Source organism: Dermacentor silvarum, chromosome 5 (genome assembly GCF_013339745.2).
Source record: "Dermacentor silvarum isolate Dsil-2018 chromosome 5, BIME_Dsil_1.4, whole genome shotgun sequence".
Lineage (NCBI taxonomy): Eukaryota > Metazoa > Arthropoda > Arachnida > Ixodida > Ixodidae > Dermacentor > Dermacentor silvarum.
In genome coordinates, this window is record NC_051158.1 from 95,312,015 (window position 1) to 95,384,103 (window position 72,089).

General features: G+C 47.0%; 2 protein-coding genes, 1 long non-coding RNA gene and 1 pseudogene across 4 annotated transcripts; 1 reads left to right on the plus strand and 3 right to left on the minus strand.

Annotated features, from left to right (window-relative positions):
* Positions 1-12,833: 12,833 nt before the first annotated feature.
* On the minus strand, positions 12,834-23,670 carry LOC125945906 (uncharacterized). 2 transcript variants are annotated; one of them, XR_007467199.1, is made up of 3 exons: positions 23,225-23,670; positions 13,104-13,192; positions 12,834-13,042 (listed from the first exon to the last, which is right to left on the minus strand). It is a non-coding gene; the product is annotated as an uncharacterized LOC125945906 (long non-coding RNA). The 2 variants fall into 2 exon arrangements; XR_007467200.1 differs by lacking the exons at positions 12,834-13,042; positions 23,225-23,670 and adding an exon at positions 14,075-14,184 and having other exon boundaries at positions 13,056-13,192.
* A 13,229-nt stretch (positions 23,671-36,899) lies between these two features.
* Positions 36,900-39,758, plus strand: LOC125945904 (putative nuclease HARBI1; annotated as a pseudogene).
* A 22-nt stretch (positions 39,759-39,780) lies between these two features.
* LOC119454245 (uncharacterized) lies at positions 39,781-52,323 on the minus strand. Its single transcript, XM_049668003.1, has 3 exons — positions 52,108-52,323; positions 40,853-41,103; positions 39,781-40,232 (listed from the first exon to the last, which is right to left on the minus strand). The coding sequence occupies exons 1-3, from the start codon at positions 52,321-52,323 to the stop codon at positions 39,797-39,799; spliced, it is 903 nt and encodes a 300-aa protein (XP_049523960.1). The 3' UTR covers positions 39,781-39,796.
* A 3,606-nt stretch (positions 52,324-55,929) lies between these two features.
* Positions 55,930-62,654, minus strand: LOC125945905 (uncharacterized). The gene is made up of 2 exons (XM_049668297.1): positions 62,432-62,654; positions 55,930-56,336 (listed from the first exon to the last, which is right to left on the minus strand). The coding sequence occupies exon 2, from the start codon at positions 56,334-56,336 to the stop codon at positions 55,956-55,958; it is 381 nt and encodes a 126-aa protein (XP_049524254.1). The 5' UTR covers positions 62,432-62,654; the 3' UTR covers positions 55,930-55,955.
* Positions 62,655-72,089: the final 9,435 nt, after the last annotated feature.

The following is a 72,089-nucleotide window of genomic DNA, read 5'->3' on the forward strand; positions in this document are numbered from 1 at the left end:
ATTACCAATCCTTGTTCGAATTTTTAAAAGATGTACACGGGTTTCATGTTATAGCCCCAGGAAATCCGTAGCACGGCCTCCTAACAGAGGTTTCTGCTGCGGTAGCTGCATTAAAGAAAGCACCTGCCTCCCAGCCTTTGGGCTCAAAGGCCTTAAGGAGGCATAAGTGCTATTTATATATTCTTGCATTTTAGCCTCATGATCACTTGTCATTCGTACTGTACCCATAGACCACTCCACATATCACTTTCATAATTTTATACCATATATATATTTCACGCTTCGACGATAGCGATTGATTTTAGGCCGCTTTACAGCCATGTTACATCCTATCATCGCAACTAATCAATCACCGCTTAACACAGCATTATCAGTCATGGCGCTCTTTGGCCATACCTGGCCCTTGCGCCACAAAAAAACACATATCATCATCATCAATCATTTTTCTAAGCGTTCACTCGTCGTAAGAGGTGTCGATGTGCCTTATTACGATTTTGCAGGTACCCTGGCGAGCGACGACGTACGCCGAAACATCGTAGGCGCCGTGCTTGATATGGATATTAGTTAGTCTCACATAGGCCTTCGCATTAAAGGCGTGCGTAGTGAAATGGTTAAAATATTATGTACCAAATTTGGGCACACGGTGTCTTCCTTCGCTTGCTGCTCAGGTAGGGCCGTCTGAGCCTTCACAGAAACTGAGATATATTCAAGAGCAACAACCAGCCAACCCGTGAAATGGCAGGAGCCTACCACGCAAAAAAGAGGTGATGACTGCGTTAGCCACCCTTACATCTCGCTGCCTGATAGGGAATTTGATTTTCCTGATAGTTAGACCGTCTTTAGACCGTCTAACACCGTATGCAGTTCCTGGCAGAGTATAGAAGCCGCGCACCCTCGCTCCCACGCTGCCCTCCCACCTTCCTCCTTTCGCTTGGGAGATTGAGTCGCCAGTTCCTCTTGCAGCCGGTAGCAAGATACGCATTTAGTGTCGCACCTAAACGTCCCTCGCGCGATTTCACTCGCACATACACCATACGGCGCACGGCGACGAGTTTATTGCCGTTTGACTTCATACGGAACCTCACGGCGACGAGAGACGACAACGGCAGGAATGCACTTGGAATGGCCATATAATTGCTATCGCAAATATAAAATGTTATTTCTTTCGCAGTTTCGCAGGAAGAGGCGACACACGGGAAAACGCTGCTTTATAATGCTTGAAGACCACCGAGAAGAAAGGGAACCGAGGGGCCCGATTTTTATTAATCAAATCATAAGAAGCCAACAAACAATGACACCAAAGACAACACAGGGGAAATTACTTGTACTTACTAATTGAATTAAAGAAACGATAAATTTCGCGCCACGACTCACAAACCATAGGGCGTATGTGGGACATCCTTCCTGCCGCAGGTGATTGGTGTCATTGTTTGTTGGCTTCGTATGATATGATTAATAAAAATCGGGCCCCTCGGTTCCCTTTGTTCTGGTTCATTACTTAACGAGGCGTTTGTAAAACAAAGGAGTCTTCGCAGTTGAAGGGCGGGAAGGGAAGTTTATTTCCCGAAGGACCGTAATAACGCGTCCATCCTGGCCGTTCGAATCAGTCCAGCCAAGCTTGGTGTTGATCGCAGCAAGTCCTGTCACTTCGTCGTGAGACCAAACATCGTTTAGCATGAGCTTCCACATTTGGTCGGCTCCTATGAGCAAGCTTATGCCGACTTCCGTTTTTAGGCCAGGAAGCGATACAAAGTCAGCAATAAACTTCTTTTCATTAGCCAGCTTCTGCACAAATGACTGTGACTGTGGAGGTTCAAGCAAGTGATCACAGATAACTGGAACCTGCAAAGCCTCGATTTCGTGCTTCGAGCTGTCAAATTGGCTCATCAAAGTCACCTTAACCAAGTTGAGCTGTTCTTTTGGCGCACCGCTCGAACCACCGAACGCTTTAACTTCAACATCTACCTTCTTCAGTGTTGGCAGGCTTAGTTTTCTGGATATATTTTCTCTGATAAACGCTCTCTAGCTCCCGTTGTCTAGAACCTCTCTTATGTAGCAAGAATTGCAGTCACTTAGAGCCCATACTAGGAACGTCTGCAGTAATACGTCATTTTCAAATAAATTGCTTGTAGGTGCCTGTGCGGCAGCATGCACGCTCGGGGTTTGTCGTTCACTCGGTTTCTTCTTGCTAGCGTAGTTGCGGTCACAAATAGCTGTTGCGTGCTTGCCTTTACAGGTAGCGCAACGGATGTTGCGTCGGCAATCTTTCGAGTGGTGGCCTGATATCGTGCACTTGAAACATCTGCCCGACTTGGCTAAAAGGCTTTTCTTCTCCTGCAGGCTTATTGTAGAAGTGCACGTTTCCGTAACGTGGGTGGGTGAAAGGCAGAGAAAACAAGTACCTTTCGTGTTGCTGGATTCGCTGTGTAACACGGCCGGAGGCGGTAGGCGTGGCACAGGTCTTCCTGTCACGCCTTCCATCGTGCGTGTCGTGAACGCAGGAATCCTGGTGACCACTTTTTTCACGGGCTTCGACCTCCAGTCGGAGATAATCCAATGGCTGGCGCAGCTCCGTCTCTGACGACTTGATCTCGTCGGGCTTTTGTAGTAAGCTCTGTCGCTTGTAGTGTTCCACCTTGATGTCATTGGGGATCGCTTTCGTTAGAATCTCGACGAGCATCGCAGGGTATGAAAGCTCCGATCGTCCAAGAGCCTTGAGACCTTTCACGTTAATATGTACGGTATCCAGGAGATTCCTCATAGCAGTCACGTCAGTAGAAAACCTCACTGGTCTCAGCATTCGAAGATTCTCCAAGTACTTCTGCTCGATGATCCTCACGTTGCCGAAGCGGTTGGTTAGAATTTCGATGGCATCTGCATATGATGCGTCCGTCACTTGAATTCCCTCGATCGCTTTGGCCGCTGGTCCAGCCGAAAGGGTTTTCAAGTAGTGAAAGCGGTCGATGTTCGTTACTGGCATTTTCGTGGCATGCTTGAACATGTCCTAGAAGGGCTGCCACTGTTTCACTGTTCCATTGAAGTGAACCAAGTCGAGCTTCGGAAGTCGAGAAGCACCGAAAACTGGTGTTGAGGTATCACCGAGGGCACGTGATGGTGTTGAGGTATACCTGAAGCTGAGGCGTCGTTAGATGTCGGTAGGCCTCGATCCGCGGTCATTTGAGACTGAAGCTGTTCGATGTGGTGACAGAGAAGGGACAAGGTTGCTGCCGCGTTGACTTCATAATCCGCGGCCGAAATGTAGTCTTCGGATGCTTGCTCGTCTGTGAGGTAACCCTCCAACTGTTTGTTGAGCACCCGTAGTCCGTCGTTGCAGTTCTTCAGTATGTCATGCAGCACTCGAAGCGCCGGAGCGCTAAACTGACTCGATTCCATGAGTTGGCTTGCCTCGTTTCGGAGACGCGTGTGCAAAGCTCGTTGGGTCGCTCGCTTGCCCTTGATCCGCTCCATCTTCATTGCCGACGAAGTACTTTCGTTGTCGGGTCGCTTGGATCACAGAGTCCCGGGTTTCTCGGCACCAGAAAATGTAAAACAAAGGAGTCTTCGCAGTAGAAGGGCGGGAAGGGGAAGTTTATTTCCCGAAGGACCGTTGTGATGATGTGGATAGTGGCGTGCGGTGGCGAGAAGACCTGCTTCGAATGATAATTGAGTTGTGGCTACAAGAAGAGGATTGGTGATGATGGTAATGGAAGATGACGACACGTGCCACGAACGAAGAAGCGACGAGAGCACGCAGAGCGTGAGAGCGAGCGGCAGCCTCGAACGCAAGCTCGCAAAACGGCGGCTCCAGGCTCGGGTACCGGCGACCGGGCGTCCAGCTACCGTGCGGACCCGGGCGGAGATCCAGCTCATGGCTGTGCTTTCCTGCGCACCAGCGGCCTGCTGTGATAGCGGCCTGGTGCAGTGCTTCCTGCTTGGACCGGGACGCCTGAGCTACCAGCCTGCTGAGCGAGCCCGAGGACTGGCGACCGGGCGTCCTGCTACCGTGCGGACCTGGTCGTGGATCCCGCTCGTGGCTCTGCTCTCCTGTGTACCAGCGGCCTGGTGCAGTGCTTCCTGCTGGCCACCGGGGCGCCTGAGCTACCTGTCCGCCGACCGAGCGTGCCGTTTTAGCAGCCGAGGCGTTGCAGGTCAGGCATTACTGGCCAGTACAGCAGTGGCCTGGTGCTCTACCGGCCTGCTGTTTCTCCTGCTTCCACGTCGCGACAAGGAGCGGCGTGGTGCGAGAAGGTGCGGCGCGACAGCAGCGACGTAGCCACAACAGCGCTCTACCGTCACAACCATCGTCACGGGCACCGCAACGACGATGTATACGGGCGAGTGCTAGGCACGTGTTTTATATGGGAGAACAACTTCGGAACTATAGCCACGTACATGTGCATTAAATCATCTGTATCGTATTAGCGCGTCAGTTCAAAGTCTGTGTTTCGTGTACCAAGCTCCCGTCTGCCGTGTCATTATTAAAGGATCCTGGGCCCAACTGGAAACCGGCGAGTTTGTCGTTGTTTTCCTCATCACAATCTGGCGAGCCTGCTAGGATCCGCCAGTAACATCCCAAACGCGGAGACCGGCATTCGGGTTTAAACACGCAGCACTAGACCGGTATGGATTTAGACAAGTTAGCCGCCAGTGCAGCACAGTTAGGCTTGTCTTGCGCTGAACTTCGCGAGTGGATTGAAAAAGAACAGGCTAGGCAAAGGGACGAACGAGCAGCTGAGCTAGAGGCAGCCAAAGCAGCAGCAGAAAGTCAGCGGCTAGCCGACGAAAGGCAGCGACAAATCTTGCAGCTGAAGCTTAAAGAAGGAGCGCAGAGCGAGATATCTGCCCCAGCAGCGCTCGTATCGTCAGCAAAGCTATCCTACTTCAATCCCCACAAGTTACTGCCACTGTTTGATGAACGACGCGACGACCTCCACGCGTATCTGCAGAGGTTTGAACGCGTAGCCACTGGACAGGACGAGGCAGGTTGTAAACTTGCATCCAAGGGCAGAAAGGCAATGGATATTAAAGAACTAATCGAGCTAGGCGAGAGCATGGGTCTAGAGAAAGCGGAGTTAAGCGACTGGGTGGAATATCAGCGGTCATTGGAGTGCGAGAGGCGTGCTGCTGAAAGGGAAATGGAAAAAGCTCGCCATGCAGTGCAGCTTCAAGCTGAGCGAGTGCGTCATGAAGAAGAGCTATGCGTTCTCAAATTGCAGATCGCAGCTCGTGAAGCGCTCACTAGCGCTATGACTTTCGGCAGCATGACTCCATCCGATGGTGAAGCGGTTAATGGGGTTATTTCCTTGTCTTCCCCGCATCCCGCAACCAAGTCTTTAGGTTCGAAAACGCGCGATGAGGCGGCGCAAGGTTGCTTGACGCGTGAGCAAGCATTATATGTTTTCCATTATCACGAAGCTCGCAATGTTCAAAAAGCTAATGTAAGAACTGCCCTAAGCCACAAAGATAAACCACAAGAGTTGAACTTGGACTCACTATCAAAGCAGTCTTTAGGTTTTGATTGCTTGTTGGATTCATGCACTTCAACCGAAGAGGCTGCTGGGCAAACGAAAGTGCATGCGAACCCCGTCCTCCATGACACTAAACAAGACGCAGCCTTGTACTCTGGTATAACCAGCGATAGAGATTGCGAGCAATCTCACCCAGCCTATCTTTCTCAATCTATGAGAGTGGACTCACCTATGATGTCAAAGAAAATGCCTAGTATCCAGGCAATGACTCCAACGGTAGATGACGTAAGCGTGAGCACTTCAACATGTCAGGTAAGCCCAAGGCATAACAATAAATCGCCTGTAAGACATAATGAAGCGCTTATTTACTCACCATCAAATGTGAACGGAGGCGAGCAGACAAATGTCCTGAACATTCCACTGAATCATGAGAAAGTTAACTCAGGGAATTCAACAGCTCATTTGCATTCTAAGATCCCAACAAGATTAGGGATACCAGACAATCGTTTTGTGCAAGGTTATACCATGCACATAGGAGCGGCTGACCTCACACGACGCAGCACATCTGGCGTTGCTTGGCGTGCACGGTTAACGCATGAAAGACCGATAAGTAGGATTGAGACATCCGCGGTTCGGTTGATCTGGGAGCGGGTAACATAATTCAGTGTACCTGCACCGGCTTGCTCTACTCCGGCACTCTGACAAAGATGTGAACGGTTTTTCATGTTTCGTGGACACTATTATTTTGTGCCATCGTGATTGCCGCGTACCGTGCTGCAGTTTTTTTTATTAGAACTTTGAATTTTGTTAGAACTTTCGATTTTCTTGTGAGAACTTTGGCTTGTGTTCCGAAGTCTCCATGTGTTTTGTCATCAGTGTGTATACATGAATTGGTTCTGTGGACCACGAACTTTTTTTAAACTGTTCGCACGTGCCTGCACTCATGCACCCCTCCTCCTGTGTTGTTTAGAATAGTTGCGGGCAACTATCTTAAGTGGGGGGCCCTTGTGATGATGTGGATAGTGGCGTGCGGTGGCGAGAAGACCTGCTTCGAATGATGATTGAGTTGTGGCTACAAGAAGAGGATTGGTGATGGTGATAATGGAAGATGACGACACGTGCCACGAACGAAGAAGCGACGAGAGCACGCAGAGCGTGAGAGCGAGCGGCAGCCTCGAACGCAAGCTCGAAAAACGGCGGCTCCAGGCTCGGGTACCGGCGACCGGGTGTCCAGCTACCGTGCGGACCCGGGCGGAGATCCAGCTCGTGGCTGGGCTTTCCTGCGCACCAGCGGCCTGCTGTAATAGCGACCTGGTGCAGTGCTGCCTGCTTGGACCGGGACGCCTGAACTACCAGCCTGCTGAGCGAGCCCGAGGACTGGCGACCGGGCGTCCTGCTACCGTGCGGTCCTGGTCGTGGATCCCGCTCGTGGCTCTGCTCTCCTGTGACCAGCGGCCTGCTGTGATAGCGGCCTGGTGCAGTGCTTCCTGCTGGCCACCGGGGCGCCTGAGCTACCTGTCCGCCGACCGAGCGTGCCGTTTTAGCAGCCGAGGCGTTGCAGGTCAGGCATTACTGGCCAGTACAGCAGTGGCCTGGTGCTCTACCGGCCTGCTGTTTCTCCTGCTTCCACGTCGCGACAAGGAGCGGCGTGGTGCGAGAAGGTGCGGCGCGACAGCAGCGACGTAGCCACAACAGCGCTCTACCGTCACAACCATCGTCACGGGCACCGCAACGACGATGACAGTATCTTCACAACAAGCAAGAACTTTACCTAGCTTCGGTCGAACGCAACTAGGCCGGGCCTGACGTTTTCGGGCCCGGGCATGGTAGTGGCCAAGCTTGAAATGAATGGTCCGTGCACGGGTGGACCAACGCATAGAAATTTAGGGGTCGGTCAGAGCCCGGGCATGAAATAACGTCCCGTGCAGCGCTCTAAGGTGGAGTGGTAGAATACGACAGGTTAGGACGCTAAGTAGCTTATAAAGGTTAGGTTACTATTTATGGCCAGCTTAATTCAAAGGAAATGTCATCTGAAATCTTCACTGAACATAATAGTGATGCAATGCCCACGGTGAACGCTCTAATATTGATACGGAACAGCCGCCACAGTGTGGCTGCACTGAAGAGGAGGAAGACGACGTGTTCCCGATTGGGATAGGGTTGTCATCTTGGCCACCGTTAGCCTACCTGGTAATATATTGTTATTAGGCTTGTACATATGTTACACGTGACATTATTTTGTGGATATGGACGTTCCCCGTACCCGCTATGGAGCGTCGCAGCGTTCGAAACACCGACAATCCAACCTCGGCTCCTGCTGGCAAAACTTCGTCTCCGCCAGCCTCGACGCCTGCAGCCCCGAACTACGTCACCCCCCCCCCCCCCTCGGTATCCTGGCGTTTTAACTGGAGTCGGCAGTCCTGATGTTGACGACTGGCTCCGCTTGCACGAACGTGTCAGCACCAGTCACAGGTGGGATCCGACTATTATGCTTGCCAACGTCCTTTTCTACCTCGACGGCACTCCACAAGCATGGTTCCAGACCCACGAAGATGAGATCACGAGCTTGGATCTCTCCAAAGAGAAGCTCCGCGACCTTTTCGGCAATCCGTTCAGTCGAGCCCTTCACAGTCGAAGATTGTTGCAGCTCTGCCCATACCACGACGTCATCCCACGGCATTTTGCGTCAACAATGAAACGATGGTTTCCCCTGAACTTACACGTGATCAAGCTGAATCAATATGCCGCTTTCCTGAAGGCTGTCGCAAAAAGTTTTACTTTGACAGTCGACGCTTAGGTCAAACGTCCGTCGTGACCCATCGCATAAATATTGGACGATGTGAACCCTATTCACCGACGTCCACATCGTCTTTCTGCGTCGGAAAGAGCAGTTATCCAACAGGAAGTATAAAAGATGATTGACAAGGACATTATCAAGCCTAACTGGAGTCCCTGAGGTTCTCCCGCCGTCCTTCTAAAAAAAGAATGGAACGTCGCGCTTTTGCGTCGATTATCGCCACCTGAACAACATCACAAAAAAGGACGTTTACCCTTTGCCACGTATTGGTGACGCTCTAGACTTCCTTTATGGTGCCACCTATTTTTCTTCTATCGACTTCCGGTCCGGCTACTGGCAGATATCCATCGACGACATGGACCGGGACTGCATTTGTTACCCCTGACGGTCTTTATCAGTTCAAGGTGATGCATTTCGGTCTCTGTAACGCGCCGGCCGCCTTCGACCAAATGATGGACTCTTTGCTCCGGGGTTCAAGTGGTCCACCTGTTTATGCTATCTGGATGACGTCATCGTTTTCTCGCCCGCATTCGACACGCATCTAGACCGTCTTTCAGTGATTCTTGACGTGTGCCACGGGGCCGGTCTCCAGTTGAACTCATAAAAATATCCGTCCTTGGACACCTCGTGGATGCCAGAGGCGTGCGACCTGCTCCGGATAAAATTTGCGCCGTTACGAACTTTCCTGTCCCGAAGTCTACCAAGGACGTTCGTAGTTTCCTAGGGCTGTGCTCTCATTTCCGACGCTTTGGAAAGGATTTTGCGACCATTTCACGTCCCCTTACCGACCTCTTCAAGAAAGACGTCCCGTTTTCTTGGGGTCCTGGCCATGCCGCACCTTTTTCGCAACTCACTACTCACCTTACCACACCTCCAGTGCTGGCCCACTTTGACCCGTTTGCCTCAACGGCAGTTCGAAGTGATTCTAGTGGTCACCGCACAGGAGCAGTGTTAGTACAACGCCAGCGTGGACATGATCGCGTTATAGCCTATGCCAGCCGACTTCTATCACCCGTCGAGCGCAAATATTCAATCGCAGAGCGCGAGTGCCTCGCTCTTGTGCTGGTGGTTGCGAAGTTTCGTCCGTACTTTTATTTTGTGTCATCACTGATCACCACGCTCTCTGCTAGCTATCCTCGCTCAAGGACCCCACGGGACGACTCGCTCTCTGGGTTTTACGTCTGCAAGAATATACCTTCTCTGGTATATAAGACGCGACGCTTGCACCAGGATGCAGATTGTTTGTCCCACTACCCAGTTGAAGAACCGGCACATGCGGACGCCATCGTTTCCTTTTGTACCGAAGCTACACTGGCCGCATTCTCGCCGTTTTGCTGTGGCCGGTGGCAGCACCGTGAGCTGAGCCCTTGCCTAGCAACCGCCGCAGCTGGCGTCGCTGCTGGCGCTGCAGCCGGCTCGTAGTGTTTCTTTCTGTATGGTCTGACCACCCCGCGGCGTCTTACCGGCATCGGTGTCTGACACGCGTCTTTCGCCCGGCGAACTAGAGAGGGTCCGGAATGCCAAGCGCGCATTCTGAGCAAGAGCTAGCCGTTCAGCTCGCAAAACGCTTGAACTTGTGGGCTTATAACTTATACCTGGCTTATATCGATGAGTGTATACCTAAGTATAATAATTACAGCTAAATCAAAGGCTAACCAAGTGAAACCAAGACTTCACCAGGCTACACCAAGCTTTCGCTTTGCATATCCAGGGTTAGCTGAGCTAAGCCGCAGCAGTTTTCTGTGTCCCAGTTGCCTCAAATCGGCAACGAGCAACGCCACGATCCTTCGTTACGAACCTCCATAGATCGGCTGGAGTCAACGCCTGGTGACGCCTCTCTCCGGGTCCTTCGCCTCAAGGAGGGGACATAATACCGCCGTAACTTTGATCGCCACGGCCCTGACCTTCTGCTCATTATCCCATCACACCTGCGTTCGACTGTCCTCCGCCTACTTTACGACGCTCCCTTGGCGGGGCACTTGGGCGTCTCGTGCACATAGAACCGTGCGCGCCGTCGCTTCTTTTGGCCGGGTCTCACCCGCTTCGTGAGGCGTTACGTTGCCGCTTGTGAGCCCTCTCCGTGCCGGAAGAACCCCTCTGCGCTTCCAGCTGGATGTCTCGAAGCAATCGACGTCCCGCCCGAACCCTTTTTCCGCGTTGGTTTAGTCCTCCTTGGACCGTTTCCTCTCTCGGGCTCCTGAAATGAATGGGTAGCCGTAGCCACCATTAACGCGACGCGGTACGCAATCACAAGAGCCCTCCAGACAAGTGCCGCTACTGACGTCGCTGACTTCCTACTCTACAACATCATTTTAGTGCACGGTGCTCCGTGCCACTTACTAACTGACGTTCGCCGTAGCTTTCTCTCGGCAGTCATCGAAATCGTCCTCCGCTCCTGGTCGACAAAATACAAATTGAGCACGTCTTACCCTCCACAGACCAACGGCCTTACGGAGCGCCTCATAGACATGCTTTCGAAGTACGTTGCAGCCAACCACCACGGCTGGGATCTTCATTTACCGTATGGGACGGTCGCGTATAATTCGTCGCGTCACGGCACCGCCGGCTATTCACCATTCTGTGTCCTATATGGCCGAGAAACCGCGCTGCCCTTGGACACATTGCTGCCCTCGCCCGCACGTTGTTCCACTGAATACGCGCACGACGCGATCAGCGACCACGCGCGGCAGCTCGCTCGCACCCATCTGGATGCCTCACAGGAGCATCAGCGAAGCCTCTACGAATGCCACCATCGCGACGTGAACTTTTCTCAGGGCTCTCTGGTGCTTCTCTGGTCGCCCATCCGCCGTGTGGGCCTATCCGAAAAGCTGCTGTCGCTTTACACCGGTCCATACCGTGTGGTCCGACAAGTGACCGATGTCACATATGAAATCATCCCCGCGGACCCCTCAGTGGCGTCGTCGGCTGCAAGTTACATCGTTCACGTAGACTCACACCCTATTGCAAACCTTTCACCGCGGATGTGTAGCTTCAACGGGGCGGTGCTTCTACCGCCGGGGTGATGATACGAAACAGCTGCCACAGTGTGGCTGCACTAAAGAGGAGAAAGACGAAGGCCCGTATTCACAAACAGAACTTAAGTATACCCTTACGAAAATGTCAGATATGGACTGATATGAAAAAGGCCATATATGGGCATATTAAAAATTGGGCAGATATGGCCATATATGGCATATAAGGGCCATATATGGCCATATCTGCCCAATTTTGAATATCCCCATATATGGCCCCCTTATATGCTATATATAGCCATATCTGCCCAATTTTTAATATGTCCATATATGGGACCCTTATATGCTATATATGGCCATATCTGCCAAATCTTTAATATGCCCATATATGGGACATTTCTATATAAGGCCACTGCTAAAGTTTTAGTATGTCCATATATGGCGCTCTTATATACAGGGTGTTTCAGCGAACACTTTCAAAATTTATTTAAGGTGGCCTAGCTGTGGCAGATAACCCAATTCTAGTTAATGAGCTGGCCTACTCGAAGAGGCGGACATTACTTGCACAAAAAATTGAAATGCATAATCGACTATAATCAACAAAAATTCACTAATTCAGTTTTTAACTAATTACCTGATGGCCCATATTGCAATTTACAAATTGAAGCAGGGGAGTTCGCAAGGCGATCTACTTGGAACGAATTCTCGGGATGACACCATTTTCGGGATATTAATTCGCGAACTTTGCGGAGAAATGCGTTGGCGTTCCAGTTAATTTGGTGCTTCAATGCATAAAGCAACGATTTAAGAAACTAATTGGAACGCCAATGCGTTTCTCCGCAAAGTTCGGGAATTTATATCTCGAAACTGGTGTCATCCCAAGAATTTGTTCCAAGTGGATCTGCCTGGCGAACTCCAAGGCTACAATTTGTAAATTGCAATTTGAGCCATCAGGTAATTAGTTAAAAACTTAATTAGTAAATTTCTGTTAAATATTCGATTATGCATTTCAATTTCTTGTGGATGTAACGTCCGCCTCTTCGAGTAGACCAGCTCATGAACTAGAATTGTGCTACCTGCCACAAGCAACCTTTAAGAATTTTTGAAACAGTTCGCTGAAACATCCTGTATATGGTCATATTTGGAAATTCAATAAATTAAAATCTGGGTTTTTACATGCCAAAACCACAATTTTATGATGAGGCACACGCTGGTGATCGAGGCATTCCAAATTATTTTAACTCCCTGTGGTTTTTAATGTGCACCCAATGCATATGGCACACAGGCATCTAGTGCATTTCACTTCCATCGAAATGCCACCGCGCCCGGGATTCAATCCTGAGCTTTCAGTTCAGTAGAGCAACGTACGTACGCCTTAGCCACTACGGCGGGTCTGGAATTTTATATGAATATCTCCAGTAAAAAATTCCAACCAGCTATCAGCTTACATGTCTGTTGGCTAACCCTAATTTCAGACCTTGATGGTCTACTAGCCAATCGGCATACAAGTTTACAGGTCTACAAGCCTACAAGTCTACTACCTGTCTACTACCTATTCTACTGTTTGTCGGTATGCCATTCTACCGGAGACCACTGTTCAAATGTGTATTGTTTATTGAATTGATGAATTCTGACTGTGATTGCATTACAGTCTTGCAGTCTTAATTAGAATATATTCAGTGCCTTTGAACACTAGAGTATGCCAGTCGGCACTTAAGATGGCTCACTGCATAAATATGCTCACCATTCCATCCAAAACTTCAGGTCATGGTATGTGTGTGATGTGGAAATCACATTTATAACATCTGAAAGCAATACGAACAGAGATAAAACTTTATTGCAAAGTTCACTACTACAGCACATTACCCAATTGCTGCAAGGGGTACCAGTGCACTGCTTTCAGTCTCTTTTCCATAACTTCCTTTGACACGGTGTCGTCCGCGTTGTGAAAACAGCTGCACAAACAAATGAACCATTATTGCCATACGACAGAAGACTAAGTACAATACTTGTTGTGTTGATTAATACACTGAGAAATGAGGAATTGAGCATAAACATTAAAAGACTAAAAAGTGGTGAAAGCAGCACAAGTAATATTTATGACTGTTTTGAAGCCAGCTTTGTGGCTGGTGAAGGGCCAATTGGAAGCAAATGCATATTTTCAAGTAATTGTAGGCCAGGCACACCAAGCTGTTTTCATTACACAGATTCCTATTGAATAGCAGCAATAATCCCAACATAGGCCTTACTGCATACCTGCTTGGTTAATTAATAATAGTACACACCGTAAGTTTGCACATTATGAAAATTCACATATTTTTCCCCCTCCCACACAATGACCACACTTACAACTCAACACTGCAACCGGTGGCCTGGTTTTGACTTTGACTGATGATAATGGCCAGCTGCGGATGCCAGTGGCAGTACCAGCACTGGAGCTATCTAGTGCTATATGCACAAAGCTAGTATTTTTCCCTTTTTTTTGTCAGTCTAGACAGGTCATGCCGCGCATGCATGGAGTGATCAGACTGCTAGCGTGCCACATAAGGTCGCAAGCTAGCTACAGCACCTACTTCAAGCTCAAAGCATTTCAACATGCTTTGTAGAATGGCAGTCGTTAATTCAGAAGGTACTTCGGCGTCAGCAAAGTACACATCTGCCGTTAGAGATGGCCGCATGAAAAGCTGAATGCTACCAGCAAGGCAAGCAGGAATTTCCGCTGACCCAAGACTGATTTTTACTCGCAAGTTGAAGTAGCAGTGCTTTATAGCTCAGAAGCCTCTGGACAGCTGTTCTGTGTAAATTTAAATGATACAGAAGGACGCTCGCCGACTTACAAGGAAGCAGGGCATTCCAACTACAAACTTCAACGCAAGCAGCAACTGGATGATGTGCTTCATGTGGCGGCATGGGCTTCATGAGAACATGTCAGCAGCTGCCTTCTACACACAAAGAATCACAGACTTTCAATATTTGTGATCATTCCCTGGAACCGGGAGGCAAGTTTAGAAGGCTGCCAGTGGAACTGTTGTGTCCATTGGTCCTAGAGGCACAGAACATGATTTCTGATGACACTGTCATCAAAAGCTTCAAGAGAACTGGCATCTGAAGCTCAACTGACACCACTGAGGACCACCTACTATGGGACGACACTACTGAAGTTTAAGAAACTGGAGGGCCAGCCAGAAGTGCAGATTTCTTAAGCTTAAATTCTTATTTGAAATGTATGTTTTCAAGGTTCGAAAATAAGACTTGTCCATTCTTGTAAGTTACACCTTTGTTTGATTCTTTGGTAGCTGGCTTTTCGACACAATCTTAGTGTGCCGTAGATTAGGCTGAACTAGGTGGCTGTGGAAATTAACTTAAGATTTTACCCTACATATAACATAGCCTTCCACTTTGTGTCATTTTCTTAAGTGTTTAAAATAGGAATAAACAAATGCATAAAAAATACCTAGTGTGTATGCTCGTTCCACAAGAAGTATGCTGCAAAGTATCAGCAGGACTGGTATACTGTAGTGATTCCTTTCCTTTCATTTCTATATTCCATTCTTATCATCCACTGCACATAGCCAGCCAATCATGATCATGTAGGCAGAATGCTACCCTAACAACGCACAAGACAATTCCAATAGAATAATTACACTATCCCCAGCCCTAGATGCTTTCATAAAGTGTTTATGTAGCACATGGGCATCATACATGAGCTAAATATTCATGTACCTGTCCACAATATTTTATAAATGCTGTAACCACAAGGAAATTTTCACATATACTGAAAAGTTTTCACATATACTGAAAAGTTTTCACAGCTGAAGTCATGATAATGTTAAATTTGTTTAAATACATTGGTACCTCTGACCAAATATTAATGGCAAATCGACAATAGAATGGATTTCAATAATACTTTAGAGGGAATGTGGGTGGCCAGCTTCAAACTTGAGCGCCATGTGACATTAGCATAACTGCAGCATGAATGCATCCTGTGATGTATCCAAGTTTTTGTGATTGAGCCTACTTCAACAAGTTGTCTGGGGGGATGTATGAGCTGAAGCAAGAGGCCAGAACAGGGACTGCTTGCACGAAGCCATTTACTGATGGGCAAACTTATCAAGCAGTAGAAAGGTACTTCAGGCTTCTAATTTCGTTGCGCTGTGTCCGGCAGCGCCTGAGGCAAACATATAGCCGAGCTTTCAAGCGACCTTTTACTATTGGCCTACTCATTCACATAGGGTCACAACACAATTACCTGCCTGTCTCCAGTGGGTGAAACTTTCCCAAGAGAATTTTTTGCCCTGCTACTTTGGTGAGTGCATCAGCTCAGTTTGTCTTGTCAAAATGGCTCTCGCTACTTTACATGTAGAGTGCATTTGTTTGATTGCCCTTGTTGTAGATTGCCCTCCTCGGCCGCAGGAAGTCGTAGGTTCAATTTCTACCACCGCACGGCGCCCACTGATTCAAATGGACACAAGTGTACCCCAGCATGGCGTTTGGCTTTCTTCAGGGAGAGGAACCTGTGCTCTAAATACCAGTCAAAACCCTCATGAGCACAAAAAGAAGTAGGTCTGGGCCATTCCCAATAGTGGCAATTTCCCATGTGGTGCCCCAAATTTCCTTTCGAAGCGCTGAGGTCCCATAATGGCCAAGCACCAGGTGCAGTGCAAGGACCTTATGAGTGTTGTTTATGTCTGTGGACTGCTTGAAAACTCTTGAGGACTGTGAATGAAGGAAGAAGAAACAGAAGGCGAGCCAGGCGCAGATTGCGTGCTTGGCAGTGTTCAGAAAAGGAACAATAGAGAAGGAAGAAGAGAGGTGGGTGCCAAATGGGCAGAGGGGGCTAGCAGCTTAGAAGACGCAGGACCAGTGCGCTGTTTCGGGAGCTCCTGCCGTAGTACCTGAGGCAGCCCTGAGGACAACGCGCCTGCCTGTCGGTGCAGACGCAGAGTGGCGCCTGGCGTGACGCCGTTTGGAGCAGGCCTGGCTGTAGCCTGCTCGTAGCCGCCTGTTGGAGCATCTTTAGGCTGTGTCCGGGGTGAGGCCTAACCAAGGCCTTTGCTTTGAAGCCGCCTCTTGCTCGAGGTGGCATGTGAGGTTGTGGCGGTGGAAGCAACCCGCCCGACAGCCGTTCGAGTCCTCGGGCCACGGTAATGCAACCGTCGCCTACCTCATCTGATGACCATTGCCGTCACCCTGCCTTGGCTGGCCTTCCACGAGGGTCATCATGCCTTGGGTCGCCTCCAACGGAAATCGTCGCGACAGCTAGACGATCTACCACTGATCGACGACACCATCAGGAATGTAGCCATGTGACGTACTTGCTCTTTTATTGCGATAGCAATTATATGGACACTTCAACCGGATTTCTGCCGTCGGCGTCGCCGTAGGCGTCGCCGTGAGGTTCCGTATAGATAAAATCTACGCCGCGCGCCGCATGCCCCAGAGGCAGCGTGCCGGGACGCGCGCTATCACGGAGAGCGAACGCACTCAATCTCCCACGCGCAAGCAAGGAAGCGGAAAGCCAGCGCCGGAGGGAGCAGGGGGGGGGGGGGGGGGGCACTTCTCTGTCAACAACCGCGCTCGTCGGTCGTCCGCACAGTCTCTTATCTCTCCCACGCGCAAGCAAGGAAGCGGGAAGCCAGCGCCGGAAGGAGCGGGGGAGGGGGGGGGGCGCACTTCTACGCTGCCAACAACCGCGCTCGTCGTCGTTCGTTCGACCGCACCGTCTCTTATCTCCACACGGCTCTGACCTTTATGCGCATTCGCCCCTCAGTTTCCGTTGAAGCGATAGACCGCACGTACCTTCGCCCGCTGCCAGCGTTTTGACAGTCGTTGGCTGCAGTCATTCAGTGTGATCTATTCATGTTTGTTTGCGCGCGCTCACACCACGCTTGTTCATTCAGTTAGTAATAGTCGGGCCACATTTTCCAACGCACGCTACACATGCAATGCTGCCCAGATCGGCAGTGCAGCACTACAGGTGTGTCCCTTCGCACGCGCTGCCCACGGTAAGCGCTTCTCATCAACACCACCGTTTCACACGCGCCTTCTCGTGGTCATCGAGTCTCTCTTCATGTCGGTCTACTTACGCCGCAGCACACCTGCTTACTTAATCCAGCTCATGTTTACTACAATTCAAATTGCTACCAAAGCCGCTCACCTTACTTCGTATGACATTGCTGTGTTGCTATCGCATTCATCGCTTCGCCCTTAGGGCGAAACTGTGACATTTTTTTCTTGAACGCTGCGCGTAGGACTTAGTGTAGACGTGTTTGTTTTAGGGACCTTTGATATGTATTCTGTGTTTAGTGCTTGTCTTGTTACAGTCTTATCTTAAATTTTGGTTCACATCGGTTCGCGCATCTCTGACGTTCATTACTGCTTGACTTCACACAGACATACGTGCCCAAACAACTATCCATCACATCAGACCGGGAGCATGCTTGTACCTATTTCACCGGTAGGTACAGCGGTGAGCACTGTTAGGGTGAACACACGAGCGCGTGGCCGACGGCACTGTCAGCGCCCCGTTACGGTCATCACTGGAAACATTGCGCATGCGCATCACGCCTTCCGCGAAATAATTGTTCCACCGCGCGCATGACGTCATGAATGCACTTGTTCGTCGTCTGCTAGCCGCATTTTTGTTTTCTAAGCCCATGCATCCTGCATTTTAAGATTTCTTTAAACATCTGTGCTTGAACAGAACAAGACAAAAAAACTTGTATATCTATGGGGGCGTGTCTATTCGTTCCCTTCAAAGTTGTTGTGCATGCAACGCCGTATATAAAACAACCAAACATCTTTCGCAGCCGTTCATTCTGTCGCCAGATCGTATTATGGCTAGGGTTCCCGATGATGAACGGCGCTCAATTGTCGATCTTTCCCTGAAAGGTTATTCCGAGCGGTATATTGGCGCTTTAGTTAATAGGCCCCTGAAGACTGTGAACAGGATAATTCAAGCCTACAAGTATGAAGGTCGCATTCAGGATGCACCCCGCGCGCCCCGCCCTAAAGCTACCACAGACGATGAAGACGCCCTCATAGTTGCAGCTGCTGTTCGTAACCCTTTCTTGCCAGCCCCAGCAATACGCGAGGACTTGGATTTGGACGTTTCGGACACCACTGTTCGACGTCGCCTGCGTACTGCGGGCCTTCGCAGTCGCATCGCAGCGCAGAAGCCACTACTAACGGCGGCAAACAAGGACGCACGACGGCAGTTCGCTGAGCTGCACGAAGCATGGACATCAGAAGAGTGGGGTCGCGTCATCTTTTCGGATGAGTCGACGTTTTCGACGCGACAAGACCAAAGATTGCGTGTTTGGAGACTACCAGGCACACGGTGAGGCAAACTTCCTGCTTTGAAAAGCAATTGTTTTAGTTAACGTCACAATGCCACGCAGGAACGACCCGGACAACGTGCAAGGTGTTTCTGCCAGTGGGAGATCGAGTGTGAACGTGTGGGGTGCTGTTTCAAGATATGGTTTAGGGCCCCTGCAACGTATACGTGGACACTTATCGTCGGAACAATACTGCAACATTTTGAACAATGTGCTGTTGCCATATGCGAGCAGTTTATTCCCAGACGATGATTACCTGTTCCAACAGGACCGGTCACCGATACACACGGCGCGGGCTGTCAAGGAGTTCCAGGCGGAGCAGCACATGCAACTACTGGAATGGCCTCCGAAAGGAGCGGACCTGAATGTGATAGAAAACGTGTGGGGCCGTCTGAAAGCTTCTTTGGCAAGGAAGCCCCTTTATTCCGCGACTTCGGACCAGTTGTGGGCGCAAGTCAGCAACGAGTGGGAAAGGCTGAAAGCCGATCGGGAATATGTTCGATCACTTTACGACTCGTTACCGTCCAGAATAGCTGCAGTCGTTGCTGTAAGTGGTCACATGCTCGCTATTAGATTTGCTCATGTTTTTATATTTGTTCTCATGGTCTTGTTTAACTTGAATTGCAAAAGTGCAATTTTCTTGAATAAAAAGTTTAATAATTATCCCTCTTACACTCACTTTTTTCCTTCACGTGCCAATCTTCAATCCAGATGGACCTTGAAATGCAGAAGGTATCAGCTCAGCGAACAAAAAATGCGGCTAGCAGACGACGAACAAGCGTATCGATGACGTGATGCGCGCGGTGGAAAGAGTGTTTCGCAAAGCACATGCTGCGCATGTGCAATGTTTCCAACGATGGCTGTTACGCGGCGCTGATAGTGCCGTCGGCCACGCGCTCGCGTGTTCACCCTAACAGTGCTCACCGCTGTACCTAGCGGCTGCACTTGCCTCAAGGCAGCCGAGGCTGATGCTCTTCAACAAGGCCATCTGTCGTTGGACAATAAGTGCCCAGAGAGCACGCATGAAATCTCTTTCAAGATGTGAACCCTCACAAGAAGCCGAGCACCAGGCCAAGGGACATCTCTACCCATGAGAAAGAAACGGAGGTTTTCTGGCGGCACGGGGATTTGAACTCAGTACCTCCCACATACGAGGCGGATGCTCTACTGCTATACCACTACTGCGGTAGATTCATCCAGTTGAAATGGTTAGTCATGAGGATCTGAGACCGCTTTAGCATCCAAGAGAACCAAAAATTGGGCAAGCTGTTATGTATTCATGGTTGAAATGTTGAAAGCGGCATGGGCAAACGCAGACAAAGGAGTGCTTGCGCTCTCTTCATTTCTCTGCCCCTCAGTCTGCATTTGTTTTTTAACGGCTTTAAACATTCTAATCGCTTTAGCTGTACCCATGACTGTTATTTTCATTGTCGACCTATTACAGCACCTGGCATTGTGTATATAGCACAGAATGACTAACATGGGAGTGCCAATGTTGCTGTAAGTGACTGCCATGTACTTAACAGAAAAATTTATGGAGGCGTAATGGAATAAGATGAGCGTCTACAGCTCCAACAGTATCCCATATTATTATTATTAAGCCCTTGTCTTCAAGGAGCCTACTGGATAATTATTAGGATAGGAACTTTTCCTTGTGTGTGTTGAGGGCTTTACTAAATGCATTAGCAGCAAGTTTGAATTTTTTTGAGGCTACAGCACCAAGTAGTTCACAAGAAAGTATGTCGCTATTAAGCAACAATGGGAAAGAAGCATTGTTGCTAATATTCAGTAACAGTGACGCACGCTGTTTGCGGCGGTATGCATGAGGAAACAGTTACCTTCCTTTTTGCTTTTTAGTTTCGCAAGTTTGAATTTGACTGTAGCACGCTGATGCCTACAAGATGAAGAGAAGATATACAATAAAGCTTGCTCAGAGTCGGTTACTTTAGCGAGCCCTGCTCAGATTCTGATCGAGATGTATGAAGCTATGTATGGACTAAATGTACTATCACATATTTCTACTACTAGCACTAAACTTAGTACTAAGTTAAACAGAAAGATACTAAAGAACTCTTCCCTGATACCCAACAACAAACAGCATGCTTGTGTGTGCGTCACTGATGCAGAATGTAACTAACACTTTAATTGTGTTGCCTCAAAAATGAACTTTTTTGAGAACTACCCAATGCTCCGTCCCAAATAAGGTACGAAAAAAGCAACCTCCTCCCACAGTGGCTAGTAAGGCTGCAGCTAAGCCCCTAACGATTACAATGAAAAGCATGCAAGTTATCAATTGGCTAGATTGCCATGCAGCCCATAATACAGGATGCCAATGACCCATGGACGAAAGCCGTATACCCTGCCGTGATGAGTGCTACAGGTGCTGCAAATGTTATCGCAAGCAATTATAATGCTGACACTGCCATCCTAGACACGCTGTTCTGCGTAAGTAGCTGAAGGGCCTCCTGCAACAACTTGGCATTCAAGACAATGCCATCACTGTGGAAGACAAATTGGAGTCAGATCTATCACCAAACTTGTCAAACGGGTGAATATGGTCTCAAAAGAAGCACTGGTGTTGCAGTTTTGAGGCAAACCAATGAATGCACACAGGTTGAGAAGCAGCAGAAAGTTCGAAAAACTGAATTGGTAAACTTGATTCAGGGTATCAAGGTAAGAATATGCCACCGACACTCAAGGCAGGCAGATGGATTTGTTTTGTGCCCTTGTGAACGAGCGAGCCTGATGCATAAGATCGCAAAAAAAGCTCGACCAATTCTGTTGCCTCAGATGCTTCTGGACGCAGTGCAGTGGCAAATAAAGACCTGAAGTGCCTTCAGAAAACCAACTTACTTGGTTGGTTTTGCTTTCTCGTTTTTTGATCTGCTATGTACTCCTTCCGAGTAATCATTATAGATGCAGCATCTGCTTTTTAAGTCTTGTTTTTTTAGGTTATTATTTGCTGGGCCAGCGCACATGCTTCAACCTACCTTCACATATTTTTAGAGGCAAGCGTCATGCTGTGCGATAATCTGGATTGTCTCTTATCACCTCTGGTATACTAGGCCGTACCAATCTGTCATGGCACATGGCTATGATGTGGTTGTATTAGGGGGTCCTGGTGACTCCAACATTTGGTTGCTTTATCATTAATGTGATGCCCCATGATGGTCTTGTTGAGTACTTATAAATATCACATTTCTTCAGTAAACTGCAGTTGAAAGTAAGCGCCAAACCGTGTTTACGCAAACCGATCTCTGCTCTACCATTTTCCAGTGATTATGCTCACAGTAACGTGCTTAAATAGATTCTCATTTTCTACGGAAATTGTTCATGTGTGTCGCAATGGCTCATAGAGAGATTCAGCTATACCTTTGCCATCCTCCACCTTGAAATCCCTATTCATCGGCTTACAGTAAGAGTCTTAAAATCGATTTCGCTCCTTTACAGACACTTTCGCCCATATTTTCACTGCACATGCTTTCGCTCTTCCCTTATATCCTCACAATTTTCTAGTGGCCCCATGACCTGTGCAGCACTCTCCAAGTGAAACAACTTATTCCATACATTTGCACTCAGTAATTTCATTTCTGTAAATTCTGTACTAGACACTAGCTAATTATTTTATTCCTTAAAAATTTTATTTCTCTTTCATAGCATTTACTCCGGCTGCTATTAGAAAATAGCAAAACATTATTTTTATAATGCCTTCAATGAATCAACCTTCAATGATTTAGCCTGCATATCATGTACAGCATGCAGCTCTTCTGCAATGTTTCACCTTAATCCAAAATTTAACTATCTCGATCTAGATGCAGATGCTTGCTATGCATTGCCCTTCTTGTGATTACTTTTATATGTGCACCTATGATTCATCGCAGTGTTCTTAGAGTATCACGGATGAACATCAGTTCTTCCTATTTATGGAGGTGGTGTTATGCAGGCAGTGTCTGACAAATTGAACATCTTTCCTAAAGTTCGGAAAGCAGACACAATTCTATATGAAGGAAGAATAGAACCTGATCACCTTTCTTTCTCATACAATCACCCCCAATGAATATATAAACAAAAGAAAAACTAAATTTTCTTTTAGTTATATATAGCCTAAGAGTAACTCATTACTCATTAGTTTGCTGAGCTATCTACAACTGAAACTGTTGCAGCATGTCAGAAATGCTACAGTGCATTGCACATTATGTTTATCATTAGTAAATGAGCATTTTCAGGCATCAAGCTCAGCATATCAAAGATATGATGTTGGCCTTTGGGAGGTTAAAATGTCCACAATTTTGGCCATCAATTCCATCCCGTATGATATAGGCCACATGACAACATAAAAGCATCCAAATAAGCTAACATGTTGACATCTTCAATGCCTATAAAATCGTCAGCAACTTTCCATTTGTTGTTGCTTATATGAAGACCAAATTTACATGTCCCTTGCATAAACTTATGGCAAGAATATCATGATCACAAGTATTAATTTCTATAATTATGACTTAAACTCACTCTAAAACATAATCTAATAAACGTAGCACTGACATATATACATACCTGGCCAAAACATACCCAGAGCCTAACTACAGTGTTGGCCAATTAAACGAGAAAATATAACTTATTTCACTTAAAATATAGTCTGTGGTACTTTACCCAAATATGACTCGAAGGAAACTGCACAAATCTGAGTGGCGATGTGGGCTTGTTGGTTGTTCATGTTGAAATGAGCGAGTTGTAGCGCGAACAGGGAACAAAGATATGAGAAGGCACAATGAAGTGCTACGTGTGTGTATTCTTTGTGCCTTCTCGTGTATTTTTCCCTGTGCGTGTTACAATTTGCTCGTTGCACAAATCTGTTACCAAGCTTCTTATCGTCATTTATTTCATCTTTAAGGGCCTCTGTCAGGGCATTACGTTAGGGGTGGCATATTCATGCAGTCGTCTCTAGCATTCACTCAAACCATTACCAAATGTTCACACCCTAAATGTATAATTGCTTTTAATGATGAACAAGTCTGCAATTCTATTGTCTGCGAGCATCGACAATACATATCCTGACCTCTGCAGTGACTGATCTGCTACAAATTATCTTTGAGGTTCTTAAGCTGCGTGATTTTGTACTTTTATGTTTAATAATGCACTACGTGAGACCATGAGTATACTTTATATGGCTTCCTTTTCAAATTTAAGTAACTTCAGGGTGATGAACACACACACACTTATGGAAACATGAAAATGAGAACCAGAGGGGGTTTGAATTTACCGTGTTTTTTCCATTTCCTGTGGATAGCCAGGAGGTGCTCCAGCAATGACAGTCCCCTGTCTGCACCGCCCCATGGAGGCCAGCTGCCACTGAGAAAACACGGATTATTATTATTATCAGATATTAGCTAGCAGCATCACATGTGCAAGCCGACTTGTGTAGAACAGTGCAAGACAGTTGAAGTGACATGTACATTAGGCGAATATTCATTTAAGACACATGTAACTGCAGTCATCCGTGTTGCTGACTGCATGTCTCTGCAGAGTAATGCAAATAGGCGTGCAGCTTACATGATATATGAAGCTCAAGTGCACTGTGTAGGTTACCAAGTTAGGTGTTGTTCTCTAGAGGTCTTTGTGATCAGTACACGTGATGCCATATGCACTGAAATGTGATGGTAAAGAACCGAGTGCTCCCAGTCATTCCATGAACTCAATACTATTGCTGCAGCTACGTGATCGCAGAAGGCTGTATGCACTAGTTCAAAGAGCTACCTAAAACAGGGTGCATGCCATAATTGATTACATGAATCAGTGGGAAAATGTCACTTGGTGGCTGCCACTAGACATGGGAATGGTTAAGTAGCGCTGCAAAGTGCTACTCAATGCTGGTTCCTAATTCCTTACATAACATTCACTACGTCAAAGAACAATGCCACTAAGTCCTGACCTGTCTGCCATGCAGATAAAGGTTACGCATTGCTGAAGTTGTGCTTGCAGGATGTGAAAAAAAGCTGTCCAAAAGAGAATTTAGCACATGGACAAGAATGTCAAAATGAAATCTAACCTCACTAAAGTTGTGGTATAGTGGCGACATTTCACACAATATTTCAATAGAACCATGAAAATTTCTGTTAAATTGAAAGCTTGCCTATATTGTTGTGTTGTACCCATGTATTAGTGCTATGACAAATGAAGGATCTAAGTTGACAGATGAAGCGACAAACTTAAAATGTCCACGTGCATACATGCTAAAAGGCAGTTTCCCTGTTTCATTACATTTTCCAAACTGTTGCAGAGCTGTTATATACTCTACGAGTACAAAGCATGGCTCGATAATAGAATAAACCGCACAGTATGTGCTGCCACGCTAACAAATTGGTAAAAGAAAAACAAGGAAAGCTTCTGCTGTCATGATTTTACCATTAAGTGGGCTCAAATACTACACGAACACATATATTGAGAAAAAAAATTGGTTTCAACAAATGCAAGCAACGTGTGGAGTCAGCCCTATTATAACAGTTACTAACTCATGTGAGCAGAAAAGCAGGTGAGAGCACACTGGCTCAGGCTGAGCCATTTGCCTTTCCTGTAAACAAATCCTCACACTCTGAAGCTCATATTGATACTCCCTTCAGTCACGGTGTACATAATTGTGTGCACAACTTATTTTTGCCATTTCTGTGCAGCTGTGTCAAGGAAATGACCACAAAAACTAATCTTAGGGTAAATTAAACATTATGGTTACCTCAAGTACCTTCATTTCACTTCTGAGGGAAATGTATTGCTACCGAAGATAGCTTTGGAGAAGGCACTACAGTGTTTGACGGAAGGTGTGATGTGGGACATTTCTGTAGCAATTGGAAAATAAATTTCTTCTTTCTAGTAAAGCTTGCAACCAATAATTAACTTGTGCAGGTAACACACTAGTGATTCAGTAATTTTTTATGAAGAGACCTATCATTACAGCGTGCACAACAATTAGATACTTAACCACTCTGTAATTATGGTGAATCATCATAATATGCAGTCATTCTACCATCTTGACTTGCTCTTAATGGAGTCTGCAGCACCTTGGCATATATTTATGCAAATTTCATACATTTATCGACAGTCGATGATACTTCGTCACTGAAAGGGTTAAGTGTAATCGGGCAATTTTTTCACGCCAGTGTGTGAATCGGGAATGCAGAACTTCAACGAGTTCCACTGAACGCAGTGTAAAGAAGGTAAGAGCAAATCACAACATTAAAAAAACATAATGCCCCCCCCCCCCCATGCCACAAAATTGCTGCAAAACCAGAAAAATGTTGGCTGGTATCAAAGTGGAGCCAATGCACACGAACATGCTTGATAATATTCTACTGGTAAGAGTTCGTGCAATTTCTTAGTCCCGATGATAGATTGATGATGATAAATAATAATTTAGCCTATAAACACATCCATGTAAGTCCCGAACAAGTTGAGATATCCATGAATCTAGCTTCTTGGATCTTGCGCTTTACTCACCTATACCAGAAGGCTACGCCACATAAAAGAAAAACCTGCATGCATGCCGGCATCTCTATGATACGAGCACTTGTCAGTTAAATAATAAATCGCACAGCTATAATTTCAGTCAATACAGAAAACAAATCAAGGTGAACACAGTTTCTTCAATAAGTTGTCCCAGACTGACCAAGGTGTTGTGTACTAATGATAAGCATTGGTGCACACGCTTCTTGGACAGCCCTGGGCAGTCAGGGGTGGCCAATCGAAGAGCCTAGTATACATATTGAAAATCAGTCTGCACTCCAGTGAGCTATACATCCAGAGAGAAAAAGATCTCCATTCGTGTTCTCCCTATTGACTGCTCCAACTGTCTCTGCAGCTAAATCTTCGTACACCTTGCTGGTTTGGCACATCCCATTTGCTTAGCTCACTGAGGAAAGACACTGCATTAGAACGTTTTCCTTGTCGTTTGAACTTTGCCCTAGATCAGTTCATTGCTGCACATCTATGCAGCCGACGTCACATGAAAACCATTTAACACTTTATCAGTGACAATCTCTCTCATTTTGGGAATGTTGTAGTAATCTTACAGTTCAATGCAAGCAACGGTGTAAAAGTACCTTCACTGCTAAGAATGACTGTTGGCAAATTTTACGCATAGCAGTTATATCCACTAGAGAAGAAAAAAAAACTCTTGATGCAAACAGCCGCAGCTATGCTGTGTAAACATTTGTATAGCCTTTCATATGAAAGTACCGCACAGTTGAGGCCACCTAAAAATACTGACAAGGAAGCTGTGCTGGATAGCTCTCTAGCTAGCGGCATCAGCAACAGCAGCAAATAGTAATAACGAAAGTTGATAATTAATAATTGCATTTAGTAATGTCACCAGGGTGATTTGGAGGTCCGCCAGCATGACAAAGCCCACTAATATAAACGAAGTTGGTTAAAATTCGGCTAGACGAATCGCCTACCAGCCAGCCAGGTACACTCCGTCTCTGCAAAGACTATTACAAGGTGCCGCGCACACCACAGTGAAATAAATGCAAATGATATAGCTACATCTAGCTCCAAAACTACAACGCTGATTTCAAACACATAAAGTAATACAAGATATTTCATAGCGTGTAGCATAGCATGACTCGAAACAAGGACGATCGATCGAATAACGCAGACCTGCAATCAAATTAATATGACAGTCAGCCTCTGTGCTAGTAGATCATTCGTACTTGTAATTGGGTTGTCAGGGTCCGATGTACATACGCCACGAACTCCAAGGCAAACATAACAATAATAGGGACTGTAGACGAAACTGAAGGAGCGGAATCGCCCGCTTGTGTTTTAAGCACAAACCGCATTCACGCGATTTTGTGCGCAACGGCGACGAGCGACGAAACGGGCCGTCGCGCGAACAGATCGCTTGGTCTTTTCGCTCAATCGCTCGGTTCTAGAAATTTAGAATACGTCGCTCGTCGCCCGGAAGTGCTATGAGCGACTAGCCAATAGCGCGAAGCCGGAACTGGATATACATCAGTCAAGTACTACCGATTGTCGCACGGAACGAGCAAGCGACTAGATTTTGATACGTGCAAGGATAATAACGTAGTGAAATATTTAGAAATATTTATGCTGCTCTTTACACTAAAACCCGTTAAATTAATAAAGCAAGCGTCACGCCAGTTTCGGCGAGTATTTGCTGCCCTCATAAAGGCAACACCGGTGAGACGTCGCTCGTCTCGTCGCTTGCATGCTGCACGACTTGTAGGCGACGAACGAACGCGACAGCCATCTCCATCGCGTCGCTTGTTGTCGCGCGCAAGATTGCGTGAATGCGGTTTATACTTTACGCGGTATCGCAACACGCACTGCTTCAAAATTATGCAAATAGCACATAGCAAAAGGGCGGGGGGGGGATTGTACGTACCTTTGTAAAAGTTGCGACTGCAAGTGACAATCGCCAGGCACGCATTCTCTTCAGAAAAGGTCTTCTCGGGCGCCGCCGTCTACGTACGTGGCAGCTCCATCAGCAGTGACGCGGTTTGTGCAGTTTCACGATGAGCACTGGCATATAATCATCACTGCACTGCGACAACGCGCAGCCACGGTATTCAAAAGTTCAACCGTGCGCGCGACACATACAAACAAAGCGATCGCCGAGGGCCGCGCCGGTGAAGGCGCCCGCTGCTTCCCTTTACTTACAGTACTAACCGCGGAGAACATTGCGTTAACACGGATGCACGAACGAAAATTACACACGAAAACAGGCCTCGGTATCTGACAGCTGCCGTCCATGTGCTGCCGGCGCAGCAAGCTTACCAGTGTTGCCAAGCGATACATTGCATTGGCCATTCCACGTTTGGTTTCGGTTTGGATTTCACTGAATGTGTCAAAACTTTAGCTTGGTGGTAATTTTGGGCAGTATTTCATTTAATGGGGCTTGAATAAAGTATCTAGATTGACTGATGTAGCAAAATTTTTGTTTGTGCTTGTGCAGTAGCTGATATAACGAATAGGAATTCGTGCAGCAGGTTTCCTAACTCATGCTTTAATATTCCCAGGCTGCTTTACATAGGCCGGTATATATGATTGCAAAAGTATATGTTCATGTTCTCTCTGAAAAAGTAGACATATTCATCGGGTGTGGTTGTGAGCCAACGTGCAAAACGATGAGTTGATTGTGTGTGTTTCTGCGATAAAATTCACTTCAACTCGTTACTACCTGCTCGGTGCAAGCACATTCATTTCGATTGAGATGCTTTGCCTATAGCTGCAGTGCAAAGCATCGCATTCGTTACGTGCAGTATAGCTACATCTCGTAAAAAAGGCCATGCTGTTCGGCAGGCGCGGTGCTAATAACCCATACTAGACGGCAGTAGCGCACCCAGGATCTCTGCCAGGGGGGGGGGGGGGTACATTTGTGTGTGTGTGGGGGGGGGGGGAAGCAAACACTTTACATAATATGTAATTACCTTGCTTTAGCCAGAGGAATCCAACAGCAACTCAAATGCCTAATAACTATAATACAAAACATAATTATAATAATAAATCATAATTATAATAATTATAATTTTAATATATAAGGATGATGACAATGTTTATTTCTTCAGCGTTTTACTCAAAGTAATTTAAGAGTGAATGAGTAAATAGAAGACAGTAGGTGATAGAGTGTTTTTGTTAATCCGGAAAATTCGACCTCAAGCCATCTCCTGAATGGTAATGACAGTGTGCACAGAGCGCTGAAGGTGCACGTTGGACTGGTGGGGCTCGACGCGTGAGTGGAGGGGGAGGGGGGTTACAACTACAATTTAGGTATACTTTTAAATCCTTATATGGCAATATAAAGTGTTTACTTGCAGCCATATATGACAGTAGAACGCCTATTTGTACCCTTATATGACGTTATAAAGCCTTACTTGCAGTCATATATGGTAGTATTAGGCCATATCTGGACCATTATATGGCAGTAGAAGGCCATATCTGGACCCTTATATGGCAGTGTAAGGCCATATCTGGACCCTTATATGGCAGTATAAGGCCATATATGGACCCTTATATGGCAGTATAAGGCCGTATCTGGACCCTTATATGGCAGTATAAGTGCTTACATGGATCCTTATATGGCAGTATAAGGCCTTATATGGGCACTTATATGTCCAAATATGGCCATATATAAAACATATAAGGGCCATATCTGACATTTTCGTAAGGGTAGCGTCAATAAGTGCGGGAAAAGTACAAGTGTTAGGAAAGTTTTAGGAGAGTACTTCAAAAACGACACTTACGTATCACTTTCGAAAGTAACACTTTTCGGGTCAAGTATGTCGTCTGGTGTCGAGGATACGTAAATAATTTACGTGTAGGATCGGTTCAATCGTAAAACAAAATGCAGCAGAGTAATGCGGATATAAATGTTGCAGTGCTTGCACGCGCATTCTGGTGAGCAAAATACAAAGAACTATTTGGTTTTAGCGCTTTACTCAAGCTCGTCTGGTCACAAGTTCACATTGGTTCTCGCAGCCACTGCGGTTGTGTGTGTCGCCGTCCCGACTTTTTTTAGATGTTTTTTTGGTTTTGTTGCTGAAAACGTGCGGTGTTTGTGCGTAGAGAGTGTGTGTGTGTTTTCAACCCGCTCGGACGATGGGTAAAAAAAAATGTCACAGTTTCGCCCTAAGGGCGAAGCAATGAATGCGATAGCAACACAGCAATGTCATACGAAGTAAGGTGATCGGCTTTGGTAGCAATGTGAATTGTAGTAAACATGAGCTGATTAAGTAAGCAGGTGTGCTGCGCCGTAAGTAGACCGACATGAAGAGAGACTCGATGACCACGAGAAGGCGCGTGTGAAACGGTGGTGTTGATGAGAAGCGGTTCCCGTGGGCAGCGCGTGCGAAGCGACACACCTGTAGCGCTGCACTGCCGATCCGGGCAGCATTGCATGTGTAGCGTGCGTTGGAAAATGTGGCCCGACTATTACTAACTGAATGAACAAGCGTGGTGTGAGCGCGCACAAACACGAATAGATCACACTGAATGACTGCAGACAACGACTGTCAAAACGCTGGCAGCAAGCCCATACGCCGCTGCGGGCGAAGGTACGTGCGGTCTATCGCTTCAACGGAAACTGAGCGGCGAATGCACGGCGCATTCGCCGCGAGACTGTGCGGACGACCGACGAGCGCGGTTGTTGGCAGAGAAGTGCCCCCCCCCCCTGCTCCCTCCGGCGCTGGCTTTCCGCTTCCTTGCTTGCGCGTGGGAGATTGAGTGCGTTCGCTCTCCGTGATAGCGCGCGTCCCCGCACGCTTCCGCTCGGGCATACGGCGCGCGGCGAAGATTTTATCTATAGGGAACCTCACGGCGACGGCGACGACGACGGCGACGCCGATGGCAGAAATCCGGTTCAAGTGTCCATATAATTGCTGTCGCCATAAAACTTTTCCGGAGAAGCTCGTTTCGCGCTATCGCAGCGTGGTCGAGAACGAGAGAACGGACGCTGTATCCGTCAGTCGAAAACGGGAGCCGCAGAAAAAAATAGAGGATGAGTTCAACTGCAACCATAACGTAACGCCGCGGACGTGGGTCAACTTAAAAACTGCTGGTACCGCCACGACATACCGGTACCGCCACGAGAATTCCGCGTCGTTGTATACTTCCATGGGATTCTGTCGAGCCCTAAGCCGTGGCCGTAGTGGCGGCGCGTATCGGTATGCCTCATCCTCGAGCAATATCGTGCGCACGTCCGGCGAAATCGGCAAAGTCGGCGAGGCTGCCATAGCAGTCGGCCATCTAGCTAGCTAGGCGAGAGTAGCGAAAGTCGCACTTAAAGGGCAACTGCGGCAAGTTTTTGACCATGTCAAGCTAATAAAATATTTAGGTTCCCGAGACCCTCCTGTGACGCACCTGGTAGGATAATTGCTCCGCAAATTTGAAAATAATTTTAAATAAGCAAAAAAGCGCAAAAACGAAACCGAAACCTGAGCAAGCAGCCGAGCGAACCTCTGCCTGTGACGTCACGAGTGTATCCCCGGCGGGGAAGGCGCACAACTCATGCCGGTCTCACCCGCGGGGCGAACGAAACTGGCGAAGATCACATGCTCAGTTTACTCGTGACCGCGCCGGACCTTCGCGTGACATTGTAAGCTGCGCCCCGTATTCAGATCTGTCAAACAGTGACAGTTATGATTAAGACGAATTCAATAGCCGCGAATCGCCGTCCTCCACCACTAGAGCCAGCACCCATGCGCAACATATCGCGCTGCAACATGAAGACCAAGGGTAGCCCTAACCACTGATATACGTGCTGCTTGCTATTTTAGGTGTTTTACCCGTCTCAGGGAACCGCATCGCAGGCTCACTGTAAGACGTGGAGCACGACTTTCCGCATTTGTATCACACAAGAACGCCGCTGACAGTCCAAAGCACCGACCGGTGCATTTGTTTACATCGGCAGGTACAGCGACCACTCGTACGTCGTTCGCTTGAGATAGCCGCACATTGGTGACATCAAATAATGTTGGAAGATATCAAAACACGCAGATTTTGTGCATGTAAGCACCGTTACATCACTCTGGGTCGCGCTGATACGTGAGACCATACACCTTCAGAAACAGCGAGCGGGAGACCGTATATACAGGGAAGCGTTGTGCAGCCTGCTTATCATTCTTCGTATTCTCTTCATGACAACAATTAGTGTTCCGTAATGTAGACATAGATTAGGACATTGCGCGTATGATCGTTCATTTAGAGAATGCATAGTTTTCTCGCGGAAACGCCGATGTCATGAAGTATGACATCGTTGGCAGCTGAACGAGACGGTTGTATGTTGTATCGAAGGGGCCTCCGCTTGCTGCCCATTTGGGATACGAGGCAAACAGTGCACCTCGTAAGCTAAATAATGAGTCAGTATAACAATAGGCAATAATACATCCATGGATGTGCGTAGTCACATTTCATTTAGGGAAGCGCCGGCGAGTGCGACTGGCCGCATTCGAGAACGGCAACGTATACGGATGTTGACTGCGCGTCGTGTTGTCGCTTCTAGCTTTGTGCTTGTGCACTGTACGAAATGAATAATGGTTTATTTCAAATACGTATGGTCAAAACTGAACTACAGAAGCAGCTTTCCTTATCCTAATAGCTTAATTAGCTTCATATCAGTCGGTCTGTTCCGCCAGCAGCAGACGCACGAACTCGGCCACTGTGATAGGCTTAACCTCGGCTGAACGCGATCGGCATCGATTCAAACTGTGTTTGCGGATGGCGAGGGCTGAAGTTCGTGCAGCCAACAACGCAACACCGCTTGCCACCCCGCATTACTTGCCCGTCCACAGGGAATGCAACTTTTCGCGACAGCAACATCTCACGCCAAGCACTAGATCACGATCGTCGACTCCTGCACGCTTTCGTCGCTGTCGTCTGCATGATCCCGGCATGCTCTGCGTGGACCATTCCATACACAATGTAGCCTGTAGCTGAGGAGCAGGTAAGGTAGGTTGCTCGAGGCAATAAATTAAATTCATTTGTAACAAATCTGTGCAACTCTCAAGCCTGCTTTTTTTAGGACATGACTGGGGTATTCAGAGGAACAGACCCAACGAATTTCATCGACATCCGTTGACATTGAAAAATCGCCGGAGTTGCCCTTTAAGGTTGCCAATGGCTGTACTTTACTTTCCGGTACTCAAGCGTCGATGAAAGTTTACCTTAAGTACAAGATTTGTCGATGAAGCGCGTTAAGCATCGACCGGCTACTTAAGTCATAAGTTAAGGGTAAGTTCCGTTTGTGAATACGGGCAGAAGTGTTCCAGATTGGTAAGGGTCGCCATCTTGGCCACCGTTAGCCTACATGTAAGAATATTGCAAATATGCTTGTACATAAGCTACACGTAACGATATCCTAATTCTTCCATGCATCAATAAAGTATCTTTACGTTTAAGCAGGGGACGCTATGACGGTATGCTGAAACGTTGATCTCTCCACTGTGCGATCTACTGTGGCTCCAGTCCTGCCGTATCACTCTAACACATCGAATACCACGCAAAGCTAAAGTACTCTCTAGTCAACTGGCTAGGTAGAAACAAACGTGTAATTTCCGTGAACAATAATTTGTATAACACAGTAGGACAAAAGACAAGGCGCAGCTCACCGTAATCTGTCAGTCGCTGTGTATTGCCGGGGCAGTGTTCTTGCGACCAGTGTGCACTGCAGTATGTGCGAGACGTGCGGAATGAAAAGAAGAACCACTGCCGCGATATCTGAAGCAGCTGCGCTATCTCTCGGAAGCATTCTCAATACGCTCACGCGCCCTTGCGACAGCGCCGAAGAATCGGTCGTACCCGTCGAATTCAGGAAGCTGCATGCTCTCGTGACAACCGGCACGGGATAGCGGTGCGAATTCGGCATCGTCTTAAAATTCACAACAGTTTTAAAGGAAAGCTTTGTTTGTCTCTTTGTTCGACTCTCCCGTTGCTTTCTTGCACGCCGCTTCCGGGTGTTATTGAGACTATAGTAGCCTAGAGTACTGGTATTGTAAAGCCTGAGAGGGAACAAGAGCACTCCACAGGGCTGATTCGTTGGCACGGGCCCGGCCCGGGCCTACTTTATGAAGCCCGAGCCAAGCCCGGGCCCGTGGTTCCTAGCCCGAGCCCGCCCCGGGCCCGTGTCACTAAGCTCGGGCCCGGCCCGGGCGTTCATTACTAAGTTTAGCTAGGGCCCTCGTTTCCATGACCAGGTCCAGCCTGTAAGTAACAAAAAAAAAGATGCATTTTTTACTTACAGATTGCGCAGTATGTGTCACCCCTACTTTCACGGGGTCTAATCAGCTGCACTCCATAAGCACTAAAAGACCGAAATCTTTGTTGCTCCCATGGGACATCAATGATCGGGCCCATAACATGCATTTACCCCTTTTATTGTACGTTTTGGTGCTGCGAGAACATTTGGCATATATATATATATATATATATATATATAGGCAGGGTGCTTCACGCAACTTTAGCCAAAGTTGAAATATATACAAAAGCAACGTAGCTGGACCGAACCAAGGTTATGTTTGCCATCGCTTGGCGATACTTAGATTATTTTTTTGCAGCCCGCCTAATTAGGTAAATAGTCGTAATTCTTTAATCAACTTCACAAACCTTTTATTTAGATGAAAGCTGTCAATGAGCAGCCGATAGAGCTTTCTGTTGCACAATATGTGTTGCAGAAAAGTGTTTTTCCGAGCGTGAAAGATGCCCGCGAATACACGCAAAGTGCCTCGAGCGGCCAGTCGCGCGGATATTTTGCATGTATTCGCGGGCTTGTCATGTTGCTCTACAATTTTCTCATTGACACTTTTCATCAAATTAAATTATTTGTGAAGTTGATTATTTATTACGACTAATTATCTAATTAGGCGTAATGCAAAAATAATCTTAGCATCTTGAAGCAACGGCACACATAACCTTGGTTCGGTCCAGTTTCGTTGCAATTGTATATGTTTAAATGCTAAAGTTACATGAAACTTCCTGTATATATAGACAGGTCAATTCACGGGCGTACAGCACGAAATAAACGTACAAGTAGAAAGAGACATCCCTTGCGTTAGCGCTAAAACAATATGATAGTGTCGAGAGTGGTAATATTGCAATCTCAAAACTTAACAGCGCAGTGGTTTGAAGAGGTATTTTGGTATAATTAGTTTTTCCAGACATGGAAACAAAGCTCGTTTTTGTGAAACAGGAAACATTAAAACTCCATATTTTACCCTATTTTACATCTGTTATCCTATTTTCTGTGCTAAGGTATACTAAGAGCCAACTCTTTGCACGTGTCATTTCATCTTGGCACAGGATGCTTTGAATAATTCAATACATAACGTTCGTGTGTGTTCGAAGTCCCGACTTAGGCCCCTGAATGAGTGGGCCCAAGTCCGGCCCGGGACCGTGGCTTCAAGCCCGAGCCCGGCCTGGGCCCGCGGCTTCAAGCCCGGGCCAGGCTCAAGCCCGCCGAAAAGCGCTTCGGACTGGGCTGGGCCGGTCTTGAGCTTTAGGGTCGGCCCGGGCCCGTGCAGTTCTGCAGAGTGAGCAACCAGTCTGTTGCTGTGCTAAACCCGTTAGAGTTCCTGTATGTAGGCTCCTTACAAGAGGGATGCGTTTACAACGAGTGTAAAACTCGTGATGGACGTCTGCACTTGGTGTGTGTGTTACACGCTAGATAACACACTTTGTCGAGATGCACACCACGCGAAAATAATACTGATTGTGCAGCAAGTGGCGAAACTAGCAGAGGTAAATAGATCAAGTAAAAGCGCGTAGCGTGGACAAAGGAAAAAACCAGAAAGGTGATAACGTCTCGCTTACGATGCCCCTCCAACTTGTCTGGCTACAAAAATCGGACACCCTTTATCAGGACCACCTGGAAAGTTACGCGCGAGATTCATAAATACCGTATGAGACAGGCTCCAAAAAGACTACGTGCGGTAGCACCGATAACTATCGCTCTATAATGCAAATGTCAGCGCAGTTTGCCTTCTAGAAATGTACAATAGCCATAATAACAGAGATATAGCATTTTTTTTCAGGATAAGGAAGCATTACATGCATATACGAGTAGGTATCACCATAGGTCAGCGCACTCACTCATGAGTGCACTCACTCACACTTACTAGCACTCATTGCAAAGGCGTGAGAGCGAGTGCGATGAGTGCCAGTGCGTGTGAGTGGAGGTGAGTGCCAGTGAGTGTGAGTGCAGGTGAGTGTGAGTGAGTGCCAGGGACTGTGAGTGGAGGTGAGTGCGAGTGTGTGTAAGTGCCTGTGAGTGTGAGTGGAGGTGAGTGCGAGTGAGAGTGAGTGTGAGTGGAGGTGAGTGCGAGTGCGAGTGCGTGTGAGAGCCAGTCAGTATGAGTGCAGGTGAGTGCAAGTGCGGGTGAGTGCCAGTGAGTGTGAGTGCAGGTGAGTGCGAATGAGTGCCAGTGACTGTTAGTGGAGGTGAGTGTGAGTGAGTGCCTGTGAGTGCTAGTGCGAGTGAGCGCCAGTGAGTATGGGTGCAGGTGAGTGCGACTGAGTGCCAGTGAGTGTGAGTGCAGGTGAGCGCCAGTGCGAGTGAGTGCCAGTGAGTTTAGGCGCAGGTGAGTGCGAGTGCCAGGTAGTGGAAGTGAGTGCGAGTGAGCTTTAGAGTGTGAGTCGAGGTGAGTGCGGTTGAGTGCCAGAAAACACTGAAATAGGCAATGGCTGCCTTTGAAGGCGTCCGACGTGGTAGGCTACTACTAGGTACCGCAGTGCCGGACGCGTACACAACGAAGCCCCGTGTCACCTTCACACGTAAACGCAGGCCAAGAAGCTGCCTGTAACTTGGGTTGTGAAACTTACCCCCGAATTCATAAACGCAACTTGACTCGATCTTGACTTCCAACCAGCTTGAGGCGGCGTCAACCCATTTCATAAACGTGCCTCGACTTGAAGCACCCTCTTGAAGCGCACTCGACGCGACCAAGTCGTGGCAAATTCCAAGGCAGCCCTGCACCTACCTTCGACCCGACTTGCAGTAGTCGCGGCGCAGTCAAACATGGCGGCTCGTATGATCGACGCGTTCGAGTATAGATCTCGCGCTTCCGATATCGTCTTCGGTGCAGTCTAATCACTGCCAAGAGTGCCACGGCGACTGCTTCGCGATAGGAAAAATTCGATGGAGCTGTACAACAACCAGCAGTTCCTGCATGCGCTACCGATTCTTCAAAGAAACTGTGCGAGAGCTGCTGCTGTTGCTCCCACTGAAAGCAAGCGGTAACAACCGGGGACTGCCTCTATCGGCGATGCTGCAGCTGCTAATCAACGTTTCACAGCCGACAGTGTGCCGAGCCGTCGAGAAGGTGACGCGCCTCATTGCGCGACACCTGTTCAGCAAACTTGTGCATTTTCTGGAGTCGTCACAGTTTCCTTCGGTAATGCGCGACTTTTACGAGATTGCCGACTTCCCAGGAGTTACGGCGCGCTATAATTGCACCCACGTGCGCATAAAAGCCCCGGCGGCGATCAAGCGGAGGTGTTTCGCAAACGGAAAGGAGTGTTCTCAGTGAACGTACAGGTGAGTTCAGTGTTTGCAAACGCTCACGGGCGCTGGCAAAACATTTTGAAAATTGACTTTTGCAACGTTTTCAAAAGCGTGTTCGCGCCTGGAAATCACGCTTCTCAATTTTAAAGACGGTACGGGATAATTTGCGTGCTGTACTGGTCAGATTCTCATTCTGTATTAAATAATTACTTCTAAACACTTACCCCCAAATTTGAACCAATTAAAAAGGGTTGTACAAGGAGAAGCGCACATTATTTTGAGCGCAAAGGCTGAAGACGCCAAACTGGAGCTTATACGTTCGACGATGTCGAGAATTTAGTTCTTTAATTCACACAAACAGTGACTGTTTGTGAAACAATAGTGTTCACGTTTTCACATGCATGAAACATCCATATATGATTCGCCATTTTGACGAAACTAGTCATGGGAAGATACTCTGCCACTGCCGTACATGTTATTGAGGCGAGAAATGATATTTTAATTAAAGTAATTTATCAAGAAAGTAGGTTTAAGTACAATGATTGGAACTGCTGTGGTTGAGCTATCGCTGGAATGGTGAGAAATGTAACGTTAGTCCTACATATTTCCACATACTTTTGCATCACAGGCAATGGGCAAAGAGAGTTCATTTGATTGGCCATCTCTGTAAGGCACAACCCGGCACATGGTTCAACAAGAATACCACCATGTAGTGTATTCATATCTGAAAGAATTCTTTAAGTATTGTTATATCCTTGCTAACGTGCCTGCTTTATATTTTTCTGTCGTTTGTACATTACCACCTGCAGGCAATCACTGGACCCCGTTGCAGTTCTACAATGTAGTTGCCAGCTCGCCAGGGTCGGTACATGATAGCCGAATTTTTTACAATTCCCGTGCCCGAGTTATGTACGAAGAGCGCAGGGTGTCTGGAGTGCTCCTTGGAGATATTAGCTACGCCTGTCAAACATTTCTTATGACACCATTCTCCGAACAGATTGCCCGAGAGGCAGCACGAACCAGGCAAGTACATTCTTATCTTGTCTGAACAATAATTTATTACGGAAACAGAATAAATATTTGCTGTAGTACTACTTTCAATCAGCTACTGTAATCAGCAACGACGCCGATTTGGTTCATCCACTAGTTCGCCTGAAAAATGTATTGTCATGCTTTACGTAAAACATTTGTTGAGTACCACTGTCAACATTGACAGAAGAGATACCACAGCTAGAACAACTGATTTGTGTATTCATTTTAGACTGCCAAACCTTGCACTGAGAAATGAGCTTTAACAAGTTGTAGAGCAGCTGCATTTATGGAAAACGGTTTTAAAGCAGCTGTTGTGTTATCATAAATGTAAGCAGCACTTGTTATTGTCTGGCTGTGTTCACAGGCGTTGCTGCCGTCCCTTCAGAAACATTAGGTGGCAGGCGAAACTCAGTATTTATGTATTTTCATTTTCACAGGTACAACAAGGCCCATGCGTCGACACGAAACTCTATAGAACGAGCATTTGGAGTCTGGAAACGACGCTTCCCTTGCCTCGACATGAAGCTGCAGCACAAACACCATCGTTCTGTGCGAATCATAACCGCATGTGCAGCACTGCACAATCTCGCATGTATGAAGAAGGACCCAGAACCCCCCCCCCCCCCTACCCATTGCTGCACCGAGACCACCCAACCGCAGATACAGGTCGAGGCAGCGCTCACACCTCCCGCCTTTTGACAGTACTGAAGATTCGCTACCAGGCACACAGGCGCCAGAGTTCCTTGTTCGCAGGCGCTACACTTAACACGACTTGCTACAACTGCTCAAACCACTGCGTGTAGCCAACTCTGACCAACATTTTTATGCATTTGCAAAGTGGTCTAGATACCATAATATCGTATATATATGTGTGTGCGGTGCCCATTCGTTTTGATGATTCATTGCTGCTTTTTATAAATCATTAGGGCTCGATTAGTCTTTTATGTGTTTAGCATTGACGTTAAAATGTTCTGATGGAATTCCTTACTTTGTCTTGTTGGAACTACATGAATGCCAAGTTTATCCTGTATAATGCACAGGCTAAAATGTTCTGTACATTTGCTGTTTGTTGCTGTACTCTACATATAAAATACTTGATGTCAGGGACCTAGTCAGGTCAATAAACAAAAGTGTTCTTAAACATGCTATACCACAGTCATGATTACTAGAAACATGAAGAATTTTTAGGTTTATTCAGCCCACTGTTGAAGTGGGAGGTTATCCTGCCTCATTTGATGAGTTTTCTTTTGCACTTGCAGAATTTCCATTTTCAACTTGGGTTTTTCTTCCCTCTTCTTGAGCAAGTCTATGTGGTCGTCCTGTATTAGCTTCAGGCGCATAGCATGCTCCTCACGCAGAAGTGTCATCCGAACGTCAGGTTCTTCACCAAGAGCCTGCTGAAGAAATACCATCCGACCTCTGAGCTGCCCAGCCCTTCCTCCAGGAGCCTCTGCATTTTCCTCGGGTACTGAGGCATTTTCCTCGGGTGTTGGTGTTATGCCTCGGTAGCTTGTAGATGGTCGGGAGACTTGTCTTGCGACTTGGGCGACTTGGTCTTGCGCTGGTGGGATGCCTTGGCAGCTTTCGCCTGCGTGGACCTCATGCACCGACTCATACATGGGGTTGCTGGGCTGTTAGTCATTTGCAATAACACGCAAAGAAAACATCTTTCTCTATCAGGACGCAGGCATGGAAAACTGCACTGTCCACGTTATACAGGGCATGACATTTTCTTTTAATTCTTACTTTGAATCGGCCATCATGCAGTGGCATACATAGTGCTTTGCATGCCCAGTAGACAGCACGTCTTGTGAGCACTTGTTATCACGTTGCATAGACTTACAGTCCTCATTCAAGCAGGGAAAGAAATGTATTTCTTTGTATCCGTACATGTGCTGTACATGCTAATAAACAGATGTGTTGCCTCCTCATACAGCATTTTCTTTAAAGCCTATCCACTGAGTGGATGCAAGGGGTTGACAGCGACCCTTTCCTGTACTGTACGAAATGTAATTACCATAAAGTCAATAAAGTTGCCAAAATTCCTACGTGACCTACATTTGTGGGCTTTCCGTTACTGACTGCACACACTACACACTCGGTTCTGCCTTTGTAAGTGAGCCAAGAACATTGCATCAGATACATAAACATCCATGTGACAATGCGCGTGAAACTTGAATGTTTGAAAACTCATTGCACTTCATGTTGTAAAGCCATAAGCATAATCTAGAATGGAAAACAAAGACTAGACTCTGGCAAGTGTATGTACTGTACCAAAGCTGTCAAAAAGCGAGTCCTGCTCGCCTGTTACCATGGGCGGCAGCAGCCGCACAACAGGTTCACTCTCAATGGGAGGGAGGTAGAGTGCTCCGTCGCTGTCATCAGTGTTTGGTATGCGCGTGGTCATGTGAGCAGCTACGGAGCCCACAAGTGCTGAGAAAACACTCATCGGTGCCGGTGGTGGTCCTCCTCCTATAAGATATACAGGGTGTCCCAGCTATCACGCAGCACGATTTAAAAAAAAAGAGCAACGGCGTTACGCGCAGCAAACCTAGTGCGTATTGTTTCCAGTACAGTGGAGTAGCCGCCAGTAATTTTTTCGTTACTGATACAACTGATACAACAATTAATTAATTGTAATTAATTATCTAACTCGAGAAGTACTGTCCTAATTATCAAAGTATCAATGAGGCGTTTGTAGGCAACCACGTGGGGCATCTAACTGCGGTATCTTCAGCGCCGTACTAATTGCGTACTCATTTTTTCCCGAGTGATAAAGAAAGCCCGCGAAATATAAAAAATACCACGTGACGACGCTCCCACCCGCATCATAAAGGAGCGCCCTCAAGTAAGCTGATTGAAAGCAACGGCTTTTGCCTGTCGCATCGCCCAAGAGACAACGCATCACCTTGACAATGGTATGGAAGGATCCGCAACAGCAAGTTTTGCGGCATAGCAGCGATTCCTTCCTGTCAATTATACGTCACGATTCTTATCCGTCTCTCACGGCTGAGTGAGCCACTTGATAAATATGGTCCTTGATAACGCGGTCGAAGCCATGCTCTTTTCACGGACGAAACGCAATAAGCAATGAAATAAACATAGAATATTTCAAAATACCAGCTCTGCTCGCCCCGCATCGAAGGAGTGCATGCGCAGTTATACTTCACGCCAGAAGCTTGCTTCAAACCAAAGCCAAATTAAAGTGAGGGCATTATTTTTCATGAGTAATCATCATCATCATCATCATAAGCCTATATTTTATGTCCACTACAGGCCGAAGGCCTCTCCCTGTGATCTCCAATTACCCCTGTCTTGCGTTAGCGCATTCCAACAGAGGTACGGAGGAAGCCAGGGAGTGACATAGCCTCGACCATAAGCTGCTACGCATCTAAAAACACCGCCCAAGCACTCCGTCATCATCATCATCATCAGCCTATATTTTATGTCCACTGCAGGACGAAGGCCTCTCCCTGCGATCTCCAATTACCCCTGTCTTGCGCTAGCGTATTCCAACTTGCGCCTGCAAATTTCCTAACTTCATCATCCCATCTGGTTTTCTGCCGACCTCGACTGCGCTTCCCTTCTCTTGGTATCCATTCTGTAACCCTAATGGTCCACCGGTTATCCATCCTACGCATTACATGGCCTGCCCAGCTACATTTCTTCCGCTTAATGTCAACTAGAATATCGGGTATCCCCGTCTGTTCTCTGATCCACACCGCCCTCTTCCTGTCTCTTCACGTTAGTCTTTAGATTTTTCGTTCCATCATTCTTTGTGCGGTCCTTAACTTGTTCTCGAGCTTTTTTTTTTTCTTGAGTGCGTGCTTCCAAAACAGGTTCACGGCAAAAAAAATAAAAGTAAAATAAGCACACTCTGAAGTGACCCGGCCACGTGTAGAGAAAAGACAAAACCGATGCGTTCAATTAAGTAATGTTCCACTGCCTAATCTTCCGATTTGGCAATCGGGACGTGAGCGAAAAACAAAGGAAAAAGTCAGATTTCAGGGTTGCTTTATTATCGGTGCATTCGTAAGCGCCGTTGAACACTAGCTACCGCTTATAGGACGTGTTCGAATGAGGTCCCCTTCTGCAGCCACGCAGTACTGAGCCCGCTTTATCACATCTTCAGTGGCTTGTTTTATGACCGAGGGTGGGATTCTGCTGCAGACATCCGTTATTCTTGCCTTGAGCTCATGTGACGTCTTCGTCTCGGTCACGTAAACACGATCTTTTACGTCACCCCGCAGAAAGAAATCGAGTGGAGTGAGATCAGGTGACCTAGCCGGCACGCCCGTGCCTTCCAATCTATTGTGTGTGAAAAGTCGCATTCAGCCAGTTTCGTGCTCGGCTTCTGCTGTGGGCTGGCGCCCAATCTTGCTGATACCACAGAAGTGGAAGACGTGACAGCGGGACTTCGCTGCAAACCCCATCCACCGTCCCTTCAAGGATTTCGTCCACGTAACACTGTCCAGTCAGTGTCTGATCGAAGAATATGGGACCAATTATACCACCGTCATAAATTCCTCACCACACATTGAACACCTTGGTGCCGAGTGCGCTTTACCCTGTGTGGATTGGAGTTAGACCAGCCGTTTTCGGAAGAAACAATTCTGCAACATCGACGCGACTCAACATCGCATCAGAAGGCCGTGCAAGCGCTCCTGCGGTTCCTGAAGTCCACTGGCCTGTGTGAACGTCTGTGACTGGAACGCCTCCTTGTTACCAATGCCTGTGTTTTTTTTTCTGTTTTTTTTTCGCTCTCTCTCTCTCTCTTTGCACTCTCTCCAACCCCTTTATCCCCCACCCCAGTGTAGGCTAGCAAACCGGAAACTGACTTCTGGTTAACCTCCCTGCCTTTCCTCTCTCGCTTGCTCTCTCTCTCTCTCTCCAATAGTGTGCATTACGTAGATTTACCTGGCCATTTCTGCAAAAATTGGCTTCATCTGTCCAGATGACGTTGCTAAGAAAGTTCGGTGATTCATCGGATTTTGTGAGGATCCAATTCGAAAAATCTAGACGATTCTGGAAGTCCTTCGCTTCTAAGCATTGGTGCTGGTTAACGTGGTACGGGTGAAAGGCCGAGTCATTTAAAATCCTCCAAACTGACGACTTGGAAATCGGTGCCTGTGCGGCCACGTCTCGCACGCTAGCTTGAGGGTTTGAGGCCATAAATGCCAGAACATCCGCGCGTATGTTAGAACTCAAAGATGAAGTCCTCTGACACTGCTTCTTGAAGCTATCGGTTCCTCGCAGGTTTTCATAATTTCTGATGATTGTCGATGCGTTGGGTCTACCGCCACACTTCCATGACCGATAAATCTTTGCGACCTTTCTTGTATTGCCATTTGCAGCTCCCAATGCAAGCATCATGTTCGCCTTCTGCTCATACGAATATGACATGGCGACTGGGGCGATACAAAACACACCTTTGCGCGGATTTAATCGATCAGCGTCTGCGGTGACAGGTTCTGCGTAGAAAAAAAAAGCCACCCATGCACACTATCTACGCTAAGGCAACAGCTATCGCAGCTCGTTTCCAACTAACAACAAACGCGATGTGCTCCTTCGGTCGGGGTAAAGCACAATCTCGGTCACGATTTCTTATGTCTTTCTTTTGTTTATTTCATTCTGGCTAACTCAGAGGGAGCTTGTTCGAGGGCTCTGCTCTTTATTATGCAGGTTGGAGCGTCGTCACGTGGCATTTTTTATATTTCGCGTGGTTCCTTTATCACTTGGAAAAAATTAGTACGCAATTAGTACGGTGCTGAAAATACCGCAGTTAGATGCCCCACGTGGTTGCCTACAAACCCCTCATTGACACGTTGATAATTAGGACAGTACTTCTGGAGTTAGATAATTAATTACAATTATTTATTCAATTATCAGTAGACAAAATTACTGGCGGCTACTACAATGTAGTGGAAACAATGCGCACTAGGTTTGCTTCGCGTAACGCCGTTTCCCTTTTTTTAAATCGTTTTAAATAGACAAAGGCCAATGAAAATGGCCTTGTCTTCCTCGGTGAAACGAGGCGCCGGTTTTCGTATTGTGGAAGCCATTATGCCTGAGGACGGCAGCACCACAGTGACGGAAAATCGAGCACACGCACTACACACTGCACAGTTATTGTTGCCTCAAACACACACCATAGAATAAAGCACAGACGCTGTACGCGCGTCGCGGCATGGTCGTAAGAATGGATCGTTTTGGATTCCTATGGCTATTTTCAACCGCTGGATTACTATGATTTCTTTTAGCGCAATCTGTTGATGTTGCAAACATTTATAGCATAGCAGCCTCAATTAGTATGTTACAAAAGGGAACGGCACGAAGCACATTCAAAAAAGGCACGGCATATGCTCACGTTTGTGTTAGCACAAAACAATGAATGTATTGGATTAACAAAAAGAAGCCGCGGGAAATTCCTTGCTGATAAAACCGATACAGTGCGACGCAACTTGAGAAATAACGATATTGAAACGTCCAAGAATTTAGAAGAAAAGAACGAATGATTCAATCGACGCGATGGCACATCGCGAGTCGCCGTATACTGTCGAAGCTCCTACTTATAACGAAATTACTTTTGGACAGTTCTGATAGCGTCCACGCAACAATGGTTGCTTGTGTACTGTAAAAACTTGATATGCTGAGGCCTAAAGTTCAAGGCACGGTGCGAAAACGCGCTCGCAGCGAAAGCGAAAGATTGTGCGCGGACATGCATGTAGACGAGCAGTCGGTCGCTGCTAACCTGTGCGATTGCTGCACTGAGGCTTGATTCTGTTATGCTCAGTTTGGTTATACAGCCATCACACGATAAGAACATATTTCACATAGTCTGCTCTCAGCGATTGCCTGCCTTTCACGGAAGTTCGGGGGACTCCGTCGCGGCGACCACGCGCAATGGGCGTTCACTGTACGTATTCGGTAAAGACATAGCGCCCGTAAACCATACTGCACTTTTTGTTTGTCCAAGATTATTATTTTGACAGCAAGAAACTTCCCTCCTTTAGAAAGTACTTAAAGAAATGACCAAGTGGGCTGCCGCGTGGTGTTTTTATTGAGCACCGACAGCCAAACCTATATGAGGAGCGCGTTGCACTATCCCTCATACTACGCAAGCGAGGCGCTTCCGACAGATGGCAACTCCGTAAGTCCTCGCCCCCAATACCCTTCATAGAGACCGCATTCCCAGAAACACCCAACATGACCCTTTGTAGGTCTTGGAGAGCTAATTTCGAAAGCAGATTCGATGGCAGATGCGGCGAGATTTCGAACTTGACAGAACACTGCGAATCGCAGTTCCAATGCGAGAGGCGCGGTGACAAGCACCTCTGGCGTCTAGGAAACATTCGCTGGAAGCCCGGAAAAGTGGTGCTTGGTCTGTTCACCGCCCATTTAGCGACTGAAACGCTGGTCTCTGCCGCGCGGGGTGTAAGAAAGCAGCGCCATGGTGCCAAGGACTCAAGCACACTGATCTACCTTCGACGGAGACTGCAAAGCTGTTGTGACGCAACATAGTATTCGCTTATGCCCCAAAAGCTGTTATTGAATCTGGACGGAAGTTGAACGCAAGATAATTGCTTTTTGTTCCTGGAATGCCTGGCATTAAGTCGCGAATTATGTTGCAGTGCAAGTGAGCCCACAACACCTAACTGCAAATGAGCAGCTTCGTCGGCAGTAAACCCGCGGAAACAGTACCGTCAGAATTCTTCCTAGACATTTTTGACGAACATGCCCAATTGCGGTGTAAAAGAACCTGTAACCCACACAGGGCAGCATCGCTTGGTGGTGCGGCAAAATTTTAAAAATTACTTTTTGCACTGCTCAATAAATCAGAACGCTCAGGTAATCAAATAATGGAATCCTTTTTAAGGAGAATTGGAGATCACGTCCTCATAACTTTATTAACCAGAGTGATGCAAAAATGGCATTTAAAATGCTTTAAAAATTTTGGCATTTATGGTGCATTAATTACACATGATTTAGCGAACTTGATTCAGCCGGGCATCCAATCCGAGTCCTCGAGCCTAGCAGTGCTACATTTCAAATGTAATGGCGCTTGGCAGAACCTCAAGAATAATGTCAAAAGATAGCACAGACACAAAGTCCAATAGCCAGCGCATTTTCTTATGCTCAATTGAACGTCTCTACTGGCGTAAATTCTAGGATAACAGGTGTTCTGGGCTGTTCGTCATGTTTGTGATATTTCCCCCCAAAACTGCTTAGGTTTTGATTATATTTTATATTGTGCAATACTTCAGAAAGAATGAGAGAACGCTGTTGACCTGCGTGAAGCAAGCGATTTTACTGTGTTTCAACAGAATATCTGCGCTTTTTTTTTTTTTTTTTTTTTTTTTTGTCGCGTTGTGCTGGCTGTCTGCTGCCTGTCGGAAGTTTTTTGAAGCCAGATCGTTTCTCCAGCCCTGCCAAACTTGCGCGTACTACATTGCTGTAGTTTATAGTTTTGTCGTGCTCTCGGCATTTATTTTGCGAATGGCTCCTCCGCAGAATCCAACTCGTATTTAGAAGAACGAGGGGTGGGAAAATGTTTCGTTTCCTGCAGCGAAAAGAGCGCAGGGTAAAGACACTCAAGCCGGCGAGTGGAAGTCGCGTAGCCTTTATTTTTTTTTATGAAAACTGCCGATCTCGAGACCGATGCAGGGAGGGCATACTTATAAGTACAAATGAAACACAATCAAATAATTTATACATGGAAAACACTAGCAGAATAAATGCAATTATTAGTAGCAATAAGCTTGGCATGAGTTAAAAAAGAGAAATAAAGAAATATACAATTACAGGGTGCGCGATGAAGCGATGAGATTATTCAACCAAAATCCGGATACCGTTTGAAAAAAAGAAGTCACAGGCCTGTGCGGCGCACGCAGCATAGTCACAGCGTAAGCTGTTGGAGTTCCAATTTGACACTATGCACAACAGGGTCTTCGCCGCAGTCTGTTCGCCTCGTTTTGACGAGAACGATTCGAACTGTCCGCCCGGCATCGACGACGACCTCTGGCTTGTATGCTCTCTGCACAGCAGTCTGCTGAGCCCGATCAAGCCTTACAACTGCAACTTACATGTCGGGCGCGCCGCGTTTGTAGGCACCTTAACTAGATGGCGTCACCATACTGGCGGAGGCTCGGCAGCTCGGGAGCGCGTTGATTGCGCGCCTCGTCTGAATCGCATATCGTCGTCTGCGCCTGCGGACGCTGCGTTTGCAGGCATCTTACCTAGATGGCGCCACCATACGGGCGGAGGCTCAAGTCGTCTCCCCTGCGTTTGCCTTATAGGGTATTTTCCGCGGCCCTATAGCAAGCGCTTGCGTGGCTCAGTGGTAGAGTATCCGGCTCCCACGCAGCGGGCGCGGGCTCGATCCCGGCTTGAATCGGGTAGTTTCTTTCGCGTTTCCGGCGAAAGCGGTTACGTGGCGGATGCCGCCGGCGCCATCACTCGCATTGGCTATTCGAATGAGCCCATAACAGATTACTCTATAGAAAATTTTCACAGAAACTACTGAGCATATACATTCATTTGCACCATTTGCTAATGTTACGCTTAGCTTATGTGGCAACCGATAGCGAGTACGCAAAGCGCAGACATTCAAAATCAGCATGCGAAGACCTTTGCAGGCGGCTCCGAAGGTCCGTGAGGCGTAAGGCTCCTCGCCTTTAGGGATGCGCCGACGAGTCGCCGAGACGTGACTGCTGGAAGTCACGGGAGCTGTGTGCCTGTGCGTGCGTGTGTGTACCAAAGGCGCCTACTCTTCCTCCGAACGCTCACCCCTTCTCCCCGTCCACTGACGTGACAGGTTGGCGCCGGGAGCTTGCAGGAGCGCGCATGAGACGGCTGTGCCCGTTTATGGTACGATTTTGCGCCTGCGTTCCTGATTGGACCAGGCCGTGTCACGTGTACCGGATGAATCTCCACATGGCTCCCATTGGTCGAGTTAATTAATGCATCCGCTCATTTCGATGTTAGCGCCAAGGCGCCCGTAAGTTACCGCCCTTACAGGCGGGCGATACTTTATAAAGATGGCTGCGCACATGGTCGTTTACGTCGTCATGGCAACAGGCACAGCAGCCGCGCGGCACCTCTCTCTAGCCGCTATTTTTTTTCTGTGCGTTTTTATTATTATAACGACTTGGCTGGCTCCAAGGAGATCATAAAAACACAAACATCGGGAGTGGAGATCCCCTATGCGCGCCCATGGCCCATGCGACGGGCTGAAGCCTGGAAAACCGGTTGGCGGCCATCCTGCTGCGGGGGCAAGAGCGAGCGCTGCTTCCGCGCTGGTAGCGTAACCAGTGCGCTTTCGTGGTGGCGTTTTATGATGAAAGCGGGAGAATTACTATGATTTATTTAGCGCAGATGTTTTTTTAATGCGGCAGCCTTTTATGCATACCTTATGGTGGGGTGTCCGTCTCAAGGCCGTTTCAAAACCGTGTTGTTGACACGAAATGATCCTCTTAAGATAAGAGTCGATAGCGCGCGCAAAGCCACTATTAAGTATACAATATTATTTCAGCCAATGAAATGAAGTAAAAATGAATATAGAGAGGTGAATGACGTGTATTAAGAGTGTAATAATGTTGAACTAAGAGTAAATAATGGTGGATTAAAGGGGTTTAGCTGGGTGATAGGAGTTTAACGAAAGGTAATGATGGGAAGAACACGCGGTGCTGGGCTAATTTATGATGATGAGAAAGCCACATTTAACACTCGAAAAGTGATTACGCAATTGAACTGAGGCGATAATGCGTGCACAGAGAGGTGAAATAGGCGAATTTAGAGTGACTTCAAATTTTTGCAGAAAAAATTGTGACGAAATAAAGTGACGAAGACTCCGTAAAAGAAGTGGAATGCGGCCGTCGTATGATTGAGTTAGCGACGCTAGGGCTTTCGTGTCGCCTTGCCACATTACCGACGTGACACGAAGTACAAGGTGAGATCAGTAAAGAGGTAAATAAATTTTTATTATGTCCTGGCTATATTGATAAAAATAGGCATAAAACAACATGGCGAAAAAAATGTCACAGTTTCGCCCTAAGGGCGAAGCAATGAATGCGATAGCAACACAGCAATGTCATACGAAGTAAGGTGAGCGGCTTTGGTAGCAATGTGAATTGTAGTAAACATGAGCTGATTAGGTAAGCAGGTGTGCTGCGCCGTAAGAAGACCGACATGAAGAGAGACTCTATGACCACGAGAAGGCGCGTGTGAAACGGTGGTGTTGATGAGAAGCGGTTCCCGTGGGCAGCGCGTGCGAAGCGACACACCTGTAGCGCTGCACTGCCGATCCGGGCAGCATTGCATGTGTAGCGTGCGTTGGAAAATGTGGCCCGACTATTACTAACTGAATCAACAAGCGTGGTGTGAGTGCGCACAAACGAACATGAATAGATCACACTGAATGACTGCAGACAACGACTGTCAAAACGCTGGCAGCAAGCCCATACGCCGCTGCGGGCGAAGGTACGTGTGGTCTATCGCTTCAACGGAAACTGAGCGGCGAATGCACGGCGCATAAAGGTCAGAGCCGTGTGGAGATAAGAGACGGTGCGGACGAGCGACGAGCGCGGTTGTTGGCAGAGTAGAAGACCCGCTTCCTTGCTTGCGCGTGGGAGATTGAGTGCGTTCGCTTTCCATGATAGCGCGCGTCCCCGCACGCTTCCGTTTGGGCGTACGGCGCGCGGCGAAGATTTTATCTTAGGGAACCTCACGGCGACGACGACGACGACGGCGACGCCGACGGCAGAAATCCGGTTGAAGTGTCCATATAATTGCTATCGCAATAAAATGAATAAAATATTGCATAACTACCTGGTGCATCACAGTGTATACTATAGGAAAACAATACCAAGCAGACATACATAAAATGCAAATACATCAAAACAAACACATTTTTGGCTGCGCAAAAACTAAAATTGCCACAATGCCCAAAATTAAAGGCATGCTGATAATGTCACTTATTAAGGCGCACGGTTCAGTAACTACGAATAATGGATTTAAATATTGTAAAGATAGTGAGTCCGCAATAGACGAATGTGTATGAACTATGATTTGTATATAACTTTACACGACTGCATGCAAAAGCAACTTGATGTCAGAAAACAGTAATATGCGCGATCTAGCCTAAGTTAAATTACGCCGAGATAGGATAACTATGGCTGCGCAAGAACTGTTGTTGCTCCAGGCACATATCGTGTTGTTAAACACACGATATGTGACTGGCAATACTCTTTATTTACAAGTTACGTCAGTTAGTTTTTTGTTTTGATGCGAAACAGTTGCGTGCCGATATTTATGCATGCTTATAAACAGTCAACTTGTGAGACTCAGCTACGACGTCCGCCAGGTCTAAGAGCTGTATCATTTTCAGGTCCTGAGGAGCGACACCGAGACGCCCTTATGGGGGAATAGCCACTGCGGGCCGCTCCCACGTCGGGACCGGCACGCCGTACCTGACCACCGAGTCACAGGCCCTTTGGACAGCCCGTAGCTGAGCGGCGACGTCGGAGCTCCTGAGCGCCTCCACCCACTCTTCTTCCGTGGTGAGATTATCGCGGTCCCATAACGAGGATTCCGCCAGAGCATGTGTTCTAAAGGGCAGAAGGGGTCGCCGGAATCCGGACAATCAGGCTTAACGAGTCCGCGGCCTGCTGACCCTGGCTAGGCCGCGATCGGACCCGCTTTACAGCATGTGAAGGGTGGAAGAACTGGAGAGCTTGGCGAGGGCCGGGAGATAGACCCTGCTGCAGAGCTGACAGTACTTTGAAATCTCGTTGAACGTGTGGAGCGAGTCCTCATCGAGCCCCGCGTCCGCGCCCTAGAGCGGCGTTTCGCCGGCGCGGTGGGTGAGATCGCGCGCGCGAGCGTGGGCCAACTCGGCGTTGGGAGCCACGGGGGAGACTCGATACCCCATGTGGGCCGGGAACCAAGTGATGACGTGGGGGGCGAAACTCCTGCCGCAAAGCAGGGATGCCGCTTCCCTCGAGACCAAGCCAGTGGCGAAGGCCCTGACCACCGCCCGTGAATACGTGTAGACCTGGGGCCTGCTCCCGTCCCGGAGGCCGAGGACGACCGCGACCTGTTCCGCCAGTGCCGGAGACGGGCCCCGCACTGACGCGGCGTTAAGGAGGTTGCCCCTGTGATCTACCACAGCCGCCATGAATCAGTTGGATTAACCGTATTGGGCGCCGTCAACGAACGCTTCCGATCGTGGATCGCCAGCGACAGATCCGAGAAGTGCGGCCGCCCTATTCCTGTGTCTGCCTACATTGTGTTGCGTGTGCACGTTGCGCGGGAACGGCGCGACCGTGACGACCTCCCGCGTCTTCGCATCGAGCGCGCACCGCATCCCCCTGACGGCAGTGGGATGGCAGCCCAGCGTCTCCAAGATCCGCCTTCCGGCATGCGAGGAAGAGAGCCTGACGACCTGGGCCCGCTGCGGTGCCTCGACAACCTCGTCGATAGTGTCGTGGACTCCCAGCTATACGAGATTCTCCGCGATGGCAGCCATGGGGATGCGGATCACCTTTTTTATGCTCTTGCGCATAAGCACTCCGAGAATTTCCATCTTGTATCCGTGCCAGCCATGCGCAGCGGCCACGTACGTGATATGGCTCATTAGGAAGACGCGGTACAACTTGAGGTGGTTGTCCTTCCCCAGCCCTCCGCGACTGTTGGAGACCCTAGTAATGAGCCTGACCATGTTGTCCGTTTTGGTGGTGATACGAGCGATCGTCTGTTCGTTACAAAATTTGCATCGATGAACATACCGAGTACGCGGATGACCTCCACCTTGGGAATGACCTGCCCGATGGCCGTGCGAATGGAGATGTCCACCTTCCTAAAAGGGACCTGACCCTTTGGGATGCGCCCCCCCTGCTCGGTCGATACAAAAGGTGTTCGGACTTGGACCGTAGATCTGGAGCCCCGTGCCCGCCAAGAAATCCTCCGTGCAGCTCAGGGGCGCCTGCAGCAATTCCTCTACTCTGCCTTCAATGCCGCCATCACACCACACCGTGATGTCATCGGCGTAAAGCGCGTGTTGAACGCGGTCGACCTCGGACCGACGGGCGGAGAGACCCCGCATGGCGACGCTGTAGAGAAGTGGCGAGGGGACCGACCAGTGAGGGGTGCCCCTTGCCCCCAGCTCGAAGGGACCAGACTTTACCTCACCCACATTGAGAGTGGCGCGCCCGCCCCGAAGGAACGAACTGACGAACCCGTGAAACTTGGATCCAAGGTCCATGTTCGTAACGGAGTAAAGGACGTGCCTATGGGAAATGTTATCGAAGGAATCGCACGGGAGTCGCTTCAAATCCACGTCGGACTTTGAGAACATTGGAGTGCATGTCAGCGTGCACGTCGCATTCTGCGTTGCCTCCTTGATCGCTTGCTGAAGGTCAGAAGGGAGACTTTTGCGACAAGCTTTTTCCATGCTGGTTTCGACTGTAGACCAGTCAATTCGCCGGATTGTGTATGTCGAATGACAGCTGGGGATGTGATCACTCTGATGCGTTTCAATGTCTTAAAACCACTTCACACGAGTAGCAAAGCGACGTTAAACAAAAGCCAAGTCTAAGCAAATGCTGTACGATGAGCCTCGTAGAAAGGTAGTGCTCCCATCATTAAGCAGGGACAGTCCATGGTCAGATGCAAATGAAGCCAGTCGTCGGCCCGTTGCGTTAAGTTTGGAGTTTCCCCAGATAAGGTGGGCGAATAAAAGAGAAAGAAAGAAAGAAAGGTGGTGGGCGTTAAAGACTCCTGTGATAATCCATTGACCAGGGGTTGCTGTCAAGATGTCTTCTGGTCTCTTGCTATCAAACCGGGTTGATGGCGAAAAGTAGGTACCCAGCAATGTAAAGGCTGCCTTTTTCTTCTTGACTGACAGTCAGGCAAACATACTGATTCTCATCATGAGGTGGTACGTGCTGAACCACGTAGGTAAGCTCCCCACGAATAAACACAACGACCTTGCTGCTTTCGCTGCAAGTTGAGGACATGATTGATTTGTAGCCGGATAGCCGGATTGGGTTTGATAATTTCGTTTCAAATATTACGATGATTGGAAGCGGTTAGAGTATACAAACTGACGAAAGTCGGGCATTCGACATCTAAGTCATCTGGCGTTCCACTGGATAATCAATGCTTCTGAGACCTGTTTGCGGAACGATTGGTGATTGTCAGCCATGGTTCTACTCGAGGACTGCGAGGACTGGAATAAGCGTGTCCACCACTTGCAAACTAGCTGGGGTTGCGACGCTTGTCAGTAGCTCTTTAATCACATTCATTAGGGACCGCACCATTGGTATGATCTGTCGGTCTACCCTTGGTACTTCATCAACCGAAGTATGCGTGGAAGTAGACATCAGCTGGGGAGGTTCCTTGGCACGCTCTGTGCGCGGAAGCGCAGGCCAGTCACCTGCGGCGTTAGATTTCTCCGTCTCATACCTCTTCGTGTTTATATGTTTACTTGCGCTTGAAAGTAGTGAGTTGGGTACGTTCTGCGTATGAACCGCACCCCGTCGTGTACGCTTGCGTCGACGATTATGCCGGCGTCGTACAGTCCCAGCTGCTTCTCTGTGGGATGAGCTGTCTCTGTTTAAGAACGGCAATTTCTCTCTTGATTTGCGGGCAGTCCTTGGAGGAGGTATCATGGCATCCATCACAGTTACCGCACTTTAAATCTGTCGCGCGGCAAGCGTCCACATTGTGCGACTAAGTGCAGCGTGGCCAAACCGTACTCTTTGTACAGACGCCCGTGACATGGCTGATCTTCATGAAGTTATGGCACTGAAGTGGCTTGGTCACGAATGCCGAACAGCACGTCGGAAGTGGCCAATCTTGACATGTGAAGGAAGAGAATCGCCCTTGAATATCAACTTTACGCAGCGGGTGTTACCAAGGCAGAGCACATGTGTGTTTGTAACTCCTTCGGTCACTGGTTTGACGATAATTGGCAGGTCCGTGTTCGCTATGTCGAAATCAATGTCGTACATGACGCCCGCCATGCTGGATCCGTCTAAAGGTACAATCGGTCGGAATTTGATGCCACCCAAATCTGATATTTTTCTAAGCTTGTCCAACGTGCTACCATTTGTCGCATCCACAGCGAGGATATTCCTTCGCCTGTTTAATCGGACATAGAAGCCCATACGTCCTGCAATAACGGCTTGTGGAGGCACATCAACGCCATTTACATTTCGCGGCGCCAACTTCTCGTCGAAAGAAATCAACATTTCCCATTCTAGGCTTCTTGCATCAAGGAGTCTACTGCGCCAGCTCACATCACATCGCTATGACATGTCATATACAGAACTGGACCAAACTTTATTGAGATCCTGCGGATTGCCGGCCTGGCCTAGGCCACCCGGGTGCTCGCGGTGAGGCTTAGGCTTTCCGCCGTTTCCCGGGTCTGCTGGATGGCCCAAACTTGGCCTTGTAACTGAGCTAGCCAGAGCGTCGCGACAACGCTCCTCAAGGAGGTACAGGTTTTTATGATGAAAAAGCTTTGTAGTGCATGTGCATTTTCATAGGATGCGTTATACGTCTGCGTATTCGTGTCTGCATAGGCTACAGCCAGCGTCGCAGATTTGCCTGGGGTAAATGCGGTTGAAGTCCACTGGGTTTTGAAATGTACTCGTTTGTAGACGTCTCCAGTCTGCTTGTTGTGATCTGTCTAGATTTTCGTGGGGTAGTTGGTGTATTTCTCTTCATTTGTTGTAGTTTGGCCAGGCAGCTCCATAGCACTGGGCCAAGCATGGTCCAATGCTCGCAGAAATTGGTACGAATTTTGGCCCAATCCTGGCATCATGGCAAAGTGCAACCCGATCCATGGTCCACCCACTGTTCGAGCCAAGATTGGCCGTACAGTCTGCCATTGTAGTTTCCAATGTAGTTCAAGCATAGAGCCAATGCACAGCCATCCTGTATGCAGTGTTTCAAGAACATCCAGTAATCAGCCATTCTGTATCCAACGTGTTCCAAGAACAACCAGTGCTCAGCCGTTCTGTATCCAACGTGTTTCAAGAATATCCAGTGCTCAGCCATTTTGTATCCAACGTGTTTCAAGAACATCCAGTGCTTAGCCATTTTGTATCCAATGCATTTCATGAATATCCAGTGCTCAGCCATTTTGTATCCAGTGTGTTTAAAGAATATCCAGTTCTCAGCCATTTTGCATCCAATGCGTTTCAAGCATAGCCTGTACTCAGCCATTCTGTTGCTTGTATGCTAGCTTACTGCCTACACAATTAGTAGCGAAGAAAACGAGATGGAAATAAGTGTGGGAAGGAAACTTCCTGCATAAACCAAAATATAATTTATTTAGAATACTATTTACAATACAATTCTTGAACTGATGCACGCATCAGTAGGGGTGCTCATCTCCAGGGGTAGCAGCAGGAGGGGCAGGGGCGGCAGGGACTGCAGGAGCAGGGTCTGCAGCACGGAAGGAGCAGGGGCAGCAGCAGCCAGACAGTAGGGGCCGATGGTGGACTGGCCAGGGACCTGAGGGCAAGGGTGGGGCAGGGAGAGGGCAGCAGTAGGCAGGCAATGATTCCTGCCCCGAAGGGAGAAATCATCGGGCTGCTCTGTTGCAAACGTTTCTGCGAAACGCCTCTTCCTGCCACCACCCCTGTCCACAGACCCTGGCAACCACCCCTTAATGAAGTCCTGTGCTTCTGTCAGGTCGCCCCCCACCTTTCGCACAGATGACATCTCCACACAAACATACAAAGACCACAATTAGTACATACAACATGCACCGTAAAGGTCACCCACAATAGAGCTGGCAAACACATTCAACAAAAGAAAAGCTTAACATGAACTCAAGAGACTTAGTGAAATAAGTTGCTAAGTCTTTAGCACACAGTTTATATGACAGAATTTGCAACCGCAGCCAACCTTATTGAATCGAGGTTCACAGCATGCTCAGCGGCGAAATGCAGGATACGCAAAGTATTGCTGTGGATAATTAAATGCTTCAATCGCCTTCCCCGCCATGAAAATGCTTGATCCATTTACAGGATCTTCATCCCTGTTGCCTTCGTTGACATTCCTGTTTTTCAACCCTAGCATAGCGTTAACGTCATCAGTGATGATCACACCATGTCTTTACTAACCGAGACATATGCAACTGTCTCACCCGCCGATGCTAAACGTGTAAGCTGCCTGGTGTGATGGAATTCATCGGCATGCTCGTCAAGCAATTCACCTAAGCTGCCATTGGTGCTAGTGCAGAGCACACTTGCGCAATTTCTGCAAGAGCAGTGGTGGCTGAGTATGTGGCTTTCATAGTACAAAATGAAATCAGCCAACAGGGACGCCCAAATTTCTTCGTTGTAGAAGTTGACAATTCAGATGAAAGACATGATTTTGGCAAGGGCAATCTCTTGGTTTGCAAGCCATTTCGCTGTAGAGGATTATGCTGTATACAAAATACATCAATAATGCAAAAGGATGACTAAGGAAGCTTCCGGCATAACTATGCCATGCCGGATAGTCAGCTTCCGGCTGACTATCCGGCATAACTTCAAATTGATGAATGCCCTCTTCCCCGTCCTGCTATGAAGGCTGTAAAGCACTTCGACGGGGTGCGCCATTACAGCCTTCATGGCATTCGATGCCACCTGGCGCAGCGACTTCCTTCCTATTTGCAGGAGGTGCTTGCGCTGCAAAAGACAAAAATTGCCAGAGATTTGGAAATAAGCATTGTATGTGGCAATGTGTTTCAAGTTCACAAATCTACCCAATACTACCAGATAATAATTTATTGTGAAGCGAAGTGAATTTTTAGCTGAGTGCAAAGCAAAACATTTTTGCTGGAAGAGGTTTGTGACGCAATGCCCTTTAATTGTAAATGTGCTCCACAACGCCTAAGCATTACTGGAAGAAACACAAACACGAAGTGCATCAGGTCTTGTCTGTTCTGTGCATTTCATGTTTGTGTTTCATTACCCCTTAGCACAGGAACTATGTTTCATAGTAACTACCTCTCCAAGCTTTCACTATCATTTGTAAACGCACCAGTTCTACTCCCATGCAAATTCCCAATGCATAATTAGGGGATGTGACATTAGAGTGCAGGAAAGTCGGATCTACATAGGTGTGGCACAAAACAGCTTAAAGGCATACCGACATGATATTTTCAGACCTTCACATTTTGCGTTAAAGGGACTGACAACCAGTTTTTAAAGACCTAGTTTTGTGGTAACCAAAATCTAACCCTCAGCAATCTTTGCACCTGCAGCTTTGCAAATTGTGAAAGCAGCCAATCATTCTGCTTTCACAGGAGTGAGTGCAACTGCAGTTAACTGCCTACATTTTGGCATTTTCAACCACTTTTGAAAATATAAAGCTGGTACAATAAGTTTGCATTGTCGTACAGACCTTCTTACATTTGTACAGCGTTTTCCCCTCCAATACACACCTACATCACGGCTGCCTGGCCCCCGTGATCATTATTCTGTCGATAGACTTACCAAGCCAACTCATCAAAAACAAAGGCAGTGCCACTTTCATTACAAACGAAGGCTTATCAGCATATTGCAAGGCAAAAAATAACTCAAAAATGTCGAATGCATTTCAATACTAATAAGAATACCATGAACCCCATAAAATAATAGAAAGCCATGTGTTAGGCCTCTTATTCATGGTAAATAAGGAACAGGGTCCTGAAAGCGTAGGGAGACGTAGACACACCACAAGTGCGGACTTTCAACTGGTAAGTTTATTGAATGAACGAGTTTATGAACAGTTGAACTGCGCATGCACCTGGAAGGCAGTGAACAATTTATGACATGCACTTGTGGTTAGATGAGGTGATACTAAACAATAATGAATTAACAAAAATAAAAACCATCGCGCTGCTCCGCTGTCACCGATTTGTGTGGTCTAAAACGGAAATTGATTCTTGAAAGACTATTGCAGGCTGACTAATGCAACCTGGTCCTGCTTTCTGTATTCTATAGGCCTCGCAAATTTCATGCGTCAATTGGTGTGTGTGGCGAAAAAGAATCTCGGTCCGAGAGAATTCTGCAGTGCACCCGCAGTCATGGCAATGCATTGCGAAATGCGAGGCGCAAACAGTGCATTTTGGTGCTCCCTGAGGCGCACGTTTACACACCGCCCCGATTGTTCCACTTACACTCGGCCACAGGTGAGGGGGACGCTGTACATGATTGCAGTGGCGCAAGGCATACACATGTTAGTGTGGTTCACAGGGCAGACGCTACCTACTTTCTTTCTGGCTGAAAAGAACAAAACAAATCTATGCCATGCCACGATCCGCCCCCCCCCCCCTTCAACCTGTGTGAACGCTAGTGGATGTATGGCTAACGGCTTGCTTCCTGGTGCCGCATCTTTACTCTCTAAACTTTACTCTTCGCACAAGCTTTCCACAAGACACCAATAGCATGCTGTGTTGTGGAAAGTTCGTGCAAGAATTGAAGCATGCTATGGACACTATCGTTCGCACAGGTTGAAACAAAAAAAAGGGTTGGGGGGGGGGGGATCGTGGCATGGCATAGATTTGTTTTTCTTTCAGCCAGAAAGGAGGTGGGTAGCATCTGCGCAGCAGTTACAAAATGTGTGGAGGCAGAAAGGTGCAAATGCAAAACAAAAATATCTGCCCTGTAAGGCACACTAATATTCGTGTGCGTTGCGCCATTGCAATCGTGTACAGCATTCCCCTCACCTGTGTCCGAGTGTACGTGGGACAATCAGGGCGGGGTGTAAACATGCGCCTCGGGGAGCACCAAAATGCACTGCTTGTGCCTCGCATTTGGCAATTCGGGTGCGCTGCAGAATTCTCTCGGACCGAGATTCTTTTTCGCCACATAGTCCAATTGACGCATGAAATTTTTGAGGCCTATAGAATACAGAAAGCAGGACCAGGTCGCATTAGTCAGCCTGCAATAGTCTTCCAAGAAAGAGAAATTTTCTTTTTAGACCACGCAAATCGTTGACAGCCGAGCAGTGTGATGGCTTTTATTTTTTTAATTCATTATTGTTTAGTATCACCTGATCTAACCGCGAGTGCATGCACAGTCCAAGTGTTCATAAACTCGTTCATTCAATAAGTTTTTAGTTGAAATTCAGCACTTGTGATGTGTCAAGTCTCCCTTCGTCTACGTTTTTAGTGCGCTGTCCCTTATTTACCATGAATCAACACCAAGTTGTTCCAGTTTTCCCTCCTCTTCGGGCCACTTATACATCTTCATGCTTTTGCCATGTGGGGCGTCAGGGGTCATTTTTCGCAATTATTGGGGAAAAATTCAAAATATAAATCCACATTTATAGAGAAAAACATGGCCTATTTTAACCAGTAGGATAGGTCATTTTCCACAAGCGGTTTTCTGAATTCATGTTCTGAGCAGTTGTCTGTCCCCTTAAGTAAAGGTACCGGACTCTAAAACCCCAGAAATATACCGGCAAACCCCAGAGTGCACTAAACACCTCATTTATACTAGTTTTTCTACAGCCAAGTTTCGTTTAGCTTTCTCCCTCTCATAACATCATGGCACAGAAGGCAACCACGTAAGGCATCGGAAGGTTTGACAATTGCTTCGACTTGCTTGTCCAAAGGATGTTTCGGCTTCTACACAGAAGCCTTGTTCACTGACTTATTGGTTTCATTTAGCCACAACAGGCATATGGCCAACCACTATGTCAGTCAACAAGGCTTCATGGGGAAGGCAGAACATATAACCCCTTCAACAACACTATTCTGGTCTGCATTACATTTATTGTGGGTTTAAAGTGGGTGGGAAAAATCATGTCAAAAAACAACACAGATTGCAAAAAAGGTGAAAAAACATAAAACAATGCTATTTCCCCTTCACGGGGCTTGTGTTCTATCTATGGCCAGCATCTGTTTTTGCCATGAATGTGCAATGCAATGGTTCGAGCTGTTCGCATTTGACTGACTTTTCCAACCCTTGTCATTTAGGCATGGAAAATGGGGTACCCCCATTACAATACCGTATTTACTCGCATAAAGAATGCACTTTTTTTCCTTGAAGATATGCGCAAAGATGGGGGGGGGGGGGGTGCGTTTATTAAGCAGGGTAAAATTTCGAACGATTTGTTTTTCCGCCGCCACCTCTAAAGAAAGCCGCAGTTTCGTCCGAAAGGCGAACCATCGATTGCGATAGCAAATGCGCAGAGAGCTATACAAAGTAAGGATAGTAGTTCTATCGCCCGTATAAACTTCCAAAGTAATTTAACCAGCATCGTGTCAGCGCGCACAGGCAAACGTAAACCAATCACACTCGATGACCGTGGACACTCACTGTCGAAATGCTGGTGTGAGGAAGCGCTGCAGCAACAGCGAGCGAAGTGACCTTCATGCCATGTATCACTTCAACGCAAACTGAGCGGCGATAACGGAGTACTCACAAAAGTATAAGCCGCCGTCGCACCTAGACTCAGCTTCCGAAGCAGATCGTTTTCAAGATAGGGCGCGCGCGGCCGTGGAATGTGCAGTTGCTGTGCCGGCTCCCTCCCCTCCCAGCGGCGCCATGCACACGACGAAATATGGTGCGTTTTCTACCCGCTTTCTTCCCTCGAACGCGGGATAGAGCCGCGATCGTTGGCGCCGACTTCAAAAATGCACCTGCAGTGCCCATATGATTGCTACGGCAATAAAAGTAGGAGACACGTACAATTCGGTGTCCGATACAATCTTACCCACCAAATGCCATATCGGACGCCGAATCGTACTGTGTCTCTCCTACTTCACGGCAGCAAGTTCAGGGTGCGTTTACTACGCGGGAGAAAAAAAAAATCGAAATTTTGACGACGAAAGTGTGGGGTGCATTCATTATGCGAGCGCGTCCATTACACAAGTAAATACGGTATTTCACTTATTCTTTCTGAAGGGCATAAGTTCTCTTAGATAATGTGGCATAGTAACAGATAAAACAAAGCAAAAAATCTGAGTAGTGGAATAAAAAGTAACAGGGGCCACAGTGTATATGGGTTTACATTCTTATAGTAATTGCTAGTGCTCTAGAAAATGCTTTGAACCATTGCATGAAGCTGGATAGTTTAGGAGTTTGTTTCATGGGCTTGTAGCACAAGAAAAAAAAATGTTAGTGCAATGAGGCAATTCGACAGCAGGTAGACTAGACTTGCTGCAAATGTGGTTTTAATGACATATACAATTGCAATGCAATTTTCAAACTCTATTATTTAGAAACGAAAACTGTAGATTAAAATGAGGTAAATACAGTATATACAGAACATCATTGCGCTCCTCTTCCTGTACTGGTTCACACTTGTTTGCACTGCTATTTATCATTCACGATGTGCCAACTCGTCCAACAAAAACAATTTATTCACAAGTGCTCTACATTGTGTCCTATAGAAAGCTGCCACAGCTTGCATTTCATATCAGCAATAGATGTTTATTAACTTAGCGACTTACTCCTGCTTCATGAATGTATCTCTACGGAGAGCTGTTGGAAATCACCGATTCAGCAAGCCACTATGGTAGCTCAGTGCCTATGGCGTTGCGGTGCTGAGCTCGAGGTCAAACATTTGATTCTGGCAGTGATGGTCACATTTGGATGAGGCCTCATTGCAAGAACACTAGTGTACGCTTAGATTTAGATGCATGTTAAAGAAACTAAGGTCCAGTCCAAATATGTCATTACAAACTATACAGCAGGGAGCAAATTACTTCTATAAACTCTTTAGTGTTTGCGATGCAAAGTTCCTTCACATAGAACCCACAGCATGTTTCATGAAACGGCAAAGAACTTCCACATGTTACATAGCCTTATAATTAAAAATAAAAGGGCACTACAAACGAAGGTGGCAGCCACAGCCTCATCCCGCACGGCTGCCTCTAATTCTTCAATATTGTCGGCAGGTAGCCGAGGAAGAACTGGAGGCACCGTCGACAAGGCAGGCTGAGACACTGCACGGGTCTTGTCGAGAGGCTCAGTTTCATCCAGCCTCTCAGACACGACCCGTACCTCATGCCTCAGCTGCTGCAGCTTATGCAGGACGTTCCTGTTCTGCTGCCGCACCTCCAGCTGCACCCGCAGCAGCACCGCTGAAACACAAAAATATTTACTTCACAGCAGGAACCGTACATTTAGGGCATATTTGGTTGTTTCAGAGCACTCTGGTAAATGTAAAGTATCAGGATCTGTACAGGTCTCAGTGACAAAAATTCATAGGTATATAAAGGCTTTCAAGGGTGCTTCCAGCAATAGGAGAGGTGGAACCACTGTATTGTGTCTGATGGGGAGTACCGTATTTTCCGGTCTTTAAGTCGCACCTTTGTATAAGACTCACGCCCTCAAACCGGCAGCTTTTCCAGAAAAAAAAAAACGTAAATAAGTCGCTCCGGTGTATAACACGCACCTCTTCGTTCGGTAAGGGATTTTAAAAAAATGTCACAGTTTCGCCCTAAGGGCGAAGCGATGAATGCGATAGCAACACAGCAATGTCATACGAAGTAAGGTGAGCGGCTTTGGTAGCAATTTGAATTGTAGTAAACATGAGCTGGATTAAGTAAGCAGGTGTGCTGCGGCGTAAGTAGACCGACATGAAGAGAGACTCGATGACCACGAGAAGGCGCGTGTGAAACGGTGGTGTTGATGAGAAGCGCTTACCGTGGGCAGCGCGTGCGAAGGGACACACCTGTAGTGCTGCACTGCCGATCTGGGCAGCATTGCATGTGTAGCGTGCGTTGGAAAATGTGGCCCGACTATTACTAACTGAATGAACGAGCGTGGTGTGAGCGCGCACAAACAAACATGAATAGATCACACTGAATGACTGCAGCCAACGACTGTCAAAACGCTGGCAGCGGGCGAAGGTACGTGCGGTCTATCGCTTCAACGGAAACTGAGGGGCGAATGCGCATAAAGGTCAGAGCCGTGTGGAGATAAGAGACGGTGCGGTCGAACGAACGACGACGAGCGCGGTTGTTGGCAGCGTAGAAGTGCGCCCCCCCCCCCTCCCCCGCTCCTTCCGGCGCTGGCTTCCCGCTTCCTTGCTTGCGCGTGGGAGAGATAAGAGACTGTGCGGACGACCGACGAGCGCGGTTGTTGGCAGAGAAGTGCCCCCCCCCCCCCCTGCAACCTCCGGCGCTGGCTTTCCGCTTCCTTGCTTGCGCGTGGGAGATTGAGTGCGTTCGCTCTCCGTGATAGCGCGCGTCCCGGCACGCTGCCTCTGGGGCATGCGGCGCGCGGCGTAGATTTTATCTATACGGAACCTCACGGCGACGCCGACGGCGACGGCGACGCCGACGGCAGAAATCCGGTTGAAGTGTCCATATAATTGCTATCGCAATAAAAATCGTGACGTTTCTTTCCGTGAACGTGGGTAACGCGCAAGCGTAAGGGTGCTTCTAGTTCACTGTAGTAAGGGTACCATATATTTCCGCTCCAGGCGCATTTCTGCCGTCGCGGTTGCCGCGATGTTTCGTATAAAGTCCAAGGGCGATAACATCGTCCCCGCGTGTCATACCCTGTATGTGCGAGTGAAAGCGTCCGACGGTTAGCCGAATCGCGTACAAGGGAGGATAGCGGGAAGGCAGCGCGGATGGAGGGAGGGGGGTGGCGGTTTGTACGCTGGTAGCAACTGCGTAGTTTGCACAGCGGTGCGCACTGTATCTTGACAGCGATCTGCAGAAGCGACAAATTCGGGGTCGGCCGACAAGCGGTTGACCTCCCGCCGCTTGCGTTGCTGCTCCGTCCTCATCGCACGGCGCTCGGGAACTCGATCACGAGAAGAACTTGGCACCTCAATAGCGCGCACAGAACACGCAGCAATTACGTCAACCAGCGCGCTTCGCGTGGCCATAACATCGAATGCGTTTTTGACGGCAGTTTTCGCGGAAAAAAAAACGTACATAAGTCGCACCGTTCTATAAGACGCCCCGACGAAAAATTCAGAAAAAGACGCGTCTTATACACCGGAAAGTACGGTACTTTGAAGGTGACCGCAATATGTCCACAAGTTAGCGAACTTATTTCTTTAAAACATATGGCAAGAACTTTTGAGACAGACCTTGTACATCCTCGCGTCATCATTTTTGATTAAGCATCTCAAGATTGGAAAAAATCTGCCTGCAGAAACTTTGCACCATACCTGTGGCACTTATGATAGCCATTGAACATGTTCTCTTCATAAACTAAATGATACGAATGAGACATTTCAAATAATGTAGCAATTTAAAGCTTAGAGCTTTTTTTGCAGAATGATACAGATAACATTTCTGTCATACGTTTACGTGTCAAGAATGAACTCCAGAATGAAAGTAACCTCGAAGTTATTCGACTTTTATGGGCTGTGTAAAAATGTAAAGGGACTCGCACATCATCTCCTCAGAACCTTCCCTTTGTGGTGGCTCCAAAGGTGATGAGCCGGTGGCGCTTTCCCCAGCTGGTACCCTTGCAGGGCATGGTGAAGATAGGGCAGAGTAGCAGCAATCCACAATTAGTGCCAGCATAACAGAGCAACAAACCGCCATTTCTAATCGACCATTATATAAACAAGAAGACCCCAGCCCAAGATTGGTTCCAAGAAACCATGCGGACACACATTTCCTCCATTTGTATATCACTTAAATTTTGTACAATTGCAGACATTCTGCTTGGTTTTGGCATAATGTGTAGTAGTGCAGTGGCCCTTGTAACTTTAGCCTAATAAATGAAGCATACAACCAGCTTGAAATATACCACTAGAAGTGTGATTATCCACACAATGAACTTGCATAATACATGCTGCAATAGAAGTGCCATTTACCTTCTTAAAAGTTTTGTATAAACATCACAGTGGCCGAATGCAGATAGGAAACACCATGCACGCATAGAAAATAGGGCTATATGGTGTCCCAGTGCAGTTCTTGAAAACTTGATAAATATGTTCAAATTTTCCACTAAATAGAATATTAAGAACACTAACTACACTAGAAATGGCATTACACACAATATGGTGAGATATTAAAGGAAAGTTACTTGAGAACTTCAAAGTTTTGTACAGTGACCTGCTCGTAGAGACGAGGGAGCTATAAAAACAGGGGACTCGGTTAGGGTAGGCTGTCAACCTCATGTACAATAGAACCCAAAAGGCGTACCAAGGAGTTTGTGTTTTTGGGGATGCTCCTTCTAAAACACACTATTAAATTCACCTTCCGAACTTTCATGTGACTAAGGATCGCATATCAGCATACGATGGGCCATTCTTCAGATCATAGAAACTCTAAACTTCTTGCGAACATCTCAAACTTGAACTTGCCTTCCTGGCTAGCACATAGCCTCTTTGATAATTACTTTTAAATGGGCCCTGGAGAGCCCCTTTCCAAGATTTGAGAAACACATTCTGCTGTTGATTGCAGCGTTTTTCCAAGGAATACAATTAAAAAATGTTTGAAAAGGCCTCATAAACGAAGGCATTCGGAAAATATTATTTACTTTCCTTATTACCCCTCAACTCATTGGTTCTCTTAAGCCAGGGCAGTGCCAGTAGCAAGGACATGCCTATCACACCTCACCTTTATTTTTTCGAAGGAAACTTATAACTTCTCAAGATGGTATCAGACAAAACTTTTAAGAATGATAAAGGAGTGGCGATGCATTGGCAATTGTCGATTACCCACTTGGTAATTCTCTCTAATAAATCTGACAGGGTATAAACACAAGTAATTTGTCAAAAGAATTGACCACATAATACCTACTGGAAGCTAGCCAGCATTTTAAAAAATGGTGAGGAGAAGCCCTCTGGAAAGCTATCTTTACAGACTGCTTCTTAGCTCCTCCCGCTACATGTAGAATGTGTTTGCTTGCCAAGATCAAGGGGTGGTTCAGTGCTGCTTTAATGCACAAATAGCAAGAAGGTCTCGGTTTATTTTTCAGTGCCATCTGCTTTTAGAAATTCATTGCTCAGATAGGCCAAACCAAATGCCGACTTGTGCATCTGTACAGCAACGCATTGACAAGCTTTCCAGCCACATGCAAAATAAAAGTGCTACTACAGCCTACTTCCTAAACTGACTCCAGCATATTCGATTCCATTCAAAGGTTGAAGCCTATAGATTTCTATGGGATCAACTTTTGTTATACCAATCCTAAAATTCAAACTTGGCTGGTCATTGCGCACGTGTTCGACCCTAATTGTGACTGCATTAGTTTCGAGAATCCTAATAAAAAGACCAGAGCTGGGTAGTTAAACACACTGAATGGTTATTTTATGGAAAGCTTACGGGGTGCAGGTAGCTCCAGTCGAGGTGAAGCAGCACGCCCCTCTTCACCATGGCCAGCTTCAATGCCTAAATAGAACGTTTATGCATGTACATTTATTTTTGAGCCACTTTTCACAATCAACAATTCAGAAATTTTCAAGGCAAAGGCATAGTCATAAAAAAGTGGGCTGTTTGAGTAGCCGCGCTAGCGCTGCAGGGGCTACAGGGAATGCCGCGCCAAACCCGAAACCACAGAAACGTCGCGCCGACGGGTCTTTGGAGTGCGCGCGCTCGAAGCGACCAAGCGGCAGCCATTACCGCCAGCGTCGGCGCATTGTTCTGCCGTCGTTGGTGTCTCTCGCAGTTTTGAAGAGCCAAACTCCACGGTAAGTGATTTTCAGCGACCGCTGCACGTTCTGTGTATGCATATGTGTTCTAGAGGCGCTGATACGAGTTATTGAAGGCCTCAGTGCAACAGTTGGCCGTCCCGAACCATTTTGCAAACGTTGCCTTGCACGATCACCGTGTTTGTGCGAGCTTTGTCATATTCGAGGCGAGTGCTTAGAGTGGAGCGAGAGTACTTAGAAAATATGATTTTAGATGATGAGGAACTTTGCCATGTATTTGAGGTCTGTTAATTGGATGGCTGTGAGCGTTCTTGATGTTTCCCCAAGTGCAAGCCACTACAGAGAAGTTACGTGCAGTGCGGGGTGAGCTAAGCCGCCAAGCTTCGCCGCCTAACCGCGGCCTTAAAATGTGTCAACTCGTTACTGCCATGCGCGTGTGTGCGGGTTTCGGCGCTTCTTTGTGCGCGGTATCTGCTAGCTGTTGCCTACGTGGCGCCAATCCCCTCGTACGGTTGTGTGCAGTAGGTCGCTTACTAAGCGCACACTGTGTAGATTTGCCGGTACGCTCCGGGCCGGCGTCTGTCTCTTTGCGCCCACGCCGCTGATTGTGCAGGCAGTGCGCGATTGCTGCGCGTAGCCGCGCAGCTTGGTGAGCCAGCACCCGTCGACTTCTGTCTTGGAGAAACTTTAGATTACCGTTCAGATTACCGGATACGCCGTCACTCGACCCTTGGTGGGCAGAAAACGATGCCGTTGGCTTGACGAAACATAAATTTACGCGATAGCGTTGGCGGTATTAGTTCACGGGAGCGTAGCGCGGTGGCTGTGTTATTTGCTGAGGCAGCGACTACGCCTCCCATGCAAGCACTATGCATTATCTATATAGTCGCCGCTTGTACACTGTTATTATTCAACTGCCCGCTCTGTGCACTGGACGCCTCGACTTGTTTAATGTTTGTTTTGCTGCTGCGCCATTGCGTACAAATATTCAGTTTTGATTTCTAGATACCAAATTAATACGAAGTTGCCCTTTCAAAATCAGAATATTATCTCACTTAACAGCGTGATCCTACCATGCACGAGTGTTAATAACTCAATTCGTGCTGCTGGTCAAAAAAAAAATGGTTGGCTGATCAACCCAAATCTGAGAAAATGCGCTTTAGGTCCGCTATTGTCTATTGTAAAAAGAGATACTACCTTGGTATTCAATGTCAGTGACACTCATTAATTACGCATCCTCTTGACTGAAATAATTTGTCTTAGAAGCTATCCAGTTTAGGTGCTCAGTAAACATTTCTTGGCTTAAGTGCATAGTGGCATGAGTTGGGTAACGGCTTTAGTTGTAAAGAGCAAGGCCTGTTAAAATATAAAATTTTGGCAAGCATAGTTTACCAATAATGTAAGTTGAACAACATACAAAACTCAGCGTAGCAGTGAAAGTAATCCCATATTAACTTGCGGCCAGCTGTTGCGTGCTCTATGTGACATCGCTATGTCTAATTTTTCACTTGTGTTTCAAGACTGCAGCCGTTTCATTGCCAGCTGTGAGGATGAAGTAGCTTCATAGCGGGACATCAAACGCCTTCGAGAAGTTCACCTTTTCAGCAAGAGGCCTACGTATGCTCTTACCTAGTTTTTTTTCCTGTATCTTTTACCTCCTACAACGGCTAGTTTTGTGGCTTCAGTTAGAGGTATTGCTGTGGCACCTGTTCCATGGGACAGAACACATATATAGGCATGTGTGTTCCAGTAAGAAAATAAATATACTGAAGGAGCCCAACATGACGTATTTCAGGACAACTGTATCATGTAAATTAATATGTGACAAAAAAGAACTAAACGACAAGACCTGGTGCACAGTGTGCAGATGTGTGCATCTGAATAACAACGAAAACCTTGTGCAAGTTAAAAAAATATTCACGAGGTTATTTTGTGTGGTATTATTATCATTGTTATCTATCACATTATTGAAAAACTGTGCTCTCTAGTATTCCATGGTTAAAAACACAGTTCAAATACAACATTTGCCTTCACCGTCATATGTATAGAACATATGCATAGAAACAGAGTGGAATTCTTAACAAGTAGTTTTGCTTCACCGACCTTAATTTTAGGTCTTTGTCAATTTTTCCCATCTATTTAAAGAAAGTATCACGAACACTTTCCAGTGTTTACAGGCAGGTTAAGCACATTGTGCCAGATTGTGGAGAAGCCAAAGAAGTCCCAGTGTCTATAGTGGTGCCTGGTAAATGCAAGTTTCTTGAGTAATGCTTTATGCTTAGTACCAATTGGATCAAGTCATGATTTTAGCAAAATGTTTGTTTTCCAGGCAAAAGTTATTTGGTGTGTGTCCAAAGAATCACACTTTTTAATACAGTTGCTCATTCTCATAAGTCCACTGCTTGGTATATGAAATGCATGTACCTAGTAAGCATAGTGTTTGGCCTTCAGCTGAAGGTAGAATTGGCACGTTTGTATGCACATAAAGTAGCATTATTACAAATTTGAAAACGCAAGTGAACAAACGACACAGCTATGCATAAACATTTTCACATGAGAAGATCACTCAGCGCAATCCTTAGGAAAGTAAGTAAAAATATAATAATGTGCTAATAATGGATAAACAGTGCCGATGTTTCAGGAGCATGGCCTTTTACTGTCATAAACAATAACAGTTTGTTATTTAGCATTATAAAACTATTTGCCTTGTTTGTGTCCAACTGCTCTAAATTTTGAAAATTCTCGTTGATCGCATTAGGAATGTTTGGGAGTGTGTTGAGTAACTGCCAGAATTAAATTTGTAATTGGAGCCGTCATATGTGTGATAACAAAAAACACCATTTTGGAACCAGTTGACTGTTATGCAGTATGCTAAGTGTGCATATTAGAACAGTCACTTATATTTTTATTGTAGACATGTATAAAGTATGTATGTACACATCTTGAAGCCGTAGACTGTGCAGTTTTATTCAGATGTGTGATTGTTTGGGTGTAGGTTTTTCTGTAAAGCATTGTCTAGACTTTCTTAGCAGTACATTAAGGTGCAAAACAAAGACAAAGACATTGTTCAAACAAAATGGTTAAAGTTTACTCTTAAGAGTCTTAAGCACATTTGGATGACTTTACAGCATCTAGTAAAACAAGAATAGGAACTGAGGTGCTCGTCACAACCACATGGCACCAACAAACAGTGAAGACAAGGAAAGAAAAAAGAACAGAAGTGAAGTGGACCAAAGTAGAACTCGTTGCTGATGGGAGCTGTATTCACACCTGCATGATGCATGCAATCTTTTATTGAGTTAAAGCAACAGCTCTACCTCCTGTTCACTTTGTTGCGCATTTCTGTGTGTACTAAGTCTGGCCCTGGTAGCGTTAGGCAGTGCCACATGTGGCCTTGGTGCTGGACGTAACACATATTTCTTACGGTATGTGTCATGTATTATGTGAACCTAAGTTTTCTTGAATTCATGTACCCCGCAAAAACTGCACTTGAAACTATATGCTATATACACCACCATTGCCATGAGTAGCACTGGCTGACAGTCCCATGGCCAGACATTGATTTGCCTTGCTTAACTATTCTGCAAAACTGTTTTGCATACAAATGTGGTAATTAGTACACATGCTAAATGCCTCACAGCATGAAATTTTTAATGTGTATCTTACAATTCTTGTTATTTTGTTTTAACTCAAGATGCCATTCTACCTGTGCTGCATTGTGTGGCTGACCACTCCAATGTTCTCAGCACAATCATTACGGAGGTGTGTACCTTTGTGATTCTGAGTACGGGTATTTTTGTAGTTTACGGTTTGGTGTAATTGCACAGATGAAATGAAAAACACATTAAAATATGAGCTGACAGGCACTGTCTCCAAACTTCAATTGCGAAAGCAAATATTTACCAGTTGTCTTTATAGCAATACAAAAGAGCGTGCACATCAAAACACCAGTGTTTAACAAGCAACATCAGTATAGTGTAGAAGAAACCAAAACGCCATACGAAAACTTGTCCTAAACTAGGGAGTGTAATAAAATAATATGAGAAAGACGATTTCATAAGAGCGACATTTTCTGTATTGGAGCCTTAAACTATTTCTTGGGCTACTCTGTCTCGTTTCTTGAACTCAACTGATGTCTTTTGGTTAGTTATTTTACCCAGATCGCTGCATATTTTGGCGTAGTCAACGATGAATATGTGTGACCGCTACAAGTGGCAAGCCGCACTCCCCGCGACGAATACTGAGAACAGTACTGTTATTGCAGCAAAAGTGCCTACAGCTACTTCTGTGGAAGATCATGCGAACTGAATAACCTATATAAAAGCATAAGGTGACTCCACTAAGAGCCTTTTATGCCCTACACACCAGACTAGGATGCAAGATTTAGGTTATTTTGCAAACAAGATGCCCACATACAACGCTTAAAACATGATTAACGTGGCGAGGTGGGCACATTGGTACATTATTACGAGAATTTCAGCGCAATAAAACACAAGGACGACACAAAGAAACGACCAGAACGAGCGCTGAACTTACAACAGGTTTATTGTAGCCCTTTTTACATATATTTCACTACACAAACATCATTAGCTGCACATGCATAGAAACACCATCTCTTTATCTGAGAGTTGTATCGATGGCACACTAACACACCTTTCCCCTAGCCGGGAAATACGTTCTGCCTCAACAATATATTGAGTGAAGCGCGATTTGCTTTTCATAATGACAGACGTGTTATGCAGGTCAGGTGAACAATCCTTACATGTTCAACAATGACAAGTCAGGAAACCTTGAAAGTCCTTCCCTTGGTGCGCGTTTTTCACATAAGTAGTTTGCATGCTCCCTAACACTTAAACTAATGTTGACGCATCACCCAGTTTGGCCAACATACACCTTTCTGCATCTTGTAGAGATTTCGTAGAC

Excerpts from the sequence above, each read along its gene's own strand:
- LOC125945905 (XM_049668297.1), bottom strand. The coding sequence starts at position 56,336 with ATGTCATCTGTGCGAAAGGTGGGGGGCGACCTGACAGAAGCACAGGAC.
- LOC119454245 (XM_049668003.1), bottom strand. The coding sequence starts at position 52,323 with ATGGTCAGGCTCATTACTAGGGTCTCCAACAGTCGCGGAGGGCTGGGG. Across the intron at positions 41,104-52,107 it reads CTGCCATCGCGGAGAATCTC|CTGGGACACCCTGTATATCT; the intron begins GTATAGCTGGGA and ends GCTGCGTGATAG. Across the intron at positions 40,233-40,852 it reads CATACACTTGCCAGAGTCTA|CAACCCCATGTATGAGTCGG; the intron begins GTCTTTGTTTTC and ends CTAACAGCCCAG.